This window comes from Lithobates pipiens, unplaced genomic scaffold, assembly GCF_037356315.1.
Source record: "Lithobates pipiens isolate NorthernLeopardFrog02 unplaced genomic scaffold, aLitPip1_a1.2 Scaffold_25, whole genome shotgun sequence".
Lineage (NCBI taxonomy): Eukaryota > Metazoa > Chordata > Amphibia > Anura > Ranidae > Lithobates > Lithobates pipiens.
Genome location: NW_027507787.1, coordinates 88,668,974 through 88,741,062, shown reverse-complemented (window position 1 = coordinate 88,741,062; position 72,089 = coordinate 88,668,974). Strand labels below are relative to the sequence as shown.

The 72,089-nt window shown below is 43.0% G+C and overlaps 1 protein-coding gene across 1 annotated transcript; it reads left to right on the top strand.

Moving 5' to 3' along the window:
- Nucleotides 1-19,290: 19,290 nt before the first annotated feature.
- On the top strand, nt 19,291-58,115 carry LOC143929912 (bone marrow proteoglycan-like). The gene is made up of 6 exons (XM_077453848.1): nt 19,291-19,337; nt 25,351-25,407; nt 47,936-48,135; nt 53,792-53,917; nt 55,772-55,877; nt 57,907-58,115. The coding sequence occupies exons 2-6, from the start codon at nt 25,353-25,355 to the stop codon at nt 57,963-57,965; spliced, it is 546 nt and encodes a 181-aa protein (XP_077309974.1). The 5' UTR covers nt 19,291-19,337; nt 25,351-25,352; the 3' UTR covers nt 57,966-58,115.
- Nucleotides 58,116-72,089: the final 13,974 nt, after the last annotated feature.

The following is a 72,089-nucleotide window of genomic DNA, read 5'->3' as shown; positions in this document are numbered from 1 at the left end:
GATTTGAAATAGAGGAGCATTTGGCTGACCTGGAAGGTAGGTATTTATTTTTAAAGGGCAAATTGTTTGATATGAAATGTACAATAGTGAACGTATATGCTCCCAATAGAAACCCGGATACATTTTTAAAGATGGTACTAAAGAAGCTGGAGGGATTTAGAGTAGGTAAACTGATTATAGCAGGGGATTTGAACTGGACCCTAAACCCCAAACTGGATAACTCGGGGGCTGTATCCAGGCGTCAGAGCGCAGATATAGAGCATTAAAGAAAACTTTGGCCAATGTGCAGTTACTTGATGCATGGAGAATCTGCCATTTAAAAGAGAGGGATTATACTCACTTCTCAGCACCCCATAATTCCTTTACAAGACTGGACTATATTTTGATAGAGCACCAACTAGTCACAAATCTTAAAAAAGCAGAAATAAAACCAATCACCCTATCAGATCATGCCCCAGTAGTAATACAGCTCGAGGTGCAGGGAGAAAGGGGAACAGGGAGAACATGGAAACTAAATGATTCACTAATACAGGATCAGGAAGTCATTGGCAAGATTGAACAGGAGTTTTTGTGCTTCTTCGAGTTAAATGACACACCAGATATTTCTAGAGCCACCCTGTGGGAAACACACAAGGCAGTAATAAGAGGGGTCCTGATCAGGATTGGAACTGGGAAAAAGAGGGAGAGGGAGAAACAAAAAGTCCAACTATATAGGGAGATCAATGAACTAGAGCAGAAAACTAGACCAATGGGAGTGTGTGAAAGACAGGAGTCAATGGAGAAAAAGAGAGAACTGGAAGAAACCCTAGAACAAGAAAGAGAGTCAGCATTCCACAAAATAAATAAAGAAAGATACCAATGGGGAAATAGGTCCGGTAAATGGATATCAAATAGAGTTAAAGAATATAAAAATAGGACCCACATTCCAATGATCAGGGATAGAGGGGTGAGATACAGTTCTCCACCCCAGAAATTGCAGAGAACTTTCACGCCTATTATAGTGAGCTGTATAATATAGGAGGGAAAGGGGGTGACAAGGGAAAAAGGAAAGGAGTAATAGAGGATTATCTGTGGGGCTTGGACTTCCCAAGAGGGGAGAAGGAGGAGATGGAGGCGTTAGAGGCCCCCATAACAATAGAGGAAGTGGAGAGAATAATTAAAAACACAGCCCTCGGGGGGAGTCCGGGACCCGACGGATACTCTATCTTGTATTACAAAAAATTTCAGAAGTATTTAGCACCGAAACTCTGCAAATATTTCAATGCAGTGGGAGTAGGGGAGACGTTTCGGGATGAGGCCATCTGTGCCCACATAGCACTGATACTGAAAGAAGGTAAGGGCCCAGCAGCTCTAGAGAGTTACCGCCCAATCTCTCTATTAAATACGGATATAAAGATTTTCGCGAAAATAATAGCGGACAGATTAAAAATTCTCCTCCCGAAATGGCTCCATCCAGATCAGGTAGGGATTGTGCAGGGGCGAGAGGGGAGAGATAATTCCCTGAAGTCCATAGTCCTGATCCAGGAAGTTATTAGGAGAGAGATCCCCACAGTACTGTTATCGGTAGATGCCGAAAAGGCCTTTGATAGAGTTGATTGGGAGTTTATATACGAGACGTTAAAATATATGGGACTGGGAGAGAAGATGATGAGATGGCTTAAATCTCTATACTTACACCCGACAGCTAGAATCAGAGTGAATGGATCCCTGTCTCGCCCCCTGGAATTGTTTAACGGGACGAGGCAGGGATGCCCCCTCTCGCCGATCCTGTTTGTGAATGAATGAATGAATGAAATACTTATATAGCGCACAATGCGAACTGAATCGCCTTGTGATCACCTTGGAACCTCTGTTGGTGGCAATTCGGAGGAACCAGGATGTCCGGGGTATCCGGGTGGGCGAGAGGGAATACAAAGTTTCTGCATTCGCAGATGATGTATTGCTGTATATAGTCAACCCAAGAACAACAATTCCATCCCTCCTTAAAGAGTTAGAGCAGTACGGGCGATTGTCCAACTTCAAAATAAATATGACCAAGTCGGAGATGTTAAACTTGAATCTAACAAAGGAAGAACAGACAGCATTGGCCACCCACCTCCCATTTAAATGGTGCAAAGGAGAACTGACCTACCTGGGTATAAAACTGACGGCACAAATGTCCAATCTATATGGTGCTAATTATCTACCCTTGCTGAATAAAATTAAAGACAATATAAATAAAATGAGATATAAAGCCCTCACATGGATGGGGAGGATAAATGCAATTAAAATATTTATACTGCCATTGGTAATTTATACGTTTCAAATGATCCCAGTTCCCTTACCCCCAAGTTATTTCAGAAAGTTAAAATCTATGATAGCGTCATTCATATGGGCACGTAAAAACCCGCGTATAGCCTACAACGTCTTAGTGAAGGAGAAAGATAGAGGAGGTGTAGCATTGCCAGACTTTAAAAAATATTACGAAGCGATAGTGATCTCAAGGGTAGCTGATTGGAGCCACAATAAGCAAGAGAAGAGTTGGGTAGAGTTGGAAGTTACACTAAGTAGCACGGAGTTAGTAAAGATGATATGGATACCTCCCTATTATAGGGATTTAGGGACTAGCACTAGCACTTTAACAAGACACACCTTAAAAATTTGGGATAAAATTAATAAGAGGCACAACTGGCACTATAATTCCCCTTTAATGTCACTTTTAGACACAAATTATTTTCTTCCAGTTAAAGAGGAGCGTTTATATTTTAGTAGGTGGGCAAAGAGAGAAGAAATAACACTAGTGGAAGTCATGAAAGGAAATAGGATAAGCACTTTTAGGGAAATTACACAAGAATGGGGGCAGAAGCCATTAGATAGATGGAGATACACGCAAATTGCACATTTTATTCAAAGGTTACCACAGCCGTTGAGAGGAAAGACACTACTTAGACCATTAGAGAAATTATTTAAAGAAGCACAATGTTTAGAGAAAAGGGTTTCTAAAATATACAAAATATTAAGGCAAGAGGCAGACTCAGAGTTTCCAGCTTATTTGGGAAAATGGGAGGGGGAAATTGGCTCATTAAGAAATGAAGAGCATAGGGGAAAAATAATTAAAATGACTCACTCACTTCCAAGGGATGTTCAAATGATTGAAATGTCTTTCAAATTATTAGCGAGGTGGTACTTGTCTCCTCAAAGAGTACAGAGGTTTGGAGAAGAAAATGGGTATCTTGCTGGAGGGAATGTAACGCACCAGGGTCCTTTAAGCATATATGGTGGGATTGTCCCAAAATAGTACCTTTCTGGGAGAAAATAAAAGAAATTATATTTTTAGTAACAGGGGAAAGGATTGGAAAATCCCCATGGAAATGTTTGTTCCACGTCACAGAGAAAGGGATTACACAATATAGAAGCACAATGATTCCAGATCTGTTGAACGCAGCTAAATCTCTGATTCCACGCCATTGGAAAACTGTGCAGGTTCCGACAATACCAGAGTGGGTGCAGAAAGTAGAATACATTAGGGTAATAGAGGAGTCTATACAGAAATTAGAGGAAACAGGGCAAAAATATCAAAGGAAATGGCAACAATGGAGAACATTCTTGAATAAGGAATATCTTGAAAGGTTGCAGGGTAATGGGGATGGAAAGGGAGAGGAATAGAGAAGGGGGAGGAGAGGGTGTTTTTTTTTCTTTTGGGGGGGGGGGGGGGTGGTTCGGTTAATGGTTGCGAAATGTAACTGTAAGTTGTGACATTAATTTATTTGTATAATCTGTATGTGCATTTGGTACATGTTATTTAAAATGGAAAAATAAAGAATATATAAAAAAAAAAGAAGAGCAGAGAGCTGTGACTGACAGTCTGCAGTTCTCTGCTCATGGAGCTCTGAAAAACAAGCGATCGACGATGTTCGATTACTCAGTTCTCAGTGTAGAAATGCCAGGGGACAGATGTAGTATAAGACTAAAGGTGCATCCACCTAGGTAAGTATTATTCAGGAAAACATTTTTTCCTTTACTTTCTCTTCTAAAGCGTTTGTTAGCCTAAAAAAATATGTATATTTATCCCGCTCCTTTAAAGCATGTTATACAGCACAGTGCTTGTGCTGTGTCATTTGGCCCCTTGTAACACCTAAAATAAATGAATAAAGGCATAAATGAGCGAGTTTGGGGTGGAGGAACTTGACTGGTCTGCACGAAGTCCTGATCTCAACCCGATAGAACAAGCCTGGAATGCATTAAAGTGGTAACTGTGAGCTTGACCTTCTCATCCAACATCAGTGCCTAAACTCATAAATGCACTTCTGGAAAAATGGTCAAACATTCCCATAGACACATACCTAAACCTTGTGGACAGCCTTCCTAGAATAGTTGAAGCTGTTATAGCTGAAAAGGGTAGGCCAACTTAATATTGAAAAAGAAAAAAAGAAAAGAACTGCGCAATCCCTAATATTTCTATTAGGATGTAAGCCACCCCACCTTAAAAAAAGTGTTTCTTATGACTTATGATTCAAAAAACAAATCTCATAACTAAATATGACATAAAACATTGCTTATAACTTGTGAAATAAACATATGTATTAACCCTCGTATGTTGTGAACCCAAAGGTGAGATATGCAATACTGGGTCAATATGTGCCAAAAAATTCAGAAAAGAAAACATGTGAGGTAACACCCAACAGGACTATAAAAATTGTAAAAAGTAAATCAACATAAGTGTGGCAATATTATAAAGTCCATTATGAGTCCAACTGAAAAACACCCCGTGTTCAAAGGAATCTGTCCAATCCAAAACCCTTTAATTAGCGTGAAGTAAGACCAGGTGCACCTCCACCAAACAAATAGCACTAGCCCCTTACCAGATGCCCCAGTAAGGAGCGCTTTATCACAGATCAGGTCAGAAGATAGGTCAATCTTGAGCCATCCGAGTGGAGCACTCTATCGTAAACCAGGTTAGGGGATACGCCAGTCATGAACCATCCAAAATAGGGAAAACGCTTTTTGGAGCAGGACTCAAATATGTTCCATTGGAGAATCAAAAAAGGTCCACCATAGGAAGGAAAAAATACTCCAAATAGTGTAAAATCATTTAATAAAACGCAAATGTAAAAAGAGAAATACACTTACAAACATAAAAGAACATAGGGCATATCATCAAATGGGCAAGCGTCGGCCGATCGCGAACTCCAATCGATATCCCTTCTGGTACCAGTTTAATTGAGGCAAATGAGCGTGTCACGCCACCCAACGCGTTTCGTGAAAAATTCACGTCGTCTGGGGTATGGGTGACACGCCATATTGCCTCCATTATATAATAAATGTCTAGCACAAGCCACCTCCTCCGTTACACAAGAGCCTACTCCACTTCCGGGATCATCCCGGAAGTGTGGCATGTGAGTTATAAATCACAACCTGTAAAGTATCAATCCAATCCTTGAACTGGATGATATGAATCAAGTGGACGTAAAAGAGGAAAACAATCATAAGTGTATATCCTAAAAATAAAACACACAAGGGCAGTGTCACTGTCGGCCAGCGGGCCACCTCCTCTCGTACCCACGGAGAAGGACCAAGCCTCGCTTTCACATCCAATGACGTACGGGGTCACAGGGCCAGAGCGGCGGAAGTGACGCATATCCGTGCAGTCACCCGCCCCTCTCTGGTCCGCGGCCAAACAGCGACGCCCCCTGTAGCGGCGTGACACCACGCCGTGCGTGCCAGGCGGATAGACAGCGCGCGCCACCCCCAACACGGAAGTACGTGCGCTCCATCCAATACCATGCCTCACTTACATTACAGAGATGTAGCGGCTGAGAACATCTATGCCAAATAGATCTTCCTTAAAAACACAAAAAAGGGAAAGGATAAAATCAAAAATGGGCATAAAATAAATTAAGAGAATCAGGGAGGAGGAGGGGACTTGTCCACACAAACAAAATATACAAGGATTACAATAACAAATGACAATTAAGAATCAAAATGAATAAAACATAAAAAGGCACTTTGTGATAAATGCCTGACTCACTATGTGGTTAAGCCCTTCCTGATATTGTGATAACAATGTTGACTAGAATGCAAAGCTCACCCACAGCTATAAAATAAGGGGGGCATCAACAACTGTAATACAAGTACCCCAATCCCCGTCAAACTACCTGGACACTCCAAACCCAGAGTTTTATTGGGGGCTATCTCATCCATTTATAAAAATCTATTGTGAGAAAAAAGATTTTTTTTGTAATGAAAAAAATCAGAGCTGCAAAGAAGGAAAACATCAAACGCTACACAAGAATAGATGAATCCACAGGAAACCAATCCCTACAGTACCCGATTGAAAACTAATGAACACATTCACGTATAAACCAAAAAGTTGGCAGGAACATCCCATTAAGCATTATTGATAAATGCATTAACGTCTGTATCCGTGTTCATACCATAAGGGGTGTAAGTTTTTAGCCTATGGATCCAAGACATTTCTAACCGTGAAATCTCTCTAACTAAAGCTCCACCCCTCCAATGGGGTTTGTACTTATCGATCCCCATGTACAAAGTATTGGACGGATCCCTACCATGTTTTTCGTCATAGTGCCTAGAAAGGGGATGTTTGTCAAAGCCCCGTTTAATGTTGGCGATATGCTCATTCAATCTGACCTTGAGGGCCCTCTTGGTTCTCCCCACGTACTGAAGCCCACAAGGACATTGGATGAGATAAACCACTGCTTCTGAGGAGCATGTGATGAACGGCTCTACTGTATATCTCCTCTGGGTACTAGTGGAGACAAATTCAAGGATCTTAGAATTTTTATTCATATTATAAGAGCACACTTGACAATTCCTACACCTATAGAACCCTTTGAGGTTCTGAAAGAAGCATCTGTCTTTTACAGGGGGATTTTGCACACTAGGGGCAATCTTACTGCCTAATGTGGAAACTCCTTTAAAAATCACCCTAGGGACTTCCGGTAGAATAGTTCCTAGAGTCTGGTCAGTGGTCAGAATATGCCAATGTCTGCGGATAAGCTGTTTGACCTTCTGATGTTGCATCGAGAAGGTGGTAACGAAGGGTAATGAAAGCTGATTCACATCATCCTTACTCTCCCTATCGGCCAGCAGGCTAGACCTGTCTCTATTCCGTGCATTGAAACAATGCCTCAGATAACAGATCTGCCGCATACCCTTTTTCCAGAAAACGCTGAGATAGTATTTTAGCTTGCTCATCAAACTCGATGATATCGGTACAGTTTCTCCTTAGGCGTAGATATTGTCCCAAAGGGACCGACCTTAACCAAGAGTCCAGATGGCAACTGCCCATAGGAATATAAGAATTCCTATCTGTGGATTTGAAGAAAGTAGAGGTAATGAAACTGTCACCGTTAGCCCTGATGTTTAGATCTAAAAAATTCACCCCTTCCTTGCTGGCTTCATAACTGAATTTGATGCCTCTCGTGTTGTTGTTTAACCCTTCCATAAAGTCATGGAGCTCCCGTTCATCGCCATGCCAAAGGAGGAGGACGTCATCAATATATCTTGCCCACAGCACTATCTCCGATCGTCTGGGAGAATCGATGACGTCCTCCTCCCATTTGGCCATGAATAGGTTAGCCAAACTAGGGGCATATTTGGCTCCCATGGCAAGCCCTTTGTCCTGACGATAAAACTGGTTATCGAACCAGAAGTAATTGTGCTTTGCTGCAAAATCTAAAAGGGCCAAAATAAAATCAATCTGGATCTGAGTTAAACCGGAGTCTCGCTCCAAATAAACTCTGGTGGCTTCAAAGCCCAGTTCGTGGGGAATGATAGTGTAAAGTGATGTGACATCAGCTGTCACAAGCCATAAACCTGGTGTTGGTTTGATGGTACTTAACATATTAAGGATTTGCTTGGTGTCCCTCACGTATGATGGAATTTTCTTCACAAGTGGCTGAAGAAAAAAATCTATATACCTGCCCACCCTGGACGTCACTGAGTCTATACCACTGACTATAGGGCGACCAGGGGGGCAGGTAATACTCTTATGCAACTTCGGGAGATAATAAATGACTGGGGTTCTAGGGGCCATAGGTATGAGGAAAGACTTTTCCTTATCCGTGAGGATCCCTCTACGAAAGCCCTCATCTACTATCCCTGTTAATTCCTTTTTGTATTTGACCACTGGGTCCTTGCTGAGCAGGGAATAAGTCTCCCTGTCATCGGTAATTCGATGCAACTCCTTGAGATAATCACTCCTATCAAGGATAGCAATACCACCCCCTTTATCTGCAGGTCTGATGACAAGGGACTTATTATTACAAAGGGAATCCAAACCCTTCTGTAGGTCGACCCGAAGTTTACATTTTTTTTTTTTTTTTTTCAGAGGAGTCTGACTTGGATGGTTGGCAAAAGTTTTTTAATGATTCAGGGCTTTGTTTATTACGATTTCTAGCTCAAAGAGAGAGCGAGAAATTAGCCCGCCTTGATGAAGAAATCAAACTAATCAAGGAATCGCTATTACCTCTGAGCACTACTGAAGAGTATAAGGAGTGTTCTAAGAACCTCCTTAAGACTCTTGAGAAGGAGGAGAAAGAGCAAAAGCTTAAGAAGAAAAAGAAGTTTATTAGGGACAAGGAGGATTACCAGTCTGGTATTGTTTTTTTATGGCAGAAGAAATTGGCCATGGAAAGGGAACAGATGGATACTCTTCCTCCCAATGTCCCCAACTATACTCAGAGGGGTCCTTCTGGCGTAGTCCCAAGGGACAATATAGTTCATTATCCCACAGAATGGGTACAGGGAGTTAGAGACACACCGAGTAACCAAGGTAATTCGGGTATAGTTCCACAGCAGCCATTAGGCGACACTTCCTTTTTGCCATCTCCAAGACCCCTGTGGGCAGCCCCGGGGAGGGGACCCATTAATGGGAGATACAAAAATAAAAACAGGAATAAGAATAATAAGGGTCCTTATCAGAGTGGTCATCAGAGACCTACCCCAATTCAAGGACCTGGTAACTATCCAGCATGGGGCTTCATCCAGGGGTTTGACCAAGAAAGATCGGTATACTCTAATAGGAGAAATCAACCTTGGGAAGTCCCGATCCAAAATCGTTTCTTCCCGCTGTCAGATTTTGAAGCCCCATACACAGGGAGTCAGATAGAGGATCATTTCCAGCAAGCCCCCTACCCGATTAGATCACGGGAGGTAGACCATAACGTAGGGTTTAGACCCTCCCAACCCAGTCATGACCCCAGCAATAATCGTAGGTGGGATTTTCCCAGGGACCACAGAGGCCTGAAAAGGCCTATAGAACTAAGAGGGGAGTCAGAGGGGGGAGGCGGATACAATCAGCTAAAACGAAAAAGGCCCTAGGTGAGGGCATTTTTAATCTCAGCACACAGGCACTTTCTGACCCTGAAAAACGGCTTTTGGATAAGGGTCTGAAATTTGCTCCACCAAGGTGTTTGAGCAAGTTTCAGACCTACATGGATGTGCATAAGTTTGTACGCAGATTAAACATCAAGCGGTACATGTTAGGTAATCCCATCCAGGAGAACAATAGGCCGAGATCGGTTTTTCACCATTCCGGCCTTGCCAATGCATCCCTTTTCAATCCCCCAGGGACACTAGCTCCTAGTATTAAGGTCTTCAGGGATCTGGTACTTAAGGATCTGGATGAGATGAAGGTAAAAAAATGTAAATTTCGGGGCGACCTACAGAAGGGTTTGGATTCCCTTTGTAATAATAAGTCCCTTGTCATCAGACCTGCAGATAAAGGGGGTGGTATTGCTATCCTTGATAGGAGTGATTATCTCAAGGAGTTGCATCGAATTACCGATGACAGGGAGACTTATTCCCTGCTCAAGCAGGGACCCAGTGGTCAAATACAAAAAGGAATTAACAGGGATAGTAGATGAGGGCTTTCGTAGAGGGATCCTCACGGATAAGGAAAAGTCTTTCCTCATACCTATGGCCCCTAGAACCCCAGTCATTTATTATCTCCCGAAGTTGCATAAGAGTATTACCTGCCCCCCTGGTCGCCCTATAGTCAGTGGTATAGACTCAGTGACGTCCAGGGTGGGCAGGTATATAGATTTTTTTCTTCAGCCACTTGTGAAGAAAATTCCATCATACGTGAGGGACACCAAGCAAATCCTTAATATGTTAAGTACCATCAAATCAACACCAGGTTTATGGCTTGTGACAGCTGATGTCACATCACTTTACACTATCATTCCCCACGAACTGGGCTTTGAAGCCGCCAGAGTTTATTTGAAGCGAGACTCCGGTTTAACTCAGATCCAGATTGAATTTATTTTGGCCCTTTTAGATTTTGCAGCAAAGCACAATTACTTCTGGTTTGATAACCAGTTTTATCGTCAGGACAAAGGGGTTGCCATGGGAGCCAAATATGCCCCTAGTTTGGCTAACCTATTCATGGCCAAATGGGAGGAGGACGTCATCGATTCTCCCAGACGATCGGAGATAGTGCTGTGGGCACGATATATTGATGACGTCCTCCTCCTTTGGGATGGCGATGAACGGGAGCTCCATGACTTTATGGAAGGGTTAAACAACAACACGAGAGGCATCAAATTCAGTTATGAAGCCAGCAAGGAAGGGGTGAATTTTTTAGATCTAAACATCAGGGCTAATGGTGACAGTTTCATTACCTCTACTTTCTTCAAATCCACAGATAGGAATTCTTATATTCCTATGGGCAGTTGCCATCTGGACTCTTGGTTAAGGTCGGTCCCTTTGGGACAATATCTACGCCTAAGGAGAAACTGTACCGATATCATCGAGTTTGATGAGCAAGCCAAAATACTATCTCAGCGTTTTCTGGAAAAAGGGTATGCGGCAGATCTGTTATCCGAGGCATGTTTCAATGCACGGAATAGAGACAGGTCTAGCCTGCTGGCCGATAGGGAGAGTAAGGATGATGTGAATCAGCTTTCATTACCCTTCGTTACCACCTTCTCGATGCAACATCAGAAGGTCAAACAGCTTATCCGCAGACATTGGCATATTCTGACCACTGACCAGACTCTAGGAACTATTCTACCGGAAGTCCCTAGGGTGATTTTTAAAGGAGTTTCCACATTAGGCAGTAAGATTGCCCCTAGTGTGCAAAATCCCCCTGTAAAAGACAGATGCTTCTTTCAGAACCTCAAAGGGTTCTATAGGTGTAGGAATTGTCAAGTGTGCTCTTATAATATGAATAAAAATTCTAAGATCCTTGAATTTGTCTCCACTAGTACCCAGAGGAGATATACAGTAGAGCCGTTCATCACATGCTCCTCAGAAGCAGTGGTTTATCTCATCCAATGTCCTTGTGGGCTTCAGTACGTGGGGAGAACCAAGAGGGCCCTCAAGGTCAGATTGAATGAGCATATCGCCAACATTAAACGGGGCTTTGACAAACATCCCCTTTCTAGGCACTATGACGAAAAACATGGTAGGGATCCGTCCAATACTTTGTACATGGGGATCGATAAGTACAAATCCCATTGGAGGGGTGGAGCTTTAGTTAGAGAGATTTCACGGTTGGAAATGTCTTGGATCCATAGGCTAAAAACTTACACCCCTTATGGTATGAACACGGATACAGACGTTAATGCATTTATCAATAATGCTTAATGGGATGTTCCTGACAACTTTTTGGTTTATACGTGAATGTGTTCATTAGTTTTCAATCGGGTACTGTAGGGATTGGTTTCCTGTGGATTCATCTATTCTTGTGTAGCGTTTGATGTTTTCCTTCTTTGCAGCTCTGATTTTTTTCATTACAAAAAAAATCTTTTTTCTCACAATAGATTTTTATAAATGGATGAGATAGCCCCCAATAAAACTCTGGGTTTGGAGTGTCCAGGTAGTTTGACGGGGATTGGGGTACTTGTATTACAGTTGTTGATGCCCCCCTTATTTTATAGCTGTGGGTGAGCTTTGCATTCTAGTCAACATTGTTATCACAATATCAGGAAGGGCTTAACCACATAGTGAGTCAGGCATTTATCACAAAGTGCCTTTTTATGTTTTATTCATTTTGATTCTTAATTGTCATTTGTTATTGTAATCCTTGTATATTTTGTTTGTGTGGACAAGTCCCCTCCTCCTCCCTGATTCTCTTAATTTATTTTATGCCCATTTTTGATTTTATCCTTTCCTTTTTTTGTGTTTTTAAGGAAGATCTATTTGGCATAGATGTTCTCAGCCGCTACATCTCTGTAATGTAAGTGAGGCATGGTATTGGATGGAGCGCACGTACTTCCGTGTTGGGGGTGGCGCGCGCTGTCTATCCGCCTGGCACGCATGGCGTGGTGTCACGCCGCTACAGGGGGTGTCGCTGTTTGGCCGCGGACCAGAGAGGGGCGGGTGACTGCACGGATATGCGTCACTTCCGCCGCTCTGGCCCTGTGACCCCGTACGTCATTGGATGTGAAAGCGAGGCTTGGTCCTTCTCCGTGGGTACGAGAGGAGGTGGCCCGCTGGCCGACAGTGACACTGCCCTTGTGTGTTTTATTTTTAGGATATACACTTATGATTGTTTTCCTCTTTTACGTCCACTTGATTCATATCATCCAGTTCAAGGATTGGATTGATACTTTACAGGTTGTGATTTATGTGAAATAAAAAGGTTATGGCGCTAAACCCTATCAGTGGTGAGATGAGTTAACTTATCATCAAAACCTAGTGTTTATTTTTTTTTTATTTTTTTTTTTTTTATATATAAAAAGAAAAAGAAAAAACTGTTGGTGATACCGTGCAGAGATATCCTAAAGCAATTTTATCCAAAGAAGATTGTGTGTGATTAATGTGGAGTCAACATTCATGTTCCATTATAATTAAAAATTAAAACCAAATTGGGTGTTAAATTATCCTATACGTATCAACCTACTAAAAACATGTAAACATTCATTTAAATGTGCAAAATGGTGGAAATAATGTTAGTATTCGACAATATGTTAGTTTAAAACAGATTGTGCAAACATGTGCAAAAAATGTGCAAAAAAAGCAACTAAAGGTCAGAACAACCAAGGATCAGAAATAATTCAACCAAAAAGTCGCATGAAGACGCAAAATGTGCAAATAGACAATAACTAAGGATCAAAACAACCAGGGGTCTGAAATATTTTCAACCAATAATCGCATGAAGACGCATCTGTGTCCAATATAAGTCCGCTCCAGAAGACGTCGTAGTGACGAAACGCGTAGGTCGTGGCCACGTTGTGTGCACTCGTTTGAGACGAACGGCAGAGTTTTTTCTATACGCATATGCTTTTAATGTAAAATGTGAGTAGATCTTAATATTAATAAAACAAACGATTTGGTTAAGAACGTATTACACTATGGATATGTCTTTCCTTATATAATTAACGTTGGATACCATACGGACGGAATAACGAAGCTTCACCCAGTGCACCAGCAGCAGCCAGAGAGCGACACAGTGGCTTACATTGTGAAGGTCCATCCAGCCCCACAGGGGCATTAACTCTGGTGAGAGCATTCACATACTATAGCACTGAGTGGCGCACCGGGGATGAAGTTCTCTAATTGAAAGCCCGCACTATTTGCACGAGTGAATCAAATATTCCCTATTGACTTTTTGTAACAATTACAACAATAATCTGAAGAGGCAGTATTACCAAGCCAAATATTAATTTTGGACTTATATTGGACACAGATGCGTCTTAATGCGATTATTGGTTGAAAATATTTCAGACCCCTGGTTGTTTTGATCCTTAGTTATTGTCTATTTGCACATTTTGCGTCTTCATGCGACTTTTTGGTTGAATTATTTCTGATCCTTGGTTGTTCTGACCTTTAGTTGCTTTTTTGCACATTTTTTGCACATGTTTGCACAATCTGTTTTAAACTAACATATTGTCGAATACTAACATTATTTCCACCATTTTGCACATTTAAATGAATGTTTACATGTTTTTAGTAGGTTGATACGTATAGGATAATTTAACACCCAATTTGGTTTTAATTTTTAATTATAATGGAACATGAATGTTGACTCCACATTAATCACACACAATCTTCTTTGGATAAAATTGCTTTAGGATATCTCTGCACGGTATCACCAACAGTTTTTTCTTTTTCTTTTTATATAAAAAAATAAAAAAAAACTTTTGATGATAAGTTAACTCATCTCACCACTGATAGGGTTTAGCGCCATAACCTTTTTATTTCACACTTTTCATTTCCCTCTCCTCCCCAATAAGGAAGTGAGGGCTTCAGGCACAGGCAGCTCTAACCCAGTATATTTCCTTTTCTCTCTCCATTTTTTTAATTTTATTTCACATATTTCTATCACATTGGAGATCTGATTTTTCCATAGCGCGACTTTATTTATTCATTTAGGTTGTGATTTATAACTCACATGCCACACTTCCGGGATGATCCCGGAAGTGGAGTAGGCTCTTGTGTAACGGAGGAGGTGGCTTGTGCTAGACATTTATTATATAATGGAGGCAATATGGCGTGTCACCCATACCCCAGACGACGTGAATTTTTCACGAAACGCGTTGGGTGGCGTGACACGCTCATTTGCCTCAATTAAACTGGTACCAGAAGGGATATCGATTGGAGTTCGCGATCGGCCGACGCTTGCCCATTTGATGATATGCCCTATGTTCTTTTATGTTTGTAAGTGTATTTCTCTTTTTACATTTGCGTTTTATTAAATGATTTTACACTATTTGGAGTATTTTTTCCTTCCTATGGTGGACCTTTTTTGATTCTCCAATGGAACATATTTGAGTCCTGCTCCAAAAAGCGTTTTCCCTATTTTGGATGGTTCATGACTGGCGTATCCCCTAACCTGGTTTACGATAGAGTGCTCCACTCGGATGGCTCAAGATTGACCTATCTTCTGACCTGATCTGTGATAAAGCGCTCCTTACTGGGGCATCTGGTAAGGGGCTAGTGCTATTTGTTTGGTGGAGGTGCACCTGGTCTTGCTTCACGCTAATTAAAGGGTTTTGGATTGGACAGATTCCTTTGAACACGGGGTGTTTTTCAGTTGGACTCATAATGGACTTTATAATATTGCCACACTTATGTTGATTTACTTTTTACAATTTTTATAGTCCTGTTGGGTGTTACCTCACATGTTTTCTTTTCTGAATTTTTTGGCACATATTGACTAGGGATGAGCTTCGAGTTCGAGTCTAACTCATGTTCTACTCGAACATTGCCTGTTCGCCTGTTCAGCGAACAGTGAACAATTTGGGCTGTTCGCAGCAAATTCGAAAAGCCGGAACACCCTATACAAGTCTATGGGAGAAATCTAAAGTGCTCATTTTAAAGGGTAATATGCAGATTACTGTCCTAAAAAGTGTTTGGGGACCCGGGTCCTGCCCCAGGGGACATGGATCAATGCAAAAAAAAGTTTTAAAAACGGACGTTTTTTCAGGAGCAGGTATTTTTAATAATGATTAAAGTGAAACAATAAAAGTGTAATATTCCTTTAAATTTCGTAGCTGGGGGGTATCTATAGTATGCCTGTGAAGGGGCGCATGTTTCTGGTGCTTAGAACTGTCGCTGCACAAAGTGTCATTTGTGCAGGAAAAAAAGTCTTTTAAAATCACTTGCGGCTAAATTGTCGGGTCTCCGTAATACAGAGAACACTCAATGAGTGTTCTCTGTATTAGCCGACAATTCATTCATTCATTGATTAAAAAAAAAAAAAAAGTGTGGGGGTTCCCCTAAATTCAATTACCAGGCCCTTCAGGTCTGACATGGATATTAAGGGGAACCCCGTGTCAAATTTTTAAAAAAAATTGACGTGGGGGTCCCCCCAAATATCCATACCAGACCCTTCAGGTCTGATATGGATATTAAGGGGAACCCCGCATCAAATTTTTAAAAAAAATTGACGTAGGGGTCCCCCTAAAAATCCATATCAGACCCTTTATCCGAGCACGCAACCTGGCAGGCCGCAGGAAAAGAGGGGGGGACGAGAGAGCGGCCCCCCCTCCCTCCTGAACCGTACCAGGCCACATACCCTCAACATTGGGAGGATGCTTTGGGGGTCTGTGACCCTTCAAAGCACCTTGTCCCCATGTTGATAAGGACAAGGGCCTCATCCTCACAACCCTGGCCGTTGGTTGTGAGGGTCTGCGGGCGGGGGGCTTATCAGAATCTGGAAGCCCCCTTTAACAAGGGGACCCCCAGATCCCGGCCCCCCCCTGTTTGAAATGGTAAGGGGGTACAAAAGTACCCCTACCATTTCACAAAGAAAGTGTCAAAATGGTTAAATAAGACAAACACACTTTTGAAAAATTCCTTTATTAAAAATGAAAAAAAAAAAAAAAAAGATTCCAGCGGTGCTAATCCACTCTTGCTATCCAGCGACGGATCTCCGGGGTCCTGCGATGGATGATCATATCCAACGACGGGGGAATCTCTCAGTCCAGCGCTGTCCATACATCCTTCTTCTGTCTCCTCTCCGGAGACACTGCAGAGAGCACAGCGCTGACGTTTCTTATATTGGGAGGGCGGGGCCACCCGTCACCTGACCCCGCCCCTCTGACGCTGGAGAGGGAAGCCAGGGGTTCCCCAGTGACGTGTGGGTGACCCTGCCCCCTCTGATGTAACGGAAACCTGCGTTACATCAGAGGGGGCGGGGTCACCCACACGTCACTGGGGAACCCCTGGCTTCCCTCTGCAGCATCAGAGGGGCGGGGTCAGGTGACGGGTGGCCCCGCCCTCCCAATATAAGAAAACGTCAGCGCTGTGCTCTCTGCAGTGTCTCCGGAGAGGAGACAGAAGTAGGATGTATGGACAGCGCTGGACTGAGAGATTCCCCCGTCGCTGGATATGATCATCCATCGCTGGACCCCGGAGATCCGTCGCTGGATAGCAAGAGTGGATTAGCACCGCTGGAATCTTTTTTTTTTTTTTCATTTTTAATAAAGGAATTTTTCAAAAGTGTGTTTGTCTTATTTAACCATTTTGACACTTTCTTTGTGAAATGGTAGGGGTACTTTTGTACCCCCTTACCATTTCAAACAGGGGGGGGCCGGGATCTGGGGGTCCCCTTGTTAAAGGTGGCTTCCAGATTTTGATAAGCCCCCCGCCCGCAGACCCTCACAACCAACGGCCAGGGTTGTGAGGATGAGGCCCTTGTCCTTATCAACATGGGGACAAGGTGCTTTGAGGGGTCACAGACCCCCAAAGCATCCTCCCAATGTTGAGGGTATGTGGCCTGGTTACGGTTCAGGAGGGAGGGGGGGCCGCTCTCTCGTCCCCCCCTCTTTTCCTGCGGCCTGCCAGGTTGCGTGCTCGGATAAAGGGTCTGATATGGATTTTTAGGGGGACCCCCACGTCAATTTTTTTTTAAAAATTTGATGCGGGGTTCCCCTTAATATCCATATCAGACCTGAAGGGTCTGGTATGGATATTTGGGGGGACCCCCACGTCAATTTTTTTTTTTATTTGACACGGGGTTCCCCTTAATATCCATGTCAGACCTGAAGGGCCTGGTAATTGAATTTAGGGGAACCCCCACGCTTTTTTTTTTTTTTTTTTTTTTTTTAATCAATGAATGAATGAATTGTCGGCTAATACAGAGAACCCTCATTGAGTGTTCTCTGTATTACGGAGACCCGACAATTTAGCCGCAAGTGATTTTAAAAGACTTTTTTTCCTGCACAAATGACACTTTGTGCAGGGACAGTTCTAAGCACCAGAAACATGCGCCCCTTCACAGGAATACTATAGATACCCCCCAGCTACGAAATTTAAAGGAATATTACACTTTTATTGTTTCACTTTAATCATTATTAAAATCACTGCTCCTGAAAAAACGGCCGTTTTTAAAACTTTTTTTTGCATTGATCCATGTCCCCTGGGGCAGGACCCGGGTCCCCAAACACTTTTTAGGACAGTAACTTGCATATTACCCTTTAAAATGAGCACTTTAGATTGTGAACGTTCGAGTCCCATAGACTTTAATAGGGTTCTAAAGTTCACACGAAGTTTAGGTCTGTTCGCAGGTTCTGGTGCGAACCGAACAGGGGGGTGTTCGGCTCATCCCTAATATTGACCCAGTATTGCATATCTCACCTTTGGGTTCACAACATACGAGGGTTAATACATATGTTTATTTCACAAGTTATAAGCAATGTTTTATGTCATATTTAGTTATGAGATTTGTTTTTTGAATCATAAGTCATAAGAAACACTTTTTTTAAGGTGGGGTGGCTTACATCCTAATAGAAATATTAGGGATTGCGCAGTTCTTTTCTTTTTTTCTTTTTCTACACGTATATAACACTTTTGGTATGTACTAGAATTGCTGCATCACAAAATTCTTTTTGTTATACACTGTAGCGCGGATTTCCTCTCTCTTTTTCCAACTTAATATTGAACCCTACAGACTAAGACTGGGATGCCATTAAAGTTCATGTGCGTGTAAAGGCAGGCACCAGGTGTCCAATCATAGTAGAGGATGGGAAGAGAGGACAGGAGAAGACATCGAGGAGCTGTCCCACTGAGACAGGTAAATGCAGACGGTGGGCCGGTGGGGGGGGGGGCACAGTTATAGAACAGTGGCTGCGTTTGATGGGGCACAGTGGGGGCAATTGATGTGCACAAGTGGCTGCATATGATGAGAACAGTGGCTGCTTATGATGGGCACAAATGGCTGCATATGATGGGCACAAGTGGCTGCATACAAAGGGCACAAGTGGCTGCATTTGATGGTCACATGTGGCTGCATACAATGACACCAAGACAGGTAAGTGCAGATGGCGGGCCGGTGGGGGGCACAGTTATGGCACAGTGGCTGCGTTTGATGGGGCACAGTGGGAACAATTGATGGGCACAAGTGGCTGCATATGATGAGCACAGTGGCTGCTTATGATGGGCACAAGTGGCTGCATATGATGGGCACAAGTGGCTGCATTTGATGGGCACATGTGGCTGCATATGATGGCCACAAGTGGCTGGATCTTCCACTGGATGACTGGATCCTCCAGAGTTGAGGAGCCACTGCAAGGATACAACTTTTTTTCCCCCCAGGGTTTAGTTTGATTTTTTTTTTTTAAGGGATATACAATTAAATGATTTATTTATTATCTCTGCCCAGAGTTCATCTTTGTATGTAGAAATAAATAAGTTTTAAGTCAGCCAACAATGAGAAATCAACTAGGCAATTAAGACAGTTGTACTTGGGTAATAACCAACAGCAAGGTGTTTAGAGATTATCGGCCATCATCTTTGCAAAACAGATTGCCTTATTTATGGCATGATTCCAAGACAAACCACAGCTACGAAAACCAAGGTATAAAAGTGATATGAGGTCTCTGAGAAGAAAAGAAAAATCTTAGAGAATAACTCAGACACCTGAAGACACAAGAGCTTCCAGAAAGGTAAAATGATGACAGTACTTACCTTACTCCATGGAGTTACAGCTCTTGAAGAACCATCTTCTCTTCAATGTGCATTCTTCATGCTTATTTGTCTTCTGTCTTTTCCTCCAAAATCTGGTTCACAGGCTTCTTGGTCATGACATTATCCAAGCTTATTACTCATAGCCCTTCTTTCTTTTATTTTACAAGTTGATCAACTTTATACATTTACCAAAACATTTTGATCTTTAAGGCTAACCTATTTATTCAGAATTGAAACAAAATGTATAGAGATACTTTTAGTTGGAATAAGTAGGGATCAATTTGATTCCTTTTCAGGTTTTCGTTATAATTATTTTTTATTGAAAATGTTATGGTGATAACAAAAAAGTAGAAAACAATGTTATATAAGTGAACATTATGTTTCAAATCCTACTTTGACACATGTATATCTTTCTTTAATCACATATGATAATATATAACATTGTGGTGTATCTTTATTTCTCTTAAAGAGACAACCTGTATTCTAACTGCGATGTTGTGTAGTATAGCCTTAAATATTGCATTAATTACTCTAGCATTGTGACTTTTCTTCCTCTGGATGCCCCAAAGGAAACACACTGCATCTCAGGGGATGAGGTCACAAGGCCTTTGCTCATATCTTTCAGAATGGTACAACATTATATTTCTTTGCATGGTAAATCATACAATTCAAGATTTTCTTGCTATGGTTGTTCACATTGAAGTGTGATTATTGAAAGAAAGAGTAAATTTAAAATATAACAAAGACATTGGATGTGACGTTGACATTGCAGAGTAGGCTGTATGTGTAAATATCTTGTATTTCAGTTAAATGTGAGCTTAGAATGGGGTTTATCATCTAGGTTTGTTAATTTCATACCAGTCTATCCAAGATTTCCAAATAGGTTATCTGGAGTTATAAATGCCTTGAGAGGCAGCGGACATAACTTCATAGATGATATTTATATTAGTGGTTTTAATTACTTCTACAAGAGTTGGAAGTTCCGTTTTTTTTCCAATGCCTTACTGGTTCCAATCATGCATTTATGAGAATGTGGGAGATGATGCTCCTTAAAGGAGGAGGGATAGTGTTTATTCCCAAGGAGCTGATGGCCATACTCAGGTTTTTTAGGGGCTGAGAGCTAGTTATTTGTCCTATGAGGTTGAAAATATCAGACCAATAGGTTTGTAGTAGTGGGCAAGCCCAAAATATATGTATCTTGGAGCCCCTTTGGCCGCATTGTCTCCAGCAGAGTGGAAATAATTGGAGATTAAAACCTGCTAGTCTCGTGGGAGTTAAGAACCACCTTAGAAGTATCTTTTGGTAGAGTTCCTACAAGTTGACACTTTTTGTAGCTTTATATATAGATGTGATTGCAAATTTTCATTGGTCAGGTGTATATGGCACCATTAGGTCTCTTTCCCATGTTTTCATGGAGAGGGTTTTGGTAAATGTTGATTTTTGGTGTAGGAAATTATAGAACAAGGATATGCCTTTTATTGAGGTATTAGGGTTTGTGAAATATAAAAACATTCTCCAACAAATTGTAGTGGAGGGATTGGTAACAGATGATAGTAGGTGTGAAATTTGAATAAATGTGTATTGATCTTTGGTTTCTAGTCCATACTCGGTTTGAATTGTTCTGAAGGTTTTAAGTGAAGGGCCTTTTTGAATGTCTGCAACTGATGTAATACCTTTAGATTCCCAGTGTTTAATTTTTTTAAGTTTGGGATTAGTAGTTGTAGACTGGTGATAGGAAGGGGAAGGAATAGATTTGAAAGCTATATCAACTATAGAGGTGTTTAGAAGTAGTTTCCATGCATGGAGAGAAGCTCTTGTGGTGGGTGATATTTCAGGGGGATAATGAGACATAAATCTACTGGTTAGTAGTAGGTCATATAGTTTTTAATTAGGACATTGGTATGTCTCTAGTTCTTGCCATCTCAAGATATTGTTTTGTGGAAACCAATGTTTCAGTTACCATACGGCAGCAATTAGGTATGTCCTACTCCTCCCACTGTCCTAGAGTTAATAAATGTTTTGAAGGCACAGCTAGCTTTCTTTCCTTGTCATAAGAATTTATTAATCTTAGACAATGCCTTAGAGAAAACATTTTCTGGGACTGGGCTGGGAACGGTTCTAAACAGATAGATAAATTGGGGTAACAGTATCATTTTGTAGACTGCTAATCCAGGTCAATTCTGTTTTGGTTATATCTTGTAGTTTAGGGTTAATGGACAAAGGTTGTGTAATTTGTGTCTATCAGTTGTTCTACATTTGCTGTCAGTGTTATACCTAGGTACTTTATTACCCATGTACTCCAAGTATAGGGATATTGCACTCTGAGCTTATTACTCATAGAACTATCTATCCCCAAGCTTAATATTTAGGATTTACTGTCATTGACCTTGTAGTAGGATATCCGGTTGAATAGATCCACGTGCCGCAGCCAGGGAGGAGTCCACCTCTGTCATGATCATGATAATGTCATCAGCGAACAGACTAATAGAATGCATATTTTTGCCTATTGGGAAACCCTTAATATTTGGGTGACTTCTAATGTAGATGGCTAAAGGTTCCATCAGGTGGTTAACCACTTCAATACCAGGCACTTAAACACCTTCCTGCCCAGACCAATTTTGAGCTTTCAGGGCTGTCGCACTTTGAATGACAATTGCGCAGTCATGCTACACTGTACCCAAATTAAATTTTTATCATTTTTTCCCCACAAATAGAGCTTTCTTTTGGTGGTATTTGATCACCTCTACGGTTTTTATTTTTTGCGCTACAAATAAAAAAATACCGAAAATTTTGAAAAAAAAATGTTTCTTTTTGTTTCAGTTTCAAAACTTTGTAAATAAGTACGTTTTCTCCATCACTGATGGGCACTGATGGGGCTACACTGATGGGCACTGATAAGGCGGCACTAATGGGCACCAATGATGTGGCACCAATGAAGTGGCACTGATGAGGTGACATTGATGGACACTGATATGTGGCACTGATAGGCAGCACTGATGGGCGACACGGATGGGCGACACGGATGGACACTGATAGGTGGCACAAATTGGCACTGATAGCTGGCACGGATTGGCATGGATGGGCGGCACAGATGGGCATGGATAGGCGGCACAGATGGGCATGGATAGGCAGCACAGATGGGCATGGGTGGGCACTGATAGGTGGCACAGGTGGGCACTCATAGGCAGCATTGGTGTTATACTGTACTAATGAATGCCAATCAGTGCCAAACAATAATGCATGCCAATCAGTGATGCCCATTGTGGGCACTGATTGGCATCCATTATGGGCACTGATTGGCATCCATTGTGCTGACTGGCATCCCTGGTGGTCTAGGGAGGATTACCTTTTCCCTGGTGGTCTGGTGGCGTCCCTGGTGGTCCAGTGTGGGCATCCTCGGGGGGGCTGTGCTGATAATCAATCAGCACAGACCCCCCCCCCCCTTTCAGAGGAGCAGCCAATCTGCTCTCCTCTAGTCGCGTCTGACAGATGCGAGTGAGGAAAAGCCGATCACCGGCTCTTACGATTTACACTGTGATCAGCCGTGATTGGACACGGCTGATCACGTGGTAAAGAGTCTCCGTCTGAGACTCTTTACCGAGATCGTAGTTGCCGGGTGTCAGACTGACACCCCGTAACAACGATCGCCGCGATGCGCGCCCCCGGGGGCGCGCAGCGGCTCATAATCCTGATCACGTCATATGACGTCCGATCAGGATTATGAAACCACTTTGCCACCGTCAATTGCCTATAGGGCGGCGGCAAGTGGTTAAATATTAAGGGTGACAAAGGTTCCATTGGATATAGTACATGGGGATGAAAGAATATCAGACATGTACACTCTGGCCAATGGTTTAGAACATAGGGCCATGATGGCTGTTTTGTCACAGCGTTTAAGCATTTTCTTTTTTGTAATGTATATTGTGACAAATCAACAAAGAATTGCAAGCTTTGGTATTGAGATGGGCTTTGTTCCTGTTTTCTCCTAATTGACATGAGATGATCTTTAACATGAAAGAAATGCAAATGAAGTAGTACATCTCTAGGTATTTAGTCTGGCAGATGAGACGGCTTAGGCAGGCGATGAATCTTGACGATAGTAACGTCTAAGTCTGTGAGACTTGGTAGGAGAGATTTAGATTCCAATAATTTTTATTGAGTTTGAAAATATACAAACATTTGTAAGGCCATATGATACATTAAGTATCGCCCCTCTTCCCCCAAAGCACCCACCCCCCATGTTGAGGGCACGCGGCCTGGTACGGCTCTCGCTCGTCCCCACCCCCTTTCCTGACCGGCTAGGCTGTGTGCTCGGATAGGTAAGTCTGGTATGGATTTTGGGGGACCCCCACGCCGTTTTTTTTCGGCGTAGGGGATTCCCCTTAAAATCCCTACCAGACCTAAGGGCCTGGTATGCCCCCGAAGGCATGCAGGCTTCATTAGTGAGGCGACATTATCGCCGATCTCTCGCTACTATAGGAAAATTACATTTTCCTATTGCAGCCAGCGCGAGAACCAGCGAAGCCTGTCGCCGGGAACCAGCGTGACAGGATCGCGCTGGAGGCACCTACTGTAAATCTCTGCCACAGACATTGTTTTAGAACATGCAGGAAACTAAAACTTGTAGAACACTTGTGTAATACCTGGATCTTTCAGCCAGTTACCCACGAGATTGGATTCACATAGGTACTTCAGCCCTACCAGGCTCTTGCTAAGAAGCCAACCCGTACGTGGCCTTCTTGTGAAGAGTCCTCCCCTGGATAGCTACGAAGTTACTGGACTTCTCCACGACTGGAGACAGCACCGAACCACCTCAGAATATATTCTTTTGTTTCCTTGCCTCAGGTTAGCCAGCCATGAGACATAAAGTTGGGTGGATCCACACCCCATGCCATAGCCTTCCTGGGGCTGGTCAGGAGGACCAGGACCCTGGAGTCAGAACATACTTCTGGACTGGAACACCTAACCACGTGACATCCGCATCTTAAGCATCTTAAGTACCCTCTCCCAGAAAGCACAGCAAGAGTGACACTCCCACTGGGCAGACTCCGAGAGAAAGTAACCTTAAAGCACCCAACCAGACTCTGGTTCCATGCCTGCCAGAAGAGACAGTGCCCCCTATGGCCAGGCTGAACATCCTATAGTCCAGTCAGATTGATGCTGAGGTCCAAATTTGGAACAATTGTACCCAAACCAAACTGCAGTTCAGGTGTAACATACAGTGCATGCTCTTCAAGAGCCGGCACTACATTTGTATATTTAGGGACCACTGGAGGACATCCCTGGGCTTGACTATTATCAGAAAGAGTGGATTAGCTGGTTTCTTTTTTATTGTTGGTGCCGAGGAGGTCTATAAAGTGCCCCCTCCTCTCTAATGTATAATGTTTCCACCTTGGTCAATCAAAGGGTGGTCAAATCTTGCAAAGTCTTTTTGTAGCTTTGTTTTTTATGTTTTTATAATCTTTACAAACTGACTGAATAAAGAGAAATAAAGTAAGACTGCGCTATTTTGCTGCAACCGGAGTTAAAATTATTTGTGCTCACAGCATGGTGGAAATCCAGACCTCTGCTCAACACCTAGGGAACCAGTCTAGATCTTCACATGAATTGGTTGAACTGGATGAATTTTGTTTCTTTTTTCAACCAGACTAACTATGTAACTATGTAATTACTGTCTATGCAGCCTGACTGTTTTATAGTAAGTTATACTAAGCCCCAAAGCTACAACTGGGCTGATCTACCTGCAAACATATAAGAAAATAACTTGTGCAGGGGTTAAGTGCAATGCACAGATGTGGGTCCTTCTGCAAAGGAAAAAACAATCAGTACACTGATGTATTGATATAAACCCTGGAATACAGTCAAATTTCAGGCCAATGAAATGTGATTGGTTCCTACAGATTATTTTACAATGTGCTATCTTATGTGTATATATGCCTGATACAGCCATGTCAAATAACTAACTTCATCTATTTCTCTTTGTCTCTGTAGACATGCGCTATCTACTTTTACTGCTTCTGCTGGGAACAGTCTATGCTCAGGAACCTGGTGAGCTTACAATCTTTATATCATAGCAGTCTTACATTTTCATGATCTTTTCCTTTTTTTTTGTTTCTGTACCCTTTTAACCAATTGGCGATCGTCCTGCGTACATATACTGCGGGGTGGCAGCTCTCCTGTGCAAAATTACACCCAGGGACTTGATTTTCACCGGCTCAGCCGGCAACTACCGGGATTAAATCAATGGGTCTGACAGACCCAATAACCTCTGTGGCCCACCAATCATTCACGAGAGAGGCAGAACGGCTGTCTGCCTATGTAAACAAGGCAGGTTGTTGTTCTGCTAGTAGGGGAAACAAAGAAACACATGATCTCTGTCTTCTCACAGCCAAATCACCCCCCCCCCCCGCCACAGTTAGCACTCCATAGGAGCACATTTAACCCTTTGATTGCCCTTTCCCTGCCAGTGTCATTAGTACAGTGACAGTGCATTGTTTTTAGCATTGATCACTGTATTGGTGTCACTGGTCCCAAAACAGTGTCATTTAGGGGTTTACCAAAGCTAGAGAGGGCAAAATTAGTCACAAATCTGCATAGAAACCAATCAGCTTCTAACCGCAGCATTTTCAATTAAACTCTGGCAATAAAACCTGGAAGCTGATTGGTTTCTATACAGAATTGTGACTAATTTTGCCCTCTCTAGCTCCGTTAAATAAACCCCTTAGTGTCATATTTGACCACTACAATGCCGTAGTCCCACTGATTGCCACCATTACTAGTAAAAAAAAAAAAAAAAAATTAGAACCATAGATCTATCTCATAGTTTGTAGATGCTATAACTTTGCACAAACCAATCAATATACGCTTATTGGAATTTTTTTTTTCCACCAAAAATATGTAGCACAATACATATTGGCCTAAACTGATGAAGATTTTTATTTTTTTTTATTGGATGTGTTTTATAGCAGATGGTAAAAAAATATTATTTTTTTTTCAAAATTGTCAGCACAAAATCAAAACCGCAGAGGTAGACAAACACCACCAAAAGAAAACTCTATTTCTGTGAAAAAAGGACATCAATTTTATTTGGGTACACTGTTGCATGACCGTGCAATTAGCAGTTAAAGTAACGCAGTGCCGCATCACAAAACATGGCCTGGTCATAAAGGGGGTTAATCTTCCACAGCTGAAGTGGTTAAAATAATATAATTTTTTCATAGTACAGTGGAACCTCGGATTGGGAATAACGCGGTTAACGAGCGTTTCACAATACAAGCAATTATTATTTTTTTAAATCCTGACTCAGTTTGCGAGTGTTGTCTTGCAAAACAAGCAGGATTCAAGCCTCTGAGGTGTGCAGTACCGCAGTTGGTCAGAGGTGCGGGGTGCCAATGACACTTGGAGCTGTTCACAAATACCGTAAACACTTGGAAATACTCGGAGACCGCTCGGATGCACTCGGAAAGGCTCGGAAACACTCAGGAATGGAGTATTTCCGAGTCTCTCCAGCGCCCCCCCACCTCTGGCCACATGCAGTATTGCATGCAATAGAAGTCAGTGTGGAACGAATTATCTTTGTTTCAATTGACTTCTAAAGAAAGGGAAACTCGCTTTGATATGCGAGTGCTTTTGATTACAAGCATTCTCCTGGAACGGATTATGCTCGTAATCCAAGGTTCCACTGTAATTTCACGCATTTTATACATACTGTGTCATTGTTTTTATAATCATATTTATATAAACCTTTGTGACTGCATAGACACCGCTCCAACCTCCCAGATCCTCAGTGACGTGTTCACCCTAATGGAACTCACAGGTTCTGGCTCTGCTCAAGATTGAGGAGAAAAGGAATTCCTGGATGGCTATACATCAAAACAGGCATCTTTATTGGCAATGATTAAAATCCAAGTACAGTCACCTCATAAAAATAGGAAAAACAGGGTAATAGCTAAGGTGTTTCACACCCAAACATGGCACTTATTCATAGCTAAAGAAAAGAAGTGTGTTCCTGAATATATATATATCTATATATATATAATATATATAAACATTTAGACAACCCTGTAGGCTAAACAACCAATCAGAAAGAACAGTCTCAATCACATGAGCACGCTTTAATTACCTACACTTAGTAGAATAGAAAACACCTGAGCAACAGAAACAATTGCCAAAACTGGTACCTATTAGCCTTGCTCAGTATGTGAATCCATAATCCCATGGGTAGACAAACATGATAAATACTAAAACAGTCCTGGATCTAATCCAAGAAGACAACTTCAATATCAAAAAGTATCTTATCCGTCATTGTCTACTAAAAGAATTGTTACAACTATGCATACTTCACTGTCGTTGTTAGAACTGTATAAAAACTAGAAAATGCATTTTCTGGAGAAAATGCATTTTCTGGAGAAAATGCATTTTCTGGAGAAAATGCATTTTCTGGAGAAAATGCGTGGGAATGCTGAATAGCATCAAAACTGCCCATCATATTCCTCTATTATAAATCAGTTACAACAGGAAACAAATAAATCAAGTACGGCGCTGTCACATCCTATCCAGTTCCTCCAGAATACCTCTGCACAATATATATTGCTTGTTACATCCACTCTGGGTGTTGCTGCTCTTATTAAAGTCCACTGGGTGGCAGACAAACCTAAAAAGCACAGAGAAACAGAGCGCACACCAGCCCTAGTGCATTAAAGTTTATTTAACTCAGTAAAAGGTTAAAAAAGCCAGGTATGTCACTCACAAACATCCGTTGAGTAGTAGCATTGGTATTTACAGCCTCCACTGTTGCCTCCTTCCCCGATTTTAGGCTCCCTGCAGTAGCTAGCAGTACGGATGGTTAAGTACTCGGTTCGCTTGCTGGCTGCAGGTACACTCTCTCTACACGCCTCACACGCACGGACCTGCCGGCTCTGGATGACGTCACTCGCAACGGGGGGCGGATCTCTCAACGTGTGTACTGACTCTGACGCTGGCTATAACTGTTCCCAAGACAACATGTTTCGGAGGCGTGGCCTCCTTCTTCAGGTGACGCCCTAATGTGTGCTTACAGCATAAATACGCTGACACCCTCCCCGCCCTCCCTGCTAGTGCCAATCACAGGGAGCCTAACATCTAGGGGAGGAGACAAGCCCATCTACCAATCAAGAAGAGCGACAAGGAAACAAGGATATTATAAGACTACTATTACAATCATAGCTATTAGAAGTTCTTTCAATGTATATCTGCATGTAACCATAACAAGGAAATAAAATAAAATTATATTATATATACATAAAATTAAGATAATACTAAAAACTGAACCAACAAAATTAGTATATATATAAAGAATTAAATTAGAAAAAAGAATTTTATATCAAATTAAAAATAAAAATAAAAATAAAAATGAAAAATAAAAAAAAATAATTAATTAAATAAAATACTCCGACATGACCCTCTGCAAGGCTATAAAGAGGAACTTATAACCTTGATGAATCAAGCCTTTACTCAAGGATTAATACAAAAATCAGAAAAACATTTCTTTGTAACCAACTATTTTAAAACGCCATATTTCTATCATACACCGAAGGTCCATAAGGACCCGATATGTCCACCTGGCAGACCCATTGTAGCCAGTATGGACAGTATCACTAGTAGAGTGTCTCAGTATGTAGATGTGTTCTTACAACCTTTGGTGACCTCCCTTCCTGCATATATAAAAGATTCTTCACATGTGTTGGAAACGTTGCAGCAGTATAAGTGGGAATCAGGGTACCTCTGGTTATCTCTTGATGTCAGCTCACTCTATACATCAATCCCCCATGAGGGTGGACTAAGGGCAGTCGAATACTTCCTATCTGAAGCAGAATTTATGAACCCTAATCAGTCTAAGTTCATATGCCAGTGTATCCAGTTTGCTTTAGAAAAGAATTATTTCTTTTTCCAGGATAAATATTATAGGCAGAAGGCAGGCACAGCAATGGGCGCGCATTTTGCACCCTGCTATGCCAATCTCTTTATGGGATACTGGGAAAAATTCTGTATTTGGCAGCATAACCCATTTGCTAAACATCTAGTGTACTATGGGAGGTACATTGATGATATTCTTATCATCTGGGATGGGACATTGGATTTAGTCCAAGAATTTGTCTCATACTGTAACAACAATACCTTTGGCATCCACTTTACTTATGTAGTTGATGCTAGGTCACTAGTATTCTTGGATCTTGAGCTTAGCTATGACACATATGGTAACATCATGTCAAAAACACATTTTAAAGAAACAGCAGGCAACTCCTATTTACATCGTAAGAGCTGCCACCATCCCAGATGGAAAGAAAATATACCCCATAGCCAATTCTGTAGATTACGGAGAAACTGTAGCGATATTAAGGACTATGAAGCTCAGGCGGCCATATTGTCTAAAAAATTCTTGGAAAAGGGATATGAAGAAAAACAAATAGAAGAAGCAAAAAACCGCTATATGAACGGAATCCCTGATAACAAGAAGGAAAATATGTGGGAAAAAGATCAGCGTGATATACCATTTATCACCACCTTTAACCACTTCAGCCTCGGACCAATAAATACCTTAAGGACCAGAGGTCTTTTTGCAATTTCGCACTGCGCTGCTTTAACTGGTAATTGCGCGGTCATGCAATATTGCACCCAAACGAAATTTGCGTCCTTTTCTTCCCACAAATAGAGCTTTCTTTTGATGGTATTTGATTGCCTCTGCGATTTTTTTTTTTTTGCGATATAAATGGAAAAAGAGCGAAAATTTTGAAAAAAAAAGATATTTTCTTCTTTTTGTTATAAGAAAAATCGAATAAACTAAATTTTAGTCATACATTGAGGGCAAAATTTATTCAGCCACATGTCTTTAGTAAAAAAAATGTCAATAAGCGAATATTTTTTGGTTTGCGCAAAAGTTATAGCGTCTACAAACTAGAGTACATTTTCTGGAATTTACACAGCTTTTAATTTATGACTGCCGATCTCATTTCTTGAGGTGCTAAAATGGCAGGGCAGTACAAATCCCCCCCAAATGACCCCATTTTGGAAAGTAGACACCCCAAGGAAATTGCTGATGGGTATGTTGAGCCCATTGAATATTTATTTTTTTTGTCCTAAGGGATTGAATAATGACAAAAAAAAAAAAAAAAAAAAAATTTTTACAAAAAGTTGTCACTAAATGATATATTGCTCACACATGCCATGGTTATATGTGGAATTGCACCCCAAAATACATTCTGCTGCTTCTCCCGAGTACGGGGATACCACATGTGTGGGACTTTTTGGGAGTCTAGTCGCGCACGGCACCCCGAAAACCAATCACCACCTTCAGGATTTCTAAGGGTGCAAATTTTTGATTTAACTCCTCACTACCTATCACAGTTTCGAAGGCCATAAAATGCCAAAATAGCACAAACCCCCCCCAAATGACCCCATTTTGGAAAGTAGACACCCCAAGCTATTTACTGAGAGGCATGTTGAGTCCATGGAATATTTTATATTTTGCCAAAAGTTGCGGGAATATTACAAACTTTTTTTTTTTTGCACAAAGTTGTCACTAAATGATATATTGCTCACACATGCTATGGGCAGAAGTCAAATTACACCCCAAAATAAATTCTGCTGCTTCTCCCGAGTACGGGGATACCACATGTGGGGGACTTTTTGGGAGCCTAGCCACGTACGGGACCCCGAAAACCAAGCACTGCCTTCCGGATTTGAATATAAAATGCTATAAAAAACAAACTAACCAGAGTCACCCGTAACACTTATACGGTGATCAGTGGTGAAAGGGTTAACTAGGGGCAATCAGGGGGTTCAAATTTTTATTAGGTAGTATATGGGGGTCCCTGGCGCTATATAAAAACCTGACGGGGAACCTAAATAACTAACTGGCTAACCAGCGTCACCAGTGACACTTATACTGTGATCGCTGGTGAAAGGGGGTGAAAGGGTTAACTAGCAGCAATCGGGGGGTTAAAACCATTATTGGGTAGTATATCGGGGTACCTAGCGCTATAGAAACCTGGCGGTGAACCTAAAAAAATAACTAGCTACCTAGCGACACTGATGCAGCGTTCAGAAAAATTATCGCTTAGTGACACTGGCAAAAGGGGGTGAAAGGGTTAACTAGCGGAAATCAGGGGGTTAAAACCATTATTGGGTAGTATATCGGGGTACCTAGCGCTATAAAAACCTGGCGGTGAACCTAAAAAAATAACTAGCTACCTAGCGACTGTAGCGACACTAATGCAGCGATCAGAAAAACGATCGCTTAGTGACACTGGCAAAAGGGGGTGAAAGGGTTAACTAGCGGCAATCAGGGGGTTAAAAACATTATTGGGTAGTATATCGGGGTACCTAGCGATATAAAAACCTGGCGGTGAACCTAAAAAAATAACTAGCTACCTAGCGACACATGCAGCGATCAGAAAAATGATCGCTTAGTGACACTGGCAAAAGGGGGTGAAAGGGTTAACTAGCGGCAATCAGGGGGTTAAAAACATTATTGGGTAGTATATCGGGGTACCTAGCGATATAAAAACCTGGCGGTGAACCTAAAAAAATAACTAGCTACCTAGCGACACATGCAGCGATCAGAAAAATGATCGCTTAGTGACACTGGCAAAAGGGGGTGAAAGGGTTAACTAGCGGCAATCAGGGGGTTAAAAACATTATTGGGTAGTATATCGGGGTACCTAGCGCTATAAAAACCTGGCGGTGAACCTAAAAAAATAACTAGCTACCTAGCGACTGTAGCGACACTAATGCAGCGATCAGAAAAACGATCGCTTAGTGACACTGGCAAAAGGGGGTGAAAGGGTTAACTAGTGGCAATCAGGGGGTTAAAAACATTATTGGGTAGTATATCGGGGTACCTAGCGATATAAAAACCTGGCGGTGAACCTAAAAAAATAACTAGCTACCTAGCGACACTAGCGACACATGCAGCGATCAGAAAAATGATCGCTTAGTGACACTGGCAAAAGGGGGTGAAAGGGTTAACTCTAGGGGCAATCAGGGGGTTAAATCTTTATTGGGGGGTGATAGGGGGCTACCCTGGACCTAACACTAACTGTCCTGACAGTTTTTACTGTCACAACTGACACTGAATGCATTGATCAGTAAAGAAATGATCAATGCAATCAGTGACACTGTGACTGGGGGGGGAGGGGGGGCGGGGGGGGGGGGGGGATCGGGGGGCGATCGGGGGGGGGATCGGGGGGGGTTTGTGTGCCTGTGTGTACCTACATGTCAGTGTAGTGTTGGTGCACACTTACTTTTACTGTTCTCCTCGTAGTCCGGTCAAAAAGACCGCCCCGAGGAGAATGACATCACTTCCTCCTTCCTGTGTAAACAATACACAGGGGAGGAAGCTTCTCATTGGCCAGGAGCGATCCAGAGGGGGTGGCCGAAAACCAACGGCCATCCCCTCATCACGGAGCGCTCCTGGACCGAATCGGACCGCCGTAACCAGCGGGAGGGGGTCCGATCGGACCCCCCACCCGCTGGAAGGCAATCACGTAGATGTACGTGATTGTGCCTGCCTGTGCCATTGTGCTGACGTACATTGGCAATACGGCGGTCCTCAAGTGGTTAATGACCAACACTGGGCTATAAAGAGAGCAGTACAAAAGTATTGGCCTATTTTGGGCCAGGATAAAATTTTGGGTAAAATTCTCCCAAAAAAACCTCAGGTAGTGTTTAGACGCGCTAAAAACATAAAGAGTATTATTGCCCCCAGTCGTATCAAAAAGGTGAAAAGTCACAATCAAAATATGCGTACTATACCCCAGCTTTTTGATAATTTAGGCAGCTTTAAATGTAAAAGTAAAAAATGTAAGGCATGCAGATTTATCACACATGGATTAACAACATTTAGCTGCAAGGATGGCCGTAAGTTTCAGATTAAACAATTCATATGTTGCAGTACACAGTTTGTAATCTATGGGCTAAGGTGCCCTTGTGGGTTCCTCTACGTGGGTAGGACAGTACGCGAAATGAGAACTCGCTTCGGTGAACACAGGAGATTTATAGAGAAAAAAATAGAGAAACATAGTGTACCCCGCCACTTTAAACACAAGCATGACGGTAGCACCAAAGGGTTAGAATTGTTTGGTATAGAAGCCATTCCGATGTCCATACCGGAGGGTGAACGGTTTGACAGATTGTGCAAACGTGAATCCTTCTGGATTTTTACATTAAATAGTATGGCACCGGAAGGGCTAAACGAGGAGCTGGAAATTGGGGCCCTCATTTAACCCTAGGCTATCTATACCGCCCACCAGATGAAAGGAGCGTTCAAGTTGATAACATGCATGCTGGTATGCAGAGGTGCAAGTATATACAGAGAGAGATGTATATGCAGAATATTTGTATATTATATATAATATAATGTATATATATGATGTATTTGTTATGTATATATATATACACTTGCTACAAAGAAATAGCTTTTGTCTCCATATGAAGAACATTTATATATCTATATATCTATATATCTCAGAAACCCATCTGTACTAGTCCCCTCTAATAGACTTCTAATTTATATATATATTTCATTTTTTTTTTATCTTTTATCCTTTTTTAAAAAATTCATATAGTTCATTCATCCATTTGCAAAAAAAATTTTTCTAGGTGCATGTGTGTGTATGTATGTATGTGTACATGTATATATGTGTATGTATATATATATATATGTATATAATTATATACATTTTTTGTTTTTATTTTTATTTTTATTTATATTAATTTTATATTTATTTTTATTTTTATTTTTATTATTTTTTATTTTTTATTTTTCATTTTTATTTTTATTTTTATTTTTATTTTTAATTTGATATAAAATTCTTTTTTCTAATTTAATTCTTTATATATACTAATTTTGTTGGTTCAGTTTTTAGTATTATCTTAATTTTATGTATATATAATATAATTTTATTTTATTTCCTTGTTATGGTTACATGCAGATATACATTGAAAGAACTTCTAATAGCTATGATTGTAATAGTAGTCTTATAATATCCTTGTTTCCTTGTCGCTCTTCTTGATTGGTAGATGGGCTTGTCTCCTCCCCTAGATGTTAGGCTCCCTGTGATTGGCACTAGCAGGGAGGGCGGGGAGGGTGTCAGCGTATTTATGCATTAGGGCGTCACCTGAAGAAGGAGGCCACGCCTCCGAAACATGTTGTCTTGGGAACAGTTATAGCCAGCGTCAGAGTCAGTACACACGTTGAGAGATCCGCCCCCCGTTGCGAGTGACGTCATCCAGAGCCGGCAGGTCCGTGCGTGTGAGGCGTGTAGAGAGAGTGTACCTGCAGCCAGCAAGCGAACCGAGTACTTAACCATCCGTACTGCTAGCTACTGCAGGGAGCCTAAAATCGGGGAAGGAGGCAACAGTGGAGGCTGTAAATACCAATGCTACTACTCAACGGATGTTTGAGAGTGACATACCTGGCTTTTTTAACCTTTTACTGAGTTAAATAAACTTTAATGCACTAGGGCTGGTGTGCGCTCTGTTTCTCTGTGCCTATTATAAATCAGTACATGGTGTGCCTGTGCTCTCCCCCGGGCTCTGTAATCAGATGCTCCAGCCACCTCCCCCCACTGCCCATCACGGTGTATAAGAAGCTTTGGTAACCATGGAAACAAAACAGACAACAAAAGCCTGGATGCCCTAAATTTAATGAAATTTTCTGAAATGATCACTAAACTTAAACAGCTTTTTCACAAAAACTGTAAAAGATATCAAACTGAAAAGACATAGCCAGATAGCTGAATATTTTGTGAACATTTTAAAGTTTGTTTGGCGTCTGTAGGTGAAAGTATGAAGGAGCTGAAACTTTTGGTAGCAGAAGAAGATTTTAAGGATTTGAACCATGCTCTCATTGACTTCAATGTTAAAAAAAAGTGTTAAAAAAGCTTAATATTTTAAAAAGTATAAATAGTAGAAAAAAAGTTGAAGAAGTCCCATCATCAGCTGAAAGAGCTGAACATTTTAAAAGTTGAATGGCTTTAATAGCTGAAAGCATGCAGAAGTTACGCAGAGCCAAAAAATGTACGTAATAATAATACAATTAAAAAGATAATGATTAATAAATAAAAAAAAGGAATAACAATAGTGGGACTGCTGAAGCATTCCCACTGATAAACAAATAATCATATATATGTCATCTATGCATATTATCATGACACATGGCTTGAAAGGATCCAGAACATGTACTAATAAAATCAATATAATGAATAGAATTAAAAGTATATAAGTATGTATCATATTTTCCATATAAATAATGGCACACAAAAAACCCCCCCCCAAAACTCCATATAACAATAACCACCCCAATACCAGGCACTTAAACACCTTCCTGCCCAGACCAATTTTGAGCTTTCAGCGCTGTCGCACTTTGAATGACAATTTGCTCGGTCATGCTACACTGTACCCAAATGAAATTTTTATCATTTTTTCCCCCACAAATAGAGCTTTATTTTGGTGGTATTTGATCACCTCTACGGTTTTTATTTTTTGCTAAACAAATAAAAAAAAGACCAAAAATTCTGAAAAGAAGAAATGTTTTTTTTTGTTTTAGTTTCAAAACCTTGTAAATAAGTATGTTTCCGCCTTCACTGATGGGCACTGATGGGGCTGCACTGACGGGCACTGATAAGGTGGTACTGATGGGCACTGATGAGGTGGCACCAATGAAGTGACACTGATGAGGTGGCATTGATGGGCACTGATAGGCGGCACTGATGGGCGATACGGATGTACACTGATAGGTGGCACAAATTGGCACTGATAGCTGGCACGGATTGGCATAGATAGGCAGCCTGAATGGGCATGGATATGCGGCACAGATGGGCATGGATGGGCACTGATAGGTGGCACGTATGGGCACTGATAGGTGACATTGTATTGTATTGTTTTGTATTGATGGATGCCAATCAGTGCCAAACAATAATGCATGCCAATCAATGACGCCCACTGTGCACACTGGCATCCATTGTGGGCACTGATTGGCATCCATTGTGGGCAGTGACTGGCATCCCTGGTGGTCAAGAGTGGCATACCTGGTGCTGGGCATCCCTGGTGGTCTGGTGGAATCCCTGGTGGTCTAGTGTCGGCATCCTCGATCAGCACAGACCCCCCCCTGTCAGAGGAGCAGCCGATTGGCTCTCCTCTGCTCGCATCTCCGTTGGAGACTCTTTACTGAGATCGTAGTTGCGGGGTGTCAGACTTACACCCCGCAACAACGATCGCCGCGATGCGTGCCCCCAGGGGCCGCATAAAGGGACTTTTATTTGTAAAACTTAGACAATGGAGATGGACGAACTTCCAACGGGACGTTTCGCGAACCCGAACCGCGAACGCGGATGAAAGTTTGCGAACCGCTCTCTAATCTAGTCTCTAATGCATCCCAATAGGGACAACGGTAATCTTTTAAAAATGAAAATTTTACTTAAATTTATGTATTTATTTAGACATTCTCCACAATGGCTTTATGCATCTTTTTTCAAAAGATTAAATCAGCTGTTTTCATCTTTTTTTACGTGGGTCGAAAAACCCCAGGTATAAATTAAGTACCCTGATGCGCCCTTCTAAACAGGGAGGATTAGCTTTTCTGGATTTATACAAATATTTTTTGACCACTCAGCTGGTTACGGCCACATGGTGGCTAAGCCCAGATTTATATAACTCCTCCACTCGGCTGGAAGCAGCAGTGGTAAGTTCCACAGAAGCTCTTAAGGTACTTTAGGGGTCATAGGGCACCTTATCAGGTGACTATTCCTATGCTTAATACTATTCAAGCCTGGGAGGCTGGTCTTAAATGCAAGTGTTATCTAAAGGGTGCGATTTCTTCAAATGCCCCTTTATGGTTTAACCCTACTCTCCCTTTTTTTTTTAAAACAGAGCCTATTTCATGGACTAAATATAATATTAAATTACTTGTTCAAGTGGTTACTGATCAGAAACTAAAAAATCGACTTTCTCCACACTTAACTTTTAATCTACCTAGTTCCTATCTATTTAAATACTACCAGCTTCTACACACTTTTCATGCACAGTTTCCACAGGATAGTTTAATGATGCAATCCACTCTGGAATTAGTACTTAGGCCTGAGTGTCTTGATAAGCTTACCTCGAAACCGTACTCTCATCTTACTTTCAATTTTATTTTGCCACTAGAGGGTCTGCGAGCTAGGTGGATGTGAGATATACCAGATCTGGGTATGGAGGACTGGAGTTGTGTGTGGGATTTCCCCCTGAGATCTCTGATTTCCTTGAGGGACCCTATGATCCAACTTAAACTGGTATATGGAGCATATATCATGCCCTATAGACTTCAAAAGATAAATCTTGGTTGCTCTTCTAAGTTCTGGAGGTGCTATGCATCTCAGGGGGATTTCACACAAATCTTTTAGACTTGCCCATGTATAGCTAATTAATGGATGGAGGTGGTGGATTTATTAAACTCTATCATCTCTGCTCCTTTACCTGTTCCAATGTCTGTTTGTTTGCTGGGTTTGGTAGAGGCTATTACTAGAGATGGACAAACTTCCGACGGGACGTTTCGCAAAAGCGAACTGTGAATGCGGCCGAAAGATCACAAACCGCAAAGTTTGCGGCGGGCCCCATTGACTTCAATGGCAGGCGAACTTTAAAAACCTACAGGTCATATTTCCAGCCACAAAATAATTACTAGCTGTGCACACATAGTCCCACCACATGGCCACTGACATAACACATGTATGACGTGAATCTGGGATCGACAACTACAAGCATTCTTTTTGTAAAATTTTGACAATTCAGGACTCAGGAGCGCATGAAGGCAATGGAGGAGAGGAAAGGTTAGGGTAGGCTATAAAGAGGGTGCAGGAGATGATCACCAGCACCGCGATATAGAGCACTGACACCAGCACCGTGATAGAGTGCACTGACACCAGCACCGTGATAGAGAGCACTGACACCACACCAGCACCGTGATAGAGAGTACTGACACCAGCACCGAGATAGAGAGCACTGACACCACACCAGCACCGTGATAGAGAGCACTGACACCAGCACCGTGATAGAGAGCACTGAGACCACACCAGCACCGAGCTAGAGAGCACTGACAAAACACCAGCAACGTGATAGAGAGCACTGAGACCAGCACTGAGATAGAGTGCACTGACACCATCACCGTGATAGAGTGCACTGACACCAGCACTGTAATATAGAGCACTGACGCCAGCACCGAGATAGAGAGCACTGACAGCAGCACTGACACCGCTCAACCTCTTCAAACAGGATGGTACGGACATATAGTACGGTGTTCTTTTTTTGTACAAGGAAGTGAGCCAAATGTAGAAAAAAGGCCTGTGTGCCCGATTAAATAAATCGTTTATAGAGATATACATGGTCTACTGGTCACATGTGTTGAATTCCTCCGAGATCCATGTATCATTCATTTTTAGAAATGTGAGGTAGTCAACACTGTTGTGAGCTAGGCGAGTGCGCTTATCGGTCACGATCCCCCCTGCTGCACTGAACGTCCTTTCAGACAGGACACTGGACGAGGGGCAAGCCAACAGTTCCATTACAAATTGGGCAAGCTCTGGCCAGAGGTCAAGCCTGCCCACCCAGTAGTCCAGGGGTTCATCACTCCTCAGAGCGTCCACATCAGCCGTTAACCCGATATAGTCGGACACCTGTCGGCCCAGGCGTTCCCTGATGCTGGATCCGGATGAGACCTGTCGATGGGTCGGCTGAAAGAATGACCTCATATCAGAAGTCACCAACACATCTTCAAACCGCCCTCTTCTTGCAGGCGCTGTTGGATTGGTACCTGCAACTCTTAAAGCATAATGCAGCATTTCTCAAAGCAAGGCCTGGAAGTGCTCCATTCTGACAGCCCTCCGTGACGGTGGTAACATTTCCGCCATTTTGTGTTTGTACCGGGGGTCTAAGTACGTTGCCACCCAGTACTGGTCCTTGACCCTTATGCTTTTTATACGATGTTCCTTGATAAAACACTGGAGCATGAAGGCCCCCATTTACACTAAACTGGAAGCGGTGTGGTGGCCTGGCTCCTGCTCATCATCCAGGATAATGTCGTCCTCCTCGTTCTCCTCTCCCCATCCACGCACAACAACAGGGATCCCAGAAAGGTTTAAAGCATGCTCTTCTTGCTCATCCGCCCTGGCACCATCCTCCTCTGACTCCTCTTCAGACTCCTGTTGTTGACTTGTCTCAGATAGAGTAGCCCCCCCTGGGAATTCATCCAGCATTGTGACTTCCTCATCTTCCCGCTCCTGCTCCTCCACGGCTTGATCAATGGCATGACGCAATGCACGCTCCATAAAGAAGGCATACGGTACCATGTCACTGATGGCCACCATGGCTGCAACTGACCAGTTTGGTGATCTCATCAAATGGCCGCAGAAGTCTGCATGCGTCGCGCATGAGCAGCCACTGGCGCGGTGAAAAAACCCCAGCTCCCCAGAACCTGTTCTGCCACAGAGTTCATACAGGTAGACGTTAACTGCACGTTTCTGCTGGAGCAGCCTATCAAGCATATAGAAGGTTGAGTTCCATCGCGTCGGGCAATCGCAAATAAGACGTCTGACCGGCAGATTGTGTCGCCGCTGAATGTCAGCAAGGCGAGCCATGGCCGTGTAAGATCTTCTGAAATGGGCCGAGATTTTCCTTGCCTGCCACAAGATGTCCTGGACCCCATGGTATTTGACAACGAATCGCTGCACGACCAAGTTTAAGACGTTTGCCAATCATGGCACGTGCATAATTTTGCCCTGTTTCAATGCGCTAAGCAGATTGGCACTATTGTCACACACCACTTTACCAACTGTCAAATTGAGCGGTGTTAGCCACTGATCTGCCTGTGAACGCAAAGCTGAAAGGAGTGCCAGGCCAGTGTGGCTCTTGGCTTCCAGGCACAACAGACGCAGCACAGCATGGCAACGTCTCACCTGGCATGTCGAATAGGTTCTGGGAAGCTTAGGTGGCGCAGCGGAAGAGACGCTAGCAGTGGAAAAGGAGGAGTCAGTCGAGGAGGAGAGGGAGGAGGATGGAGTAGGAGGAGGAGGAGAAGAAGAGCCAGGCCTGCATGCAATCTGTGGTGGTAAAACCAAATTTACACGGGTGCCACGGGTTACATGCTTGACTTCCATCAGAAGGTTCACCCAGTGGGCAGTAAAAGTGATATACCTTCCCTGCCCGTGTTTGCTAGACCACTTGTCTGTGGTCAGATGTATCTTGGCACTGACACTGTGTGCCAGACATACATTCACTTGCCGCTGAACATGGCCATATAGCTCTGGGATGCTCTTCTGTGAGAAATTCTTCCTTTCTGGGACCTTCCATTGTGGTGTTCCAATGGCCACAAATTTTCGAAAGGCCTCCAAGTCCACCAGTTTATATGGCAGTAGTTGGCGGGCTATCAGTTCTGACAAGCCAGCTGTCAACTGTTGGGGAAGAGGGTTATCCAGCGTCATCATTTTTTTTACGCTCGAACATTTGGCCCACGGAAGCCTGCCTTTTTCAAGAAAAACGTGAGCTTGGCATGATGGAAAGTGGAGTGGAGGACAATTGTGAGGAGAGAGGAGAAGGAGAAGTAGAAGACGAGGCTGGACGGTACGAGACTGGAGTGTGGCTTTGTGTGTTCTGTTGCTCCTACTGGGCTCGGTGATGGCAGCTCATGTGCCTTCTTAAGGCGGTGGTCCCCAGGTGAGTGTTGGGCTTACAGTGACTTATGCGTTGACTGCAAAGATTGCAGATGGCAACACTATTGTCATTAGTGGACACGTTAAAAAAGCCCACACTGTGGAGCCATGTTCCGGCGTCCTGGGAGCACCAGATGTGACTGTACATGGTTGATGCCTTGCTCCTGATACATTCGCATTCTGCTTTGTCCCTCCTGTGCGATCTAAGTTCTTCCTGCTTCTCCTCCCTATCTGCTGGTCCATATCTCCCTCTGAACTCCCCTCCTCTTCCTCTCTTGTGGGCATCACTAGACACGTCATCATCAACGTCACCTTCCCCACCGCTATAATTAGAGATCTCGGAGTAGGCAGCAACAGCGGGGACAAACCTCCTCCTTGGGCTGATCTGGGTACTGTCGTCAGACTGCTGAGCGGCGGTTGTTGCTACCTCCTCTTCCTGATCCAATGCCAAGAGTGGCTGCACATCGGAAATGTCTTGATATGGATCAGAAAATAATTCCTGTGACTCAAGCGGAAGGTATATGGTGGTGGTGGTGTTGGTGGTAGTGTCTTTGGGAGTGCACATAACAGAGAGTGAAGAAGAGGGTGCATATCGAGAGGATGAGGAGGGTGCAGAAGAGTAAGGCTGAGTGAGCCTTTACAGTGCACCAGCACCCTATATATTGTACACCTATACCAGTCCTTACAAGGACCTTTGTTGACCTAGTAGCTAGTGATTATCAGTGTAGGGACTGAGGTACAGTCTGCAAATCACTAGCTACTAGGTCCACAAAGGACCTTTTAAGGACTGGTATAGGTGTGCAATATATAGGGTTGTGGTGCACTGTTGCAGATTACTGCCCTATTCTGCAGCAGTCCTTTATCAGTGTAGGGACTGAGGTACAGTCTGCAAAAGGACTGCTGCAGAATAGGGCAGTAATCTACAGCAGTGCACCAGCACCCTATATTTTGTACACCTATACCAGTCCTTACAAGGATCTTTGTCGACCTAGCAGTTAGTGATTTGCAGACTGTACCTCAGTCCCTACACTGATAAAGGACTTCTGCAGAATAGGGCAGTAATCTGCAGCACAGCCCTGCACCAGCACCCTATATATTGTACACCTATACCAGTCCTTACAAGGACCTTTGTGGACCTAGTAGCTAGTGATTTGCAGACTGTACCTTAGTCCCTACACTGATAAAAGACTGCTGCAGAATAGGGCAGTAATCTGCAGCAGTGCACCAGCACCCTATATATTGTACATCTATACCAGTCCTTACAAGGACCTTTGTGGACCTAGCAGCTAGTGATTTGCAGACTGTACCTCAGTCCCTACACTGATAAAGGACTTCTGCAGAATAGGGCAGTAATCTGCAGCACAGCCATGCACAAGCACCCTATATATTGTACACCTATACCAGTCCTTACAAGGACATTTGTGGACCTAGTAGCTAGTGATTTGCAGACTGTACCTCAGTCCCTACACTGATAAAAGACTGCTGCAGAATAGGGCAGCAGTCAAGTATAATATTATTTCTATATTTAGAAGAAAGTATATTATATGTGTACAACCCTATATACTGTACACCTATACCAGTCCTTAAAAGGACCTTTGTGGACCTAATAGTAATAGCTAGTGATTAAACTGACTGTCCCTGCTGCACACAGCGTCCTGTCCCTCCCTGAACTGACAAAAGACAGGCTGCTGCAATCACCAGCACAGCAGTGCACTGAACCCTATATACTGTACTACACCTATACCATACCAGTCCTTAAAAGGACTTTTGTGGACCTAATAGCTAGCGATTTGTGTCACTACAGTCTCTACCTGCTCCACACAGCAACCTCTCCCTATAATGACATAAGACAGAATGTAAAATGGCCACCAGATCAGGTCTACTTATAAGGTAAGTGGAATGTCCAATTGTCCATGTGCTGAAATGTCTCAATTGGCTGTCCTGTTCCCCATGATGAATGTGTCATCATGGGTCAAAGTTCTTTCACACTGTAAACACATATGTCCGCCGGGCGAACAGCGGCAATAGTCCTCCGATCGGGCGAATCGCGAACACGCAAAATTCGCCTCGAAACGACCGCCCTAGTAGACAGCAAACAGTCTCTTAAATTGGGGTCAGGAAGACAGAAAAGGTCAGACGGAACGAGTCCGTCGGACAATTTGATCGTGTGTGGGCTCCATCAGACCTTTGCTTGCCAAAAATCTGGCAGACTTTAGAAATAGAATATGTTTTACATTTTTCCACCGGAACTCCGCCGGACCGAGAAATCCGTTCGTGTGTATGCTAGTCCGACGGACAAAAACCGACTCTAGGGCAGCTATTGGCTACTGGCTATGAACTTCCTTATTGTAGTCCGGTCGTACGTCATCACCTTCGAATCCGGTCGGACTTTGGTTTGATTGTGTGTGGCCAAGTCCGTTCATTCGGAAAGTCCGTCGGAACTCTGCCGAAAGTCAGTCGGAAAGACCGTCGTACGCTGCATTAGTGTCAAAGTCAATACTGAAGGGCTTGCTTACTTTGACTGAATCCAGAAAATAGCTATTCACAACTGGATGTTCACTCAGGTTGGATAGCCCCTCTCTCACAAGGTCTAGCAGCCAACAAGGTGCTTAACTCAGGAAACAAGTCTCTGCCACAGAAGTTGTTGTAGAACATGTAGGAAAACTAAACTTGTAGAACACTCGTGTGATACCTGGATCTTTCAGCCAGCTTGACGATATCCATGAGACCGGATTCTCTTAGGTACTTCAGCTCCTCCAGGCTCTTGCTAAGAAACCAACCCATACGTGGCCTTCTTCTGAAGAGTCCTCCCCTGGATAGCTATGAAGTCACTGGGTCTCTCCCAAACCGGAGACAGCACCCAAACACCTCAGAATCCTCCTTTAGTTCCTCGCCTCGGGCTAGCCAGCCCCGAGACATCAAGATCAGGTGAATCCGCACCCCAGGTCATAGCCTTCCTGGGGGCTGGTCAGGAGGACCAGGACCATGAAGGCAGCACATCCTTCTGGACCGGAACCCACGTGACATCCGCATCTTAAGTACCCTCTCCCAGAAAGCACAGCAAGAGCGCCACTCCCACTGGGCAGACTCCGAGAGAGAGTAATCTTAAAGCATCCAACCAGACTGTAGTTCCATACCTGCCAGAAGAGGCAGTGCCCCCTGTGGCCAGGCTGAACATTCCATAGTCTGGTCAGACTGATGCTGAAGCCCAAATTTAAACAATTTTACCCAAACCAAACTGCAGTTCAGGTGTAACCTTAAAATAAAATAAAAACACAGCGTGTGCTCTTCAGGAGCCAGCGCTACATTTCTATTTTTAGCAATTAAAAAAATGGAAAGTAAATGTTTTGTGTCTTGCTGCTGTGCTCATGCCTTGGTGCATGATCTGTGACATGAAACTGTCTTTCACATCCTCACCTTAGTAGCAGAGTTTGGCTGTTCCTCACCCAGTTTTACACCTCCTATATAACTGAAAATTAACTGAAATATAAACAGCTAATGACTATGTTTCAACCTACATATGAAATTGATGATCATTAGCCCCTGCTTGGTTTAATTGGTTAATCATACACCTCATTCCAATCCTACAAAAACCCTGACTTGTGCAAGTGTAAGAACTGATGCTGGTTTGAAACTAAAGGGTGGTCACACTAAATATTGATTGATTTAGTTTTTTCTTCTGTTTCCTCACTTTGCATTTTGTAAATTGATAATGTAGCACTGACACCCGAAGGAGCGGCTGAATTTATTGGGCTTACCGTTACCTTCTTCACCTCATATGCGTCTAGGGGTTCCCGAGGTAGATGGCCCAAGAACTACAGAGACTTTTGCAAAAATTAGTTAACAAACAGTCTCACAGTATAGGATCAGAGGGTTTAGGTGAAAAGTCCAGGTACTCTTAGTATAAAAATCAGTATGAAAAATAACTCTCTTACTTTGAATAAATCCAGAGAATAGCCATTCACAGCTGGATCCTCACCCTAGTTGGACAGTCCTTCTCTCACCAGGCCTAGCAGCCAGTAGGGTGCTTGCGTCAGGAACAAGTCTCTGCCACAGACTTTGTTACAGAACATGTAAAGGAAACTTGTAGAACACTCGTGTGGTACCAGTATCTTGCAGCCGGTCCGGCGATACCACACAAGATTGCATTCACTTGGGTCCTTCAGCTTTTCCAGACTCTTGTTGAGAAGCCAACCCTTGCGCGGCCTTCTCCCGAAGAGTCCTCCCCTGGATAACTTCACAGTCGCTGGTCCTCTTCACTAACCGAGACGGCATCGGACCACCTCTGAATCCTTCCTTTAGTTTCCTCGCCTCGGGCTAGCCAGCCCCCAGACGTAAAGTCGGGTGGATCCGAACCCCAGGTCATGGAAGTCCTGGGGGCTGGTCAGGGGGACCAGGACCATGCAGTCAGAACATACTTCTGGACTGGAACTCCGAAACACGTGACATCCCCATCTTATGTACCCCCTCCCAGAAGGCACAGCAAGAGTGACACTCCCACTGGACTGGTTCCGATAGAAAGTAACCTTAAAGCACCCAACTAGACTGTGTTTCCATACCTTCCAGAAGTGACAGCGCTCCCTATGGCCAGGCAGAACACCCTTCAGTCCAGTCAGACTGATGATGAGGTCAAAATTTGGAGTAATCAAACCCAAGCCAAACTGCGGTTTAAGGGTAACATTAAATTTCAAAAACACATAGCACGTGTTCTTCAGGAGCCGGCGCTACAATAACAATTACAATCTATTTTTTGAAAGCATTCTTACTTTACAGCATTTCTTCATACCTACCAAAAAACTTTGCACTGTACTGTATATATTTTAGAATGTACTCTGCTGGTTTGATTTTTGGTTTATCTAAAGCCCCGTTGTACTTTCAAGTGATATTAAATCCAAAAACAAAAATGTAATATATTGCAGCTTACCAATCATTAAATGTGGTGGTTGCATTTTTTTAGGCTGTTTTTCCTTTATTTTTATATAGCGATCCAGCCCATACTACATTGCCTAACCTTGCGTGGCTCTGGATAGAGGAGCATCAGAGATACTTTGGACAGCAGCATTTTTAATTTGTCAGATTTAGATGAACATGACTAATTTTGCACCCTTCCCTCCAACCCCTGGAGGTGTTTTAGGGCCCCCTAGTGACAGAGTGGGCTGAGTCCATGGCTAAAAATGGGGAACAGTTGGGTGCCAGTCACTTTAATGTCTTTTAAGAGATTTTATTGCTCATCAAACAAGAGGGGAGTGATAGGACTGCAGATACCCCTATCAACACTTCCATACTTCTAGATCCACAGCCAGCTTGTACAGTTTAGAACCTGTAAGTTGACACCAGCAACCCTTCTGAATGCACAACTGGCTGGTTAGCAGACTTGTTCCCACACCTCTGTTTCCCTACAAGAAAACCATACAACTCCGGGCTCCTACCTCCAGCAAGGTCCTTCTCCTGGGTCTCAATCTTGGTTCAGCTAGTTGGCTAGGCAGAACAGCTTCTGTGGACCATTTTTTGCCTAGGCTATGGGCCTACTAGTATAGCTCCCAACTGTTCCTGATTTCGAGGGACTGTCCCTGATTTGGAACAAAGTCCCTCTGACCCTCATTTCTCTCCAGTTGTCCCTTATTTTGGCCTGTTCTACATAGTTGTATATAAAATGCACTAAAAGGGTTTCCCAGTGCTAAATCTTGCATCCAATTTCTAAATTGTGGCATTTGTAAATTTCAAAAGCCAATATAAAGCAATAGTAGTGGTAACAAAAGAAAAAAAAAAACGAACTAATTATTAACTAATAATTTTTTGTATAATTCTTCTTTAGGAGGGCATGGCGGGGGGCATGTCCTATGCCTACATACTTTTGCTAAGAGGTGTCCCTTGTTCCCATCTCAAAAAGTTGGGAGGTATGCACAAGGTCAGACCATACAGTAGCACCTCCTAGCAAGGATACATTTAAATAGTCACCCCATATTAGAGCAGGGTGGCTACACTAACAAATTAAAACGGTGTGTTTTGTTTTCTTTTAGGATAAAGGTTTTACAGAAATCAATATATGCCAATCATTGTAAGCACCCCTGTAAGTGGTAAATGATTTGTCTCAACACTCTAACAGAACAAGCTATCCAGTAAAAGTGACACTTAAAGGAAGCTGACAAAAATACATTTACTGGCTGGATCACCAGGTGAAAGGGTGAAATGCCTTAAAATTAAAACTGATGCACCCTCTACATCTAAAAGCTGTTAATCTGTGATATAAAATATTTTTTGGTTTTGGATTTAATATTGTTAAATCAGCTAAAAACTGTTTTGGAGCTTCGAAATAAAACTTGCGCAAAGCTGTAGAGTTTGTTTTTCTTCAAAAAATCAACCACTGCCTAAACACAAAAGCCTGCTCTCTGCATGCCACATAGAAGGACCCTTGCTCTCTGTCTGGAAACAGTGATCTCTCTGCAGAGGTCAAGTTCACCCCCTGTCAAATCACCACTGAGCATGAGCTTTGCAGAGCTATCAGTCTAACTCAGCTAGAGGAGTGTTGGACCTCTGCACAGAGACCACTGCTTCCCCACAGAAAGTTGAGTTATTGTATTTAGCTTTCAGACAGATGACTGACTTATCTACTTTTTAAAAGTCAACAAACTGTAAGACTTTGTACACCTTGTGTTTGAATGCATCTAGAATGTATTTAGCTGATTTAAACTAAAAATATAATTGGGCTTTAATGTTATGGAGGTGGGTGGAGTTGAGAACTCAACCAAATCTCAGAATCTATCAAAATCTTCTTCCATGTAGTAAATCTGAGATTGTCTGAAACAGCAAGATCTTGGTGCGGTTTGGTATGAATTGAATATCTCAATATTTTTCAGGAGGTGTTGAAAATGATGCTGAGGAATTAGTTGATCCACGCAGCCAGGAGGATGAAAATGACATGCCTGATGACCTAGAAGAAACTGATCTTAATGATTGCCAGTTCAAGACATGCCACAATATCACCCTGGAAGGTCACTCAGAAGCAACATGCCATTACAGGCTGTATACCAGTGCTAGGAGATTTGGGCAAGCTCGGGTGCGTAAACATTACAGCATGTGCTCGGTTTGGGAATGCAGACATTCCCCAAGGAGTAGGAGCTTACATAGTGTCTTTTTTTCAACCAAAATATGCAACTAAGTCCATCCAGTTCAACCAATAGAGGCTAGTGGAGGAATGGGCAGAAAGCAGCCAATAAGATCCCACCTATCATTTTCTACCTGCTGAAGACATCTGAAGGGGTTCAGTAGACAAACATGTCCTTTTTCAATGGTGCCACAGCCAAAAATTTTATTTTCATATAGGATAGAGTGGGTAAATATTAGAAGCTCTGCTAGATTTTATTGTTGCTTGCAGCGATGACACAGAGATCTCCTGTCACCAGTAAAAGAAATGAAGGAAGTCTATGGGGACACTGGTAACTGTTCCAACATTTCCCCATGTTACTAACAAAAGCATTCTTATTGCTATCCACAGCTTCACTAGTCAGGATTACTATTCACAGAGTCACTAGAGAGAATCACGATCTATAAGTTCCCTAGAGAGGATCACTATTTACAGGCTCAATAGAGAGGATCACTAGCCACAGGCTCAATAGAGAGGATCATTGCCACGGGTTCAGTGATGATCACTATCCAAAGGTTCATTCGTGAGGATGACTATCAACAGGATCAGTAGAGGGGGTCACTTTTCAATGGTTCACTACAGAAGATCACCATCCCACAGGTTCACTAGAAATGATCACTATCTACAGTTTCCCTAGACAGGATCACTATCCATATGTTCACTAGAGAGGACCACTCTCCACAGGTTCATTAGTGTGGATCACTAGAGAGGATCACTATCCACAAGTTAACTAGAGAGGATCATTATCCACAAGTACACTAGAGAGGATCACTATCCACAAGACAGAATCACAATCCACAGGTTCACTAGGGAGCAGTTGTGTATTTAGGTTTTGTGCTGTCCTAGGCCTAACTAAACTTGTGTACCCCCTAATTTAAATATGACCCACCCTTTCCTGTCAAGGCTACACCCTTTGCTGCTTAAGACCTGCCGGGGGCGGGGGGGATGGATTTCCTTAATTTGCATAGATTTTCTCTCACTTCCTGTTTGGCTATGGGGCAGGAAGTGAAGGGAAATCTCTGCAATGGGACAGGGATGTACTCTTTCCAAAATGAAAAAAAAAAAAGAAAGTCTTGCCTATAGTTCTACTTTAAGCACAAATTTCTGATCATTTTATGGAGAGGACTAAGAAGATATAACCATGCTAATGGTTCAGCAGAAAACATATTGGATGAACTGGGTGGACTTGTGTCTTTTTTCAACCTGACTAACTATGTAACCATATAGCACAGTGAGGAAGGTTTGTGGTCCAGGATGATAGGACAGTCAAAATTTGAAGCTGCGCCCCCTCCCCCATACACACACACACAAATAGTTGCGGAATGCCGGCTGCTTGCATACTGGAAGCAGTGTGGCAGCTTTATGGGGGCGCTAAACTAATTTGCCTCTCAGCCCAGTCTGACTGTCAGACTTTGCGTACCGGACTGATGAGCCCGAGATAGCAGGGGAAGGTCTCCCTTACATGTCTGGTTCGTGGCCCCCGGTAGTATATACAGGAGGCACCGGCGCACCGCAGAGCGCCCAGTCACATGTCCGTTATGGGCATTTCTCTGACACTGCCCCATAAGACTGGTGCTACAATAACAGTGTAGCGCATGCCAGCAGGGACTATTTCCTTGCTGCCCCCCTGCAAAGTGCTGCCCTAGGCCTGGGTCTTGTCGGCCTAGGCCAGGATACAGCTTTGTTGGATCACTCTCCACAGGTTTATTAGTGTTGATCACTATCCAAAGGTTTACTAGAGAAGATCACCATCCCCAGATTCACTAGAGGGGATCACTATCCATGTGTTCTAGAGAGGATCACTATCCACAGGTTCATAAGTGACGATTAACCACTCACCTGCTTCCACTGTGTTGCTTTTCTTCTGGCTGAACCTATGATGTTTCACTAATTCACTAGCAATTTAAGATGCTGCTGTGTTTCAGCCAGCAATAGAGAGCGGTGCTGTAGAAGAAGGTTGCTGACAAGTTAGTAGTCTGACATTTTCCTAAAGCTACATGCACAGTACGACATGTATACACACATTTTTAGAATCTTCTAACACATTTTTACATTACATGTTTTGTTTTGAACATTTATTGATGTTTATACCTCACTTAATGGTTTTATTGGGTATTTGACAGACACATGAATATTGTATGTTATGTATTTTATTTAGAAATATATTATATGCCAAGGAGAGCGATCTGTTGCAGCCCACTAATCTAATCCTGAATTTATAAGGTTACTCCAATATGTTTATTATTTATAAAAAAAATGGAAGAACATAGATAGCGGGACTTTTCCATGAAGCACACGGGAGCAATGAAACATAAATTCTATTGTATTAAATCATGTCTCAATTACTGTTTGTATCTTGTAATAGAAGTATCAACTTCTTGTTGGAAATTGTAATCAATGTGGAATAATAATTTTTAAGAATTGTATATGTGCAAAAAATATAAAAATATTAATATATAGTAAAATGTATGGAAACAATTGATACAAATATTTCATAAACAATTCGAATAATTAAAAACTACTTTTATCCAATCTGTTTCATTGCTCCCGTGTGCTTCATGGAAAAGTCCCGCTATCTATGTTCTTCCATTTTTTTTATATATTGAACCGGGATGGAGGAGGGGACTTGAACGGCCCCTGTATACCTCATTTAAAGTCCCAACCAACTCTCTTTCTTTCTATGTTTATTATTTAGTTCCCTTTTCTTTTATGGGTTGAAATCATTTATTTAATATATTGGTTGCCTTGATCTGGATTAGATACAATTGGTCAGGTGACCCCCATATATTATTTTGTTGTGTATAAAAGACAGATTGCGATTGGTAGTCCAACAGCTATGATTAAGCATCATTAACCGCTTGACCACTGGGCACTTAAACCCCCTTCCTAACCAGACCACTTTTCAGCTTTCGGTGCTCTCACACTTTGAATGGCAATTACTCAGTCATGCAACACTGTACCCAAATGACATTTTTGTCCTTTTTTTCACACAAATAGAGGTTTCTTTTGGGGTATTTAATCACAGCTGTTTTTTTTTCGTTTAAAATTTATTGCAGACTATTGGCGAGTATTGGCAGAGTATTGGCTAGTATTGGCGAGTATTGCAGTGTTGCAGAGTATTGCAGAGTACTGTGGGCACTTCACATCCAGCCCACAGTGCTGCTGCCATCTCTCCCCCTGAAGAATATTAAAAATATCTATATTCTTATATCTCAGAGGCGTTTCCGAATCAATAGCATTGATAGGTAAAAATATATGAAATAGAATAATTATAAAGCTGTAATAAGCTTATGAAAGCATGTGTGTTTCAATGGCTGCTGCCTTCTGACCATCCTGTCTTGTCCTTCAAGAAGAAACAGGAAATTACATTCTTAAGCCCCATACACACTATCAGATTATCTGCTGAGTTTTTCCTTCAGATTTAGCAAAACCATGTAGTAGAAGGGCCTTCCTGATTGCACACACATTGAAACTCCTAAGGTTTGTCCTCATATTATATGGTTTTGGTAAATCTGAAGGAAAAACTCAGCAGATAATCTGATAGTGTGTATGGGGCTTTAGACTTCTGGCAGAATTCAGCTGTCCCAATTCATCAGTCTCTGTATGAATATGTCAGTATCATCTCTTTAGTGGGTGTGTGTGTGGGTGTCTGAGTGTGAGTGAGTGTCCGTGTGAGTGTCAGTGAGTGCTCTTCTTCAATCTTGAAACGTTGATTTATATATTACATGTGAACGTCATAACCTTACAAACTTAGAACCTTGTATGGCACACATTCATTTCTGCTAACTTCCGCAATGTGCGATCCAAAAGTAGATACTAACTCAGAGAGTCATATGGAGCTTGATTGACAAGCTCACATGTAACACTCCATACTTGACATCATGTGCTGTTCATGTAATATCATATAACCATACATTTACATAATATGAACACATATTAACAACTTTACATTAAGTAACTTTATACTAATATGTATTAACATGACTGAGACTACTCTAAACTTATTTTAACAAGATATAATCCACAATGTATTATTGCTTTGGCTACATAGACACATGTCTATTTTTGTCTTCTCATGACATTCTGTACCAAGATACCATATATGTCATACTCAAATTGGCTACATCAGAAACGTATTACTAACTCAGCTTTAGATGAGGATATGTTTCACTGAACACTTGATCAAGGTCATTCACACATACTATTTATTATGATTAATCATAAAACCAAATATGTTTTGCAAGCTTGCCATAAATATATTATAACACCTATAAGTGCCGAATTATAAATTTGGAATAATATTCTAACACCCCCTCTCACTGTACCAACCGGTACAGAGAGGGGAGGGATGAACCGGTTTGTTTACAAGTGATTGCTCCGTCATTTGAGGGAGCGATCACGTGGTAAACGGCTGCTATTAGCGGCTGTTTACCGTGATCCGTGATGCGCCGGGTACGGATGTTCCCGGGTCATGGATGTTCCCAGGTACGTGCCCCAGGGGGCGTGCGGGAACAAGATTCTGGGAGGACGTTCATGGATACCCTCCCAGAATAACCCGACCACGCTGTAACCGTCTTTCAGCTATGGCGTGTCGGCATGTGGGTAACGGTGCAAAACGTGTCAGAAATCATCTGGACCTGTGTCTCTGATGTATGGATTAAGCTTCATTTGATAAAAGCATTATTTTGGAGTGCGGCCATCCTTTTTCCATTTTCTGCCACATGCACAGTAGGCATTATGTCTGTGTACAGCCAATCCCACCCAACATCTTGGGTAGAAAGCCACTGAAACTAAATGGGGCTATGTGCAGTATAGAGCGGTACTTGCACTTAGGTTCCTATGCGTTTTGTGGTGATTGTCTGAAACACAAGTATTCTGCATCCAGGACACACTAGTATTGGCCTCACATTGGCTAAATGTCTAGCATGTAGTGGCCTAAGACATTTCTTAGTTGATGGAGAGCAGATGGTGCTCCTTTTCTTGATCTAACACTAAGACTGGCCATACACCTATAGATTATCTGCAGATTTTCTATGGTCAGATGGAAAAAGTGGAACAGATTCCTCCATCTACGCTAAACCGTGTGGATGGAAGAATCTCCCAATGGCCCAAGCTTCCATAACTTTCTAGTCGGTTCCGCCGGCTCTCACAATACCTGAACATTCTGATTGGGTACAGGCATTGTTTAAGTTGAGAGCCAGCGGAGCCGACTAGCAAGATACTGAAGCTTGGCCCAGTCGGAGATTCCTCCATCCACACAGTTTAGCATACTTGGAGAAATCTGTTGCACTTTTTCCATCTAACCATAGAAAATCTGCAGATAATCTATAGGTGTATGGCCAGCTTTAGATTACTCAGGTGTTTATAATGAAGACACACTTTCACTCTATCCCGGTCACTTTTAGAGAAGTCATGGTGAGGCAAAGATACAAAAATAAAAAAATAACAAAAAAACAGAAGGATGGGAAGAATCTGCAATAAGGTCTACAATAAAATAATGTATGTCTCCCTGTAGTGATGTAATGTTGAACATAATATAATATATACAATTTTGTGTTTTCCTCCTCAGCGTTTCTGCAGATGTCACAGAGGAAATCTGTGTTCTATACATAATGCCTGTGTCAACAATCAGATGAGAGCTCTTGCCCGGTGCCATAATCAGAGTCTAGTATGGATTGGTCTCTGGAAACCACGTGTAAGTATCAATTTGCTAATTTTTCTCAGTTGCTGAACCACTTATGCAAAAAAAAATGTGATTGTCAGAAAGTCCCCTCAATTTACCGTCAACCTGAGGTTCATGTAAATAACTGCAGACAGATTTAGCTGACTGAGATCCAGACACTAATTGTCTACAAAGAGGCCACTAGAAGCAATAACAGTGAAGGTCACAGCCAGCCATGAGTCCCCAATGTCACTGGCTGTATACAAATACAATTGGGTAATACAACATGTATGAAACATTGTTTGTGAATACGTTTTTATTCGCCTTTCCAGTCATTAGGTGGAGCTCCTTAACATGTGTTTACTTGTTTACTCTTAACTGCTCTGTTGAAAAATGATCTGTTATTCACATGTAATTATGTATTCTCTACCATCCTTTATATAAATGAAGAAATAAAAACAAGAAAAGAAAAATGATCTGTTGTTCACAGAGTCCAATAGCTAATACTGACATTTACACACATAGCTATGTGACTTAGCCTTCACTCTCAACCCATTACAATTGTTGTCTGTTTAGTATATATAGAACTGTAAGAACTGTTCTGTTAAAGAAAACAATCTGTTGTTCACAAAGCTCAGTAGCCGAGACTGATATTTGCACATGGCTAAGTGACTAAAGCAGCTCATAGATGATTAAATTTTTAATGTTTTTTGTTCAACCAGTGGGTTGAATAAAAAAAAAATTACTTAATTCCCTTATCCACACATTTGGTGTGGATGTGAAAATCCTCCCTACTGAGATATTGTGTTCTGACAGCGGGAAGCCTTCCCCACAATGAGAATACACCGATTAGCTCTGCCGGTTATAGCCAGCGATTCTGATCGAGCAGCATTTATCCGACAGGCTGATTGTATAGGAGTCGATCGGTAGATCGGTTTCTGTACAACCACTTTACATGGATCAAAATTCTGCCAGTATCAACTGAACTGGCCGGATTTCAGTACATGTATGGCCAGTTTTAGCGTTCACCCTTCCCACGTTACCTTACCTGTCTGCTTTTATATATGGACCTGTAAGAAGTTCCAATAAGAGCCATTGTGATTATAAAGGCACATATTTTCTGCAGCATCAGTGTTTATGTACAACAAAAATATATAAAACATCACTTTAAAAAAATGATCAGTCTTAAATTAAAGTATTTTGTATGAGTGTTGTTATTGGAGCATTGTGCTGAAGGCATCTCCGAAGACTGGAGACCCAGACTGCTGCACTCTGTGTGAAGGTAGAGGTCCAACTTCATCCAGTTTTAATTAAACATGTGCAGAATGAAAAAATGTGTTTTGTTTAGTTTCGGATTGATTCGTTAATTTACTAATTTCATTTTGTTGCATTTGTAACAAAATTTGTTCAGTTTAATTTTAATTTTGTTTATTTGTTTTCGACCAAATGCAAATTTTTCCAATTGATTAGAAGTATTCAAATTCTATTCTGTTCTATTGTATGTTATTCTTTTATTCTATTCTATGAAGCAGCCTAAGTAGGAATAATCATCTAATCTCACTTTTATACCTTACTGTATTTATTACAACAGGTCATTAAATTAGAATTTTTGAGTTTGCATTAAAATTAATTTATAAATTCGGATAATTATTATTCTTAATAATAATAATTATTATTTATTTTTACATTTTTAGATTTGTTAAAAAAATACTTTTGTGATTCACAAATGTTTTATAAGCAGATTTTATAAACTTAAATCAAATTGACTTAAAATTAAACTTTTTAATTTTGCATTTTTTGACAAACATGTGGTCAAGATATTATATTTATTATAATTTGTCTTTGTGCTATCTGATACAAATGTTTTTCTTTACATCCTACTTGCAGTGTCGGAAATACCACCATGTTGACGGAAGCCGCGTAAGTTGGGCCAACTTTGGCTGCGGACAACGCAAAGGGAGAGGAAAATGGTGTGTTGCCCTAAATGTAGCAAGTAAGTATCAATGTCTTATATATATGGTTTCCTCTTCCAACAGCCGATCGCAAATCCTCACAAAGAAATCTATACTAATAAACAAAACAAAAGTGGAGCACATCTAAGAGTATCGTCAGATGCCAAGGTAAGCTTACATTCATTTCAATTTTACCGTTCGAGTGGCTGAGCTTACATAGTAGGACTCCACAATCTTCCAAGAGATCTTTAACAACACATCCCGCGATTGGGTATATCCCGCTCAATAACAATGCTATTCCGTATTGGGTGTGGATAATAATAACAATAGATAAACTAAAGTCCCAAATTTATTAAAATCAATAAAACCTAATGTGTTTCAGAGCATGCATTGCTACTTCTTCAAAGCATTGCAACGTGGAAAAAATTATCCTCGCTGTCACTTTTGGTGGACAGTACCGTTGCCAAATGTGACACATTCAAGTGAATAACAGCTGCGCCACAACCACAGGCCAAATACCAGACTTGTAGCTTCAGTGCATTTTTCCAATTTATAAGTCCCTTTGGCTGTAAAACAATTCTGTATAATCTCCTGAATGCCTGTCAGCCATGCCTGCACCATTCTCTAAAAAGTGATCCACGGCAGTAATGAAAACGGTATAAGTAGCAGTAATCAGCATGGATTCATGAAGAATCATTCTTGCCAAAGCAATCTATTAACCTTCTATGAGGAGGTGAGTTGCCATCTAGATAAAAGAAGGCCCAGATACACCACATCTATGGATTTTGCAGTTCCTCATAAACGTTTACTGTACAAAATAAGGTCCATTGGCCATATGGACCATAGGGTGAGTACATGGACTGAAAACTGGCTACAAGGGTGAGTTCAGAGAGTAGGTATAAATGGGGAGTACTTGGAATGGTCAGGGGTGGGTAGTGGTCTCCCTCAGGGTTCTGTGCTGGGACCAATCCTATTTAATTTGTTCATAAACAACCTGGAGGATGGGGTAAACAGTTCAATCTCTGTATTTGCGGATGATACTAAGCTCAGCAGGGCAATAACTTCCCTGCAGGATGTAGATACCTTGCAAAAAGTTCTGAACAAATTAATGGGGTGGGCAACTACTGTAAATGTGGTTCAATGTAGAAAAATGTAAAATAATGCATTTGGATGCCAAAAATATGAATGCAATCTATACACTGGGGGGAGAACCTCTGGGTGAATCTACAATGGAAAAGAACCTGAGGGTCCTAGTAGATGATAGGCTCAGCAATGACATGCAATGCCAAGCTGCTGCCAACAAAGCAAACATGCAATAAAAAGGGGATTAATTCCAGAGATAAAACGATAATTATCCCACTATACAAGACTCTGGTCCGGCCGCACCTAGAGTATGCTGTCCAGTTCTGGGCACCAGTCCTCAGGAAGAATGTACTGGAAATGGAGCGAGTACAAAGAAGGGAAACAAAGCTAATAAAGGGTCTGGAGGATATAAGTCATGAGGAAAGGTTGCGAGCACTGAACTTATTCTCTCTTAAGAAGAGACGCTTGAGAGGGGATATGATTTCAACATACAAATACCATACTGGTGACCGCACAATAGAGATAAAACTTTTTTGCGGAAGGGAGTTTAACAAGACTCGTGGCTACTCATTAAAATTAGGAGAAAATAGGTTTAGCCTTAAACTACGTAGAGGGTTCTTTACTGTAAGAGCGGCAAGGATGTGGAATTCTCTTCCACAGGAGGTGGTCTCAGCAGGGGGGGCATCGATAGTTTCAAGAAACTATTAGATACACACCTGAATGACGCAACATACAGGGATATACAATGTAATATTGACATATAATCACACACATAGGTTGGACTTGGTGGTCTTTTTTCAAACTCGCCTACTATGTAACTCTTCTAAGAGCAATGCAGGTGTAAATGAGCCCTGTGTGAGGAATTTAAATGTCAAATGCCCCTTCCTAACTGATTCTCTATAGAATTGTTTAGGTTATATCTTTAGATAGATCTTTTTTTACCTCAGGCCCCCTTTAATATATCTCTTATTTTCTTTCCTCGCTCAGCTGGACAATGGATTTCTCTCAGGTGCCGGACAAGACTGTCTTTTATATGCAGAACATAAACCTTCATACATCTCACCATGATTGGACCCAATCTGTCTTTTATATGCAGACTATAAGCCATCAGACTCCTTGCCTCCAATTTTTACACCCCTCCTGTTCCCTGCATCTTCCTGCTGCATGCATTTACTTTAATACAATGATAATAAATTACAAGCATTGAAAAATACTGTGACTTCTGACTTTTTTGTGTAGAAAACCATTAATGGTTATAGAGTGATCTTGTTCAAAATGAAAGTGATGCTAAACTCAAATCTTCAAATTCCTTATTTTTTTTCTTTTTTGCTGCCATTAAACAACATTGTTTTAGAGGGAGGCTATGTTCATTCCTCATGGTTCCACTGTATATAAGAATGTAGCCACCCTCTCTCGCTTCTAAGATGGGCTAGGGAAGGTGTCGGCAACCTGTCGATCATGGTCTACCTGTCAACTGCAGGCAGGTGACAGGTAGACCACAAACAGGTTCTTGCACCGCCAACCCCCTCCTTCTCTGTGATGTTTTTTTTCTCCCTCCCAGTCTCAAGCCTACTGTGGGGCTCTGTCACGCCTTCTGTGTCTTGCTCCTTCTTTATCCCTCCTGCCCCCAACCTCCCCTGCTGATGTGATCAGTGAACAGCGGAGACCAGGAGGAAGCGCAGATCAGGACAGAAAATGGGAGGATCCGGCCAAATTAACTTTTTATGTTTAATTGTAGGTGATTGATTGCTAGGACAAAGGGTGGTCCTAAGCAACCAATCACCAGCTTGCTAATATGAAATGTCCCTCTGCCAGCTCGGCCCTTCTGTCCAGAACTGTGCTGCCTCCCGGTCTCTACTGTGGAAACAGATAGGAGACCATGTTATGCGAGGCAGAGATTACTGATAGGGGAAAGGGAGGGGGCAGAAGAAACCACTGTGTGTGTGGGGGGGAGGGGGAGGTGATATGATGGGGTAGAAGACACTGCTATGGGCAGGGTCACCTCCATAGCAGTGACCTCTACCACCCTTCACGTCACCCTCCACCTTGCCCCCCTGAACCCTGCATTCTGAGCACAACACACTCCTGAACCCTACATTCTGAGCCAAACATACTCCTGATCCCTGCATTCTGAGTGCAACGCACTCCTTAACCCTGCATTCTGAGCATAATGCACTCATGATCCCTGCATTCTGAGCACAACGCACTCTTGAACCCTGCATTCTGTGCACAATACACTCTCGAACCCTGCATACTAAGCTCAACACACTCCTGAACCCTGCATTCTGGGCGCAACACACTCCTGAACCCTGCATTCTGAGTGTCAAATTTGAGAGCATGTTCTCAATTTTTCTGATGGAAAAACTTTCTATCGGAAATTCCGATCGTGTGTATGCAATTCCGATGTGCAAAAACACACGCATGCTTTGATTCAACTACGAGATGGAAGCTATTGGCTACTGGGTATAGAACTTTCTTTTTCTAGTCCCGTCGTATGTCACTGCGTTCTTGACGGTCGGAATTTGGTGTGACCGTGTGTATGCAAGACAGCTTGTGTGAAATCCCGTCAGAATTCTGTCGGGGAAACCATCAGGGCTTTTTCCGACCAAAATTCCGGCATAAAGGATTTACAGTGTGTATAGAGCAGCATACATTGGGGGAAATACTTATTTGATCCCCTGCAGATTTTGTAAGTTTCCCCACTTACAAAGAAATAAAGGGTCTATCATTTTTTTTAATCATAGGTGTATTTTAAATGATAGAGACAGAATATGAACCAAAAATCCAGAAAAGAATGCATAAAACAAATGCTATAAATTAAGTTGCAGTTCAGTGAGTAAAATAAATATTTGATCCCCAAGCAATACAGTACATGACGTAGTACTTGGTGGAAAAAACCTTGTTGGCGAGGTAAGATGTTTCTTGTAGTTGGTGACCAGATTTGCACACATCTCAGGAGGGATTTTGGTCCACTCTTCTTTACAGATCTTCTCTAAATCTTTAAGGTTTTTTGGCTGCCTCTTGGCCGTGTTTGGACTAAGAAAAATGCTGACTATGAACCTAAAAGCATCATCCCCACAGTTAAGCACAGAGGTGGAAACATTACGTTTTGTTTCTTTGCTAAAGGTGCAGACTTTGCCGCATTGAGGGGCCAATGGATGGGGCCATGTATTGTAAAATCTTGGATGAGAACTTTCTTCCTTCAGCCGGGACTGAAGATAGGTCATGGATGGGTCTTTCAGCATGACAATGACCCAAAGCATGCCGGCAGGGCAACAAAGGAGTGGCTCAAGAAGAAGCACCTTAGGATCATGGAGTGGCCTAGCCAGTCTCCAGACTGTAATCCTATAGAAAATTTTATGGCGGGAGCTGAAAATTCAAGTTGCCAAGCAACAGCCAAAAAAAATCTTATTTAGGTTTTGAGAAGATCTGTAAAGAAGAGTTGAAATCTCTTAACTACCTTCTGAAAAATAAAATAAATGTCAAAGAAAGAAAATTATCAGTAGCACAATAAAATTGTAATACTGATCCCAGCGCACAGAAAGGACATATACTTTATCCAAACAAACAGCTGCTGTTATAAATCAAAAATCTAATATAAAAATATGCACAGATACAGTCTCAAGCTAACTTCTGCACAGTACTCACGCATTAACAGCGCTCTAGAAATTAGTGTGTGTCAAAAACCTATATACTCTAAACATAAGTGCAGTTAAAAATTCATAAAAAGTCCAAAGGATAAGAACAAAGTTCATAAATAAGAGTTTAGTGCTCCAAAAGCCTTTAGGTTAATAGAGAAATCCTCAGAGAGAATGCACACCACGCCATGCATGTAAAGAAGACCTTGTGCTCCGTGTGACCCCCCTTTTGCTTATGCACTTACTCCTAAAGGGTTAATCTCAGGCGTTGTACATTTTTCAATGCGTGTCGCTCCTACACTGCCGTCAGAGGTATATCCTAACCAGGAACTTTGCTCACACCAGGATTCCACTTAACACTCAATTAGTTTATCTCCATGATCATAAAAAAAACGAACAGGGAAAAAATCCATAGTGTAAACCTGTTTATTATTTAAAACTCACACTCCACACGCAATAAAATCTGCTTACATTGTAAACACACAACTCTTGCATTAAATAGTTATTCAAAGTATCCAGCCGCGATTAGTTATTTCTCACCACTCTCTCACTGAAGTTTGCAGGCTAAGGCCGCGTACACACGGGCGGATTGTCTGCCCAACTAAGTTCGTCAGACAATCCGACAGACAGTCCGTTCAAATTTTGAATGAACGGACTTGACCACACACGATGAACAGACAGTCCGCTGAAAACTTGCGCGATGACGTGTACAGCACGTACGACGGGACTAGAAAAACGACGTCCAATACACTGCAATGCAACCTTCGGCCGTGTAAATCCTTTCTGAGCATGCGCCATACTTAGTCCGTCCAACTTGCCTACACACGAGCGGACTGTCCGCTGAAACCAAGTTTGGACGGACAGAACCAAGTTTCAGCGGACAAAATTACGGAAATTCCGAAAGACAAAGTCCGTCAGACTGTCCGCTGAAAAAGTCCGCTGAAGCCCACACACGAACTAAGTTGGGCACGCGGCCTTACAGGCGAAAGGCGATGAGAGCCGGGATAATCAACGCTGACGCTCGGACACTGGACAGCTGCATAGACACGCCCATGCGCGTTTCGTAATTATGTCTTCTTCAGCGGGCGTGTCCATGCAGATCAGCTCGTCCATTAAATAGAGACAGCGCAGCATAGAGGATTGCTCCTGCTACGCCGACCAACTCCGCCCCCATCAGCCACAGCTCCTGATCACAGAGGCTGCGCTCATGCAATATGTATTACCCAATACCGGCAAGCATTAAAAGGAAAATGTTTATATTCCGCAGTAATCAAGCCATCGAAATTCAATAACATCGGGAGCCCTACATCAATGCAGATATACACCTCCACAATACACAAATATAGTAACAGAAATAAAAGAATAATAAAATAACGATAATGAATCATTGTAATTGGGGCACACCAATCTTAGGAGAACTCGCATACTCTTCATTCAGGTAAGAAGTATACAAGTTATCTATATTTCGCAAAAAAACTGAACTCTCAGCATGAGATTGTGCCGTAACAACAGAGAAAAAATAAGCACATATACCCACATGCGATTCGTCTGCTGTATACCAATAATCAAATTCATACCATAATTCATCTAAAGTCAGCTATATTTTCCTTATTTTAAGGGTAGAGGAGAATGCGATTCACCATAGTCAGTCTATAACCAACTATATTTCCCTTAATCAAAAGGATATAAAATAAAAGAGAATGCGATTCACAAACTCTTCATCAAATAAAACACATACAAATTGCAGGAGCTTAACCTCAATATACAAAGAAGGTAAGCAAATAAATCCACCCACGATTCGCACGCTACAAACCTATGATCAAATCAGTATCAAAATTGATCTAAATACCTCTATTTTTCATAATCACAATGAAAGGGAATTCGAATCGCATCCTCACAATCTATAGGGAATATATGAATCGCAGGTGCTTCAACCAAGTTCCTAATCGGAAACATTTTTTTTGATAATAATTACTAATGAAACAATTTAAATCAAGATCTATATTCATCCCGTTTGGACTTAAAGTATTAGTCAAAAATATCCACTCAGTTTCTCGTTTCGAAAGCTCTTGTAGTATATTGCTGCCCATCCATGAGGGATGGGTCTTATTGATCCCCCAAAATTTTAGGCCACTCGGGTCCCTACCATGCTTTTGTCTAAAATGGAGGTTGATCTAAAACGATTCAGGCCTCTCGGGTTAGTGTGGACCTGCCGGCATGTTTTGCATTTCCGACATGCAAAAAAAACGGCTCGGCCCCAAAACATCTGAGGACGAGAAAGGGGATCCAGTACTTTTTTTTTACCACCTGTGAGGGGTTAGCTCGGCAGCGGGTGTGTGTGACCCCCTGGATGGGTTCACAACACAAAATCAGGCACAGCAGACAGCGTTGTAGGTGCAAAAAAACAAAAGATGCGGTTTATTTATGCTATATGCAGTGATACATATAACAGCCAAACAAAAATAAAACATGAAAATAAATCTTGGTCAGCTTGACCTCTAACTACACACTTAGATTCCCTGTCTAACAACTGAGTGCAGCCTTGTGCTGCACCAGTCCCTGTCCCTGTTGTAGAGGTTTGCCACACAGGCGTTAACTCACCGCACAGAACAGATATCACACTCCCCAGTCTATACAACACAAAACTGGTTCCAGGATGGAGCATCTCCCTAAGCATGCTGGGGTTTTTTGTAGAGGCCTTAATGAGCCCACTTACTTCAGCTGGGCTCATTAACTCTTCCCCTCTAATTGTAAAAGTCTGCATAAAGCCTGAATCTAGGGCACACATATTTCCCATCCTGGATACAACCAGGTGACTTTACCTGCGTGCTGCCACACACCCTATCTCCAAACGATGGAGTTCTTTTATAAATAAAAGGAGGGGTATCAGGAATAACTTCCTTCAATGCACAATCAAGCTTTAGGATACCCCAAAGTTTTTTAAAAAATAGCCTCTACATCCTTATACTGTTCATGAAAGGTACTAATGAATCCCCATTCATAATTTGTGTCGTGTATTTTCACTTTTGGTTTAAGGCAAACATCCTGGGGGATCTCCTTTACTTCATTAATTACCCGATCCAGATGTTCAGGGTCATATCCCTTTTCAATAAACCTACTCTTGATCTGTTTGGCTTGTGTTAAGTAATCGGAATTGCGGGAACAATTCCTGCGTATACGCAATAATTGACCCTTGGGAGTATTCCGCAGCCATAACGGATGATGCCCACTCATGATTGGAATATAACCGTTCCTATCAGTTGGTTTAAAGTAGGCTCTAGTTAAAAGGGAACCTTGTCCTTTCATCACCAACAAATCTAGATAGTGTATGGATTTGTTGTTCCAACTAAATTCCAATTTAATGTTGTTCTTGATAGCATTTTCTAAGTGGTTAAATAATAATAACGATTCCTCAGAGCCTCGCCAGATAAAGAATAGGTCGTCGATGTATCGTTGGTAAAATGTAAGTTCTCTCCGACGGTCACCATAAATCCATTTATCTTCCCACTCGCTCATAAATAGATTGGCGATTTTTTGGATAAATGGAATATCTTCCCTCTGACAGAATGCCCAATTAAGGGCTAATAGTGCATCATCATGCTGAATGACCGTATATAGAGAGGATACATCAGCAGTGACCAAAAAAATCTCTGTCTCTTCCGGGAATGTGACTTCCTTCAATAATTGCAAAATGTGTATGTCGACCCACGTGGTATACGCATTGGAGTGCCCATGTTGGTTGATGTACATTGGTAGAACGAAAAGAACACTCACTAAGAGGGTCTCTGAACATATTTATAATATCTTGATAGGCTTTAAGGACCACAGTGTGTTCCTCCATTTTATACAAAAGCATGGTAGGGACCAGTGGCGGCTGGTGAAGTTTTAGGATGGGGGTGCAAGACCCCGCCCCTCCAGTTTTGCCCCCTCCCACTTCTCATAAGCCATACCCCTTATAGAATCCACATCATATACCAGGCTGCACATTATACACAGGGCTCTACTAAAGCAACCTCTAACTTGCACATATCTGCATCCTGCAACCTGTAAAGCCGCATACACACGTAGCCGTCTGTCCGACGTACTTAGTCTGGCGGACGTCCGCCAAACTGTCCGTCGGAATTTTCGAACGGGCTACTTGCCCACACACGGCACTTTTTCAGCGGACTAATACGGCGTACTAAGTCCACCGTACTAAGTCCGCCGTACTTTCGAAATGAACGGACTCGCCCACACACGCGGAGGAAAGTCCGCTCATTTCGAGCGCGTCTCCAGGTAGGCGGGGCCCGCGAAGGAGACGTCACTGGCCCCGCCGCCTGGTATGGACTTAAAGGGGAACCCCCTACGCCGAAAAAAATTGGCGTGGGGGTTCCCCCCAAGTCCACAACAGACCCTTGTCCGAGCACGCTACCCGGCTGGCCAGGAAAAGGGGGCGAGCGAGCGCCCCCCCCCTCCTGAGCCGTACCAGGCCGCGTGCCCTCAACATGGGGGGTGCCTTGGGGAAGGGGGGGGGCGCGCGGCCCCCCCACCCCAAAGCACCTTGTCCCCATGTTGATGAGGACAAGGGCCTCTTCCCGACAACCCTGGCCGTTGGTTGTCGGGGTCTGCGGGCGGGGGGCTTATCAGAATCCGGGAGCCCCCTTTAATAAGGGGGCCCCCGGATACTGGCCCCCCACCCTATGTGAATGAGTATGGGGTACAATGTACCCCTACCCATTCACCTGTAAAATAAAAGTACAAAAAAAAACACAACACACGAGATAAAATACTTTATTGCACAGCTCCGGGGGTCTTCCGTCTTCGGGGGTCTTCTCGCCGGACTCCTCCGCTATCTTCTTGTAGCTCTTTTGCTAGCGGAGGAGTCCGGCTTTCTTCCTCGCCGCCGGCCTCTTCTCCCGACTTCGGGGGTCTTGTCCCCGGTTCTTCTGCCGGGCCACCGCGCTTTCTTATAGCTCTTTTACAGGCGGTGGCCCGGTCTTCTGTCGCCGCTGCCGCCTTCTGTTCTTCTTCTTCTTCCTCTTCTCCTTCTTCTCCTGGAGATGTTGACTCGACGCTCTCTCCGGCCACAATGCCAGGGACGCGCTGCGCGGCCACTTATATAGGGACAAGGGGCGTTGTTACATGGCTTTATGTCACATGGGTTGGTCACATGGGTTGATGTCACATGGGGACTGTGACATCGTAAGGGGGCGGGGTCACCATGTGACACCAACCCATGTGACATAAAGCCAAGTGACACCGCCCCTTGTCCCTATATAAGTGGCCGCGCATCGCGTCCCTGGCATTGTGGCCGGAGAGAGCGTCGAGTCAACATCTCCAGGAGAAGAAGGAGAAGAGGAAGAAGAAGAAGAAGAAGAAGAACGGAAGGCGGCAGCGGCGACAGAAGGAGACGTCGCTGGCCCCGCCGCCTGGTATGGACTTAAAGGGGAACCCCCTACGCCGAAAAAAATCGGCGTGGGGGTTCCCCCCAAGTCCACAACAGACCCTTGTCCGAGCGCGCTACCCGGCCGGCCAGGAAAGGGGGGCGAGCGGGGGGATTGTTTGGCGGACTTGAGTTTGCTGGACTTTTCCACCGGATTGTTTGATCGTGTGTACGCGGCATAAATCACACATATCTGCATTCTGTAAATCGCACATAACTGCATTCTGCAAATTGTAAATCTCACATAACTGCATTCTGCAACCTGTAAATCATACATATCTGCATTCTGCAACCTGTAAATTGCACATATCTGCAAACTGTAAATCACACATAACTGCATTCAGCCACCTGTAAATTGCACATATTTGCATTCTGTAAATCACACATAACTGCATTCTGCAAACTGTAAATCACACATAACTGCATTCTGCAAACTGTAAATCGCACATAACTGCATTCGCTAACCTGTAAATCGCACATATCTGCAACCTATAAATGGCACATATCTGCACGTCCTTTCAGATAGGACACTGGACGAGGGGCAAGCCAACAGTTCCATTGCAAATTGGGCAAGCTCTGGCCAGAGGTCAAGCCTGCCCACCCAGTAGTCCAGGGGTTCATCACTCCTCAGAGCGTCCACATCGGCCGTTAACCCGATGTAGTCGGACACCTGACGGTCTAGGCGTTCACTGATGCTGGATCCGGATGACACCTGTCGATGGGTCGGCTGAAAGAATGACCTCATATCCGAAGTCACCAACACATCTTCAAACCGGTCTCTTCTTGCAGGCGCTGTTGGATTGGTACCCGCAACTCCTTCTCTGGGAGTGGGAATTGCTCCTCTGCCAGCGCACGCAAAGGTAGAATGCAGCATTTCTCGAAGCAAGGCCTGGAAGTGCTCCATTCTGCCAGCCCTCTGTGACGGCGGTAACATTTCCGCCATTTTGTGTTGTACCGGGGGTCTAAGTACGTTGCCACCCAGTACTGGTCCTTGACCCTTATGCTTTTTATATGATGTTCCCTGATAAAACACTGGAGCATGAAGGCCCCCATTTGCACTAAAGTGGAAGCCGTGTGGTGGCCTGACTCCTGCTCATCATCCAGGATAATGTCGTCCTCTTCATTCTCCTCTCCCCATCCACACACAACAGGGATCCCAGAAAGGTTTAAAGCATGCTCTTCTTGCTCCTCCTCATCCGCCCCGGCACCATCCTCCTCTGACTCCTCTTCAGACTCCTGTTGTTGACTTGTCTCAGATAGAGTAGCCCCCCCCTGGGAATTCATCCAGCATTGCGACTTCCTCATCTTCCCGCTCCTGCTCCTCCACGGCTTGATCAATGACACGATGCAATGCACGCTCCATAAAGAAGGCATAAGGTACCATGTCACTGATGGCGCCATGGCTGCGACTGACTAGTTTGGTGATCTCCTCAAATGGGCGCCGAAAGTCTGCATTCATCGGGCATGAGCAGCCATTGGCGCGGTGAAAAACCCCCCAGCTCCCCAGAACCTGTTCTGCCGCAGAGTTCATACAGGTAGACGTTAACTGCACGTTTCTGCTGGATCAGCCTATCAAGCATATGGAAGGTTGAGTTCCATCGCGTCGGGCAATCGCAAATAAGACGTCTGACCGGCAGATTGTGTCGCCGCTGAATGTCAGCAAGGCGAGTCATGGCCGTGTAAGATCTTCTGAAATGGGCCGAGATTTTCCTTGCCTGCCGCAAGATGTCCTGGACCCCAGGGTATTTGACAAGGAATCGCTGCACGACCAAGTTTAAGACATGTGCCATGCATGGCACGTGCGTGATTTTGCCCTGTTTCAATGCGTTAAGCAGATTGGCACTGTTGTCACACACCACTTTACCAACTGTCAAATTGAGCGGTGTTAGCCACTGATCTGCCTGTGAACGCAAAGCTGAAAGGAGTGCTGGGCCAGTGTGGCTCTTGGCTTCCAGGCACAACAGACGCAGCATGGCATGGCAACGTCTCATCTGGCATGTCGAATAGGTTCTGGGGAGCTTGGGCGGCGCATCGGAAGAGACGCTAGCAGCGGAAAAGGAGGAGTCAGCCGAGGAGGAGAGGGAGGAGGATGGAGTAGGAGGAGGAGGAGAAGAAGAGTCAGGCCTGCATGCAATCCGTGGCGGTAAAACCAAATCTACACGGGTGCCACGGGTTACATGCTTGACGGCCGTCAGAAGGTTCACCTAGTGGGCAGTAAAAGTGATATACCTTCCCTGCCCGTGTTTGCTAGACCACGTGTCTGTGGTCAGATGTATATTGGCACCGACACTGTGTGCCAGAGATACATTCACTTGCCGCTGAACATGGCCATATAGCTCTGGGATGCCCTTCTCTGAGAAATACTTCCTTCCTGGGACCTTCCATTGTGGTGTTCCAATGGCCACAAATTTGCGAAAGGCCTCTGAGTCCACCAGTTTATATGGCAGTAGTTGGCGGGCTATGAGTTCTGACAAGACAGCCGTCAACCGTTGGGCAAGAGGGTTATCCGGCGTCATCATTTTTTTTACGCTCGAACATTAGGCCCACGGAAGCCTGCCTTTTTGCAGAAAAACTTGAGCTTGGCGTGATGGAAGGTGGAGTGGAGGACTATTGTGAGGAGAGAGGAGAAGGAGAATTAGAAGACAAGGCTGGACGGTGAGAGCCTGGAGTGTGGCTTTGTGTGTTCCGTTGCTCCCACTCGGCTCGGTGATGGCTGCTCATGTGCCTTCTTAAGGCGGTCGTCCCTAGGTGAGTGTTGGGCTTACCACGACTAATGCGTTGACTGCAAAGATTGCAGATGGCAATGCTATTGTCAGCAGCGGACACGTTAAAAAAAGCTCACACTGCGGAGCCATGTGCCGGTGTCCTGGGAGCGCCAGATGTGACCGTACATGGTCGATGACTCGCTTCTGATGCATTAGCAGTCTGCTTTGTCCCTCCTGTGCAATGTAAGTTATTCCTGCTTCTCCTCCCTATCTGCTGGTCCATATCTCCCTCTGAACTCCCCTCCTCTTCCTCTCTTGTGGGCACCCACGTGACATCACTAGACACGCCATGGTCGACGTCACCTTCTCCACCGCTATAAGTAGAGATCTCGGAGTAGGCAGCAACACCGGGGACCAACCTCCTCCTTGGGCTGATCTGGGTACTGTCGTCAGACTGCTGAGTAGCGGTTGTTGCTACCTCCTCTTCCTGATCCAATACCAAGAGTGGCTGCGCATCAGAAATGTCTTGATATGGATCGGAAAATAATTCCTGTGACTCAAGCGGAAGGTATGTGGTGGTGGTGGTGGTGTTGTTGGTGGTAGTGTCTTTGGGGGTGCACATAGCAGAGAGTGAAGAAGAGGGTGCAGATCGAGAGGATGAGGAGGGTGCAGAAGAGTAAGGCTGAGTGAGCCACTCAACCAAGTCTGGTGCGTCCTTTAAAGTAATTGAACGCACCTTCTGCAACTTCCCACTTTGGCTCAAGCCTGTTGCTCCTGCCCTACCCCTACCACCCCTGCGGAAGGGCATGCCTCTTCCTCTGCCTGTCAACCCTATGTACTGTAGCACCCTAAACAGACCAAGTTACCAGTCCTTATAAGGACCTTTGTGAAACAAGTAGGTTGTGTGTGAGTGATTAGCAGACTGTACGTCAGTCCCTATACTGATGAAGGACTGCTGCAGTATAGGGCAGCGGTCAGCAGTAGTGCACCTCAACCCTATGTATTGTGGACCTATACCAGTCCTTATAGAATAGCAGACTGTACCTCACTCAACCCTATGTACTATAGCACCCTACACCAGGTTATTACCTTACCAGTCCTTATAAGGACCTTTGTGGAACAAGTAGGTTGTGAATGATTAGCAGACTGCAGCAGAAGGGCAGCAGTCAAGTATAATATTCTTTCTATATTTGGAAAAAGGATATTATACATGTACAAGCCTATTACCATACCACTGATACCAGTCTTGAAAAGAACCTTTGTGGACCTAATATAGTAACAGCTACTGATTAAACTGTCCCTCACTGCCTCACACACTGCTTCCTGCCTGTCCCTATATAAACTGACAAAACAGAGGCTACTGGAACAATAACTGGAATAGCACTTTTGTGGACCTGATAGTAACAGCTAATGACTAAACTGACTGTCCCTACAGCAGACACACCGTCCTGTCCCTTTCTCTAAACTGACAAAAGACACTCAGGCTGCTGCAACAATCAGTAGCACAGCAAACCTATATACACCTAACACCTATACCAGTCCTGAAAAGAACTTTTGTGTACCAAATAGCTAGCGATTTGGGTCACTGCAATCTCTCCCTGCTCCACACAGCAACCTCTCCCTATAGTGACAGAAGAAAGAATGTAAAATGGCCACCGGATCGGGTGTATTTATAAGTTAGGGGGAATGTCCAAGTGTCCATGTGCTGTAATGTCTCAATTGGCTGTCCTGTACCCCATGATGGATGTGTCATCATAGGTCAAAGTTCTTTTACACAGTAAACACGGAAGTCCGCCGGGCGGACCGTGAACAGACAAAATTAGCCGCGAAACGACCGCCGGGCGAACTGTTCGCCCATCACTATTGGGGAATATCATATATCATATCAATATGTTGAAACCCAGTGGATCATAATGATTCCATTTAGAGACACCCAGAGACGTCACTTATTTCTCATGTGTTTGATCTCTGTAATTGGAGATCACACTCATCTGGTACAAGGCAGCTTAATTATGGTGGAGGGGATGTGTGTATGGTGGAATTACTTAACAATTCATGTGGTTTGCTGCCCGGTGGGATATATTATTATCTTGAGAAAAATTAGATACACCTTTATTCCACTATATGCTTTCAATGCTATTGGCACATGGACTTATTACTATATTGAACTTTATGGACTATTCAATTTACTGTTTGATTGTATATTGATACATTTTCAGTAATTCATTTCTTGCATGGTAACCAGAAGCGCACTATTATTTATGTATATACTGTATATGTTTTCACATCAATTTTGGTATTCAGGTGATACTGTATATAGGTGCAACTCTTTGATAACTCATTATACTTCTCTGCAGAAACATACTTTTGTTTAACCCTTTCCCGACCAGCCGCCACAGTTGTACTGCGGCAGGTTGGCTGCCCTGGGCGAACTGTTGTAGCTATACTTCGGCTCTCTTTTTGACCACTAGAGGGCGTGCATGCGCCCACAGCGTGACGCCAAAGCTGATGCGCATGTCCGGTGGTCACGATGACCGCCGGGCACCTACCTTCGCTCCACACAGAGACAGAACAGAGATCTGTCAATGTAACCAGACCGATCTCTGTGCTGTCGGGGGTGAGGAGAACGATCTGTTGTTCGTACTAGGTATGAACAACGATTGGACTCCTCACCCAGGCAGTCCCATCCCCCCACAGTTAGAATCACTCCCTTTATGCTTAGATCTTCAACATTGGCACAAGAATTCTTTCCCCTGGCTCGGTAGGAATAGCATTTTAAAGATGTGCGTCTTGCCACAATTATTGTGCCTCCTCCAAACATTACCAATAGCGATCCCACGTCACTTTCTACTCTCGGTCCGTGGAGAGTTTTTGAGCTTCCTCTGGGGCTAAAAATTTAAAAGATTTAAAACGTATAATGCCATCTGCTCCAAGTTCCTATGGGGGAACCGAAAACCTAGAATCTCCCTTAAGACTCTATCACGCCCTAAGCACCTTGGAGGCCTGGGCTTTCCATACATACTTAATTACTACAGAGCAGTCCATTTAACTAGAATTGTTGACTGGGATGTTCGCGATCCCTACAAAGAATGGGTTTCTCTGGAAGCGTCCTTCTCACCCCTTCCACTCGCCTCCTTACCTTGGATGAAACCAACTCATGTTGCTATCTCCACCATCCTCCACCCCCTCATACGCCCTACGCTAAAATGCTTCCAGCAGATCTGTTCCCGTACGAAAATCTCATCGACTCCGGGACCCTTAACCCCAATTAAATGCAACCCAGACTTCCCACCCGGCTTGTCTCCAGAATTTTTGTCAGATAACTGGCCAAAAGACAGATTGAATGCTTACCACTTCTACGAGAGAGGGAAACTCGTTCCCGCACCGGTCATCGCCAGTAACTTA

What these genes read in the sequence shown, in the direction of transcription:
- LOC143929912 (XM_077453848.1), top strand. Translation starts at nt 25,353, where the DNA reads ATGCGCTATCTACTTTTACTGCTTCTGCTGGGAACAGTCTATGCTCAG. An exon ending in GGAGATTTGGGCAAGCTCGG is followed by an intron (nt 48,136 to 53,791) that starts GTGCGTAAACAT and finishes TTTCCTCCTCAG; the next exon opens with CGTTTCTGCAGATGTCACAG. An exon ending in TTGGTCTCTGGAAACCACGT is followed by an intron (nt 53,918 to 55,771) that starts GTAAGTATCAAT and finishes TCCTACTTGCAG; the next exon opens with TGTCGGAAATACCACCATGT.